Source organism: Thermobia domestica, unplaced genomic scaffold, assembly GCF_964235325.1.
Source record: "Thermobia domestica unplaced genomic scaffold, izTheDome1.hap1.1 HAP1_SCAFFOLD_1187, whole genome shotgun sequence".
Taxonomy (NCBI): domain Eukaryota; kingdom Metazoa; phylum Arthropoda; class Insecta; order Zygentoma; family Lepismatidae; genus Thermobia; species Thermobia domestica.
Genome location: NW_027656897.1, coordinates 1 through 53,925, shown reverse-complemented (window position 1 = coordinate 53,925; position 53,925 = coordinate 1). Strand labels below are relative to the sequence as shown.

The 53,925-nt window shown below is 36.4% G+C and overlaps 1 protein-coding gene and 1 non-coding gene across 2 annotated transcripts; both read left to right on the top strand.

Moving 5' to 3' along the window:
- Positions 1–34,221: 34,221 nt before the first annotated feature.
- Positions 34,222–48,307, top strand: LOC145677665 (small ribosomal subunit protein eS4; the record flags this gene model as incomplete). The annotated part of the gene is given in 3 exon segments (XM_081748091.1): positions 34,222–34,359; positions 39,861–40,119; positions 48,210–48,307. Coding segments are annotated over 3 exon segments (360 nt in total), but the record flags the coding sequence as incomplete, so codon positions are not given.
- A 1,415-nt stretch (positions 48,308–49,722) lies between these two features.
- On the top strand, positions 49,723–49,854 carry LOC145677666 (small nucleolar RNA SNORA16B/SNORA16A family). Its single transcript, XR_014129928.1, has one exon. It is a non-coding gene; the product is annotated as a small nucleolar RNA SNORA16B/SNORA16A family (small nucleolar RNA).
- The last annotated feature ends 4,071 nt before the right edge of the window (positions 49,855–53,925 follow it).

The following is a 53,925-nucleotide window of genomic DNA, read 5'->3' as shown; positions in this document are numbered from 1 at the left end:
ATGACATTAAACGGTAACACATTGAACACAAACAAACTAATTGTTGATGGTTTTGCAAATTATTTTAAATCAGTATATGATAAAAATATATCATCATACAACCCTCCTGAGGAAGAACATATGGAGGTAAGCAACTGTTTAGAAATTGATAGAGTGTCGAATGAAGAGTATAGGAAAGCTATTAAGAAGTTAAAACCTAAAAAAGCATGTGGACCAGATGGTATTCCTCCATATGTGATAAAAGCATGCTCAGAAATACTACTAGAACCACTGTCTATACTTTTCAATTTAATACTTAAAACCCAAACGTTTCCTGAAATCTGGAAAATTACTAAAGTATCACCAATCTTTAAAAATGGGGATAAGAGTAAAATAGAAAATTATAGACCGATAGCTATAATTTGTGCACCAGTAAAAGTTTTCGAACAAATATTATATGATCGTGTTTTTAACCATATAAAGAACTATATTTGTGAAAACCAGCATGGATTTTACCCTGGACGATCGACGGTAACAAATTTGCTTAATTTCACTCAATTCGTTCATGAAGCTATTCATGATCGCAAACGAGTAGACACAATATATATTGATTTTGCAAAGGCATTTGACACAATTAATCATGACATACTACTTAGAAAACTCTCAAGGTTTGGATTCTCATCAAATTTACTAAAATTGTTTAAATGTTACCTGTATAAGAGAAAACAGTATGTATACTTCAATCACACAAGATCATTCAGTTATAATATTAATTCCGGTGTCCCGCAGGGCTCAAACTTAGGACCCTTATTGTTTCTACTTTTTATAAATGACCTCCCAAAATACGTTAAATATTCCAAATGTTTATTATATGCTGACGATTTAAAATTATACAAAGATATACAAGAAAATCAGGATGTATTAAAACTGAATGAGGATCTAAATAACATATATCAGTGGAGTATAGAAAATAAATTATATTTTAATACTACCAAGTGTAAATTCATGATATTTTCAAAGCAAAGAAGGTTAACTAAAAGTGATCCCTATAAGATAGATAACAAAGTATTAGAACGTGTATATACATATAAAGATTTAGGTATTACTTTCAGTTGTGATATGTCTTTTAATAAACATACATTGTTGCTAACACATAACGCATTTAAGCAATTAGGATTTATAATAAGAAACACGAAAATGTTTACAAACATTGATGTTATAGGAACTATTTTTAAAAGTATTGTAAGATCAAAGATGGAGTACGCCTTGGTGATCTGGACTACGAAATACGTAACTCAAAACAATCAATTAGAAGCAATTCAGAAAAGGTTTTTAAGGTATCTATACCACAAGAAAACTGGACAATCTGCAATTACTAATAAAATTTCGTATTCCAGACTACTAGGTGAATTTAATTACTCAACTTTTTCGGATAGATGTATTATTCTACAAGAAATGTGTTTATTTAAAATAGTAAATGGTAAATTCGATAACAGTGAGTTTTTGCAGTATATCAAATTCAATATAAAATCAAGAACTTTAAGAACGAGGAAATTATTATGGTATGTAACTGCGAAAACAAACACATACAACAACTCACCTTTAATAAGATTATGTTCATTATATAATAATATAGCTAAGAGTATCGATGACATTGACTTAAGTTTGAAAGAAAAAACATTTAAAAAATTATTGAACAGATATTTGTGTGAAATTAAGTTAAATGGAAAACGTAATTAATATCGGATATTACTATATTAACTACGATAATGACATTTGATTATTTTCTTTTTTTTCATGTTATTGTAATGTACAATATCAATGGCGAGCACATGGATGTGTGCATGTGAAATGCGCGAGATATGTATGTGTGTTCGTCCATATATATTTGTATGTATAAATAATGGTGTATGTATATGTTTATATATGTATATGTAAGTGTATATATGTATTATGTATGTATGCCTATTTCTAGAATGAGAGCATGAGTTCGTGCTTCATAAAATGTATGCATTGATCTGTGGAATGTCCGTATACTAAGTTATATACTATATTTGCTTATTGCTAGTTTAATATTCTTAATATTTTCATTTTTATTATTTTCATTTATAAGTTTCTGTTTTACTTATAATTATTATTATATAATAATGTAATCAATTGTGTACACCTCCTATAATTGGAGAGATCTCTCTGTTGGAGGAAATAAATAAATAAATAAATAAATTATTTATAATTGTACGTCAAATGTAATAGATATTACAAAAACCTTAAAACTCCGATATTCATTTCGAAACACCCTGTACAAAGATCGTTCAAAAAGTAACGAACAATCTGCAATAGCTCCGAAATGGTAAGCACTAGCAAATGAAATGTTATAAGTAGAAGCATTGGTCCTTCTGTCCTTTGCAAAGTCATTCAACATACGATCCATTTACTTCACTGCAATGGAGCTATCTTTGAGGTTAAGTGGTATGGGGTCAATGTTTCTACCTGTATAAAATTTCATTTCTCTAGTACCGGGTGACTCAATAGAGAATTGCGAGTTACTTTTTGACCGACCTTTACAATACTTTTTTTTTTAACGGGTAATATTTTGTATTTGTCCTGTCTCTTTCAGATAGAATTCGTGTGTAATCGAAGCTTCGTATGGGCATCGTGGTGAACAACTCCCGTCCATTTTTATTCCATTTTAGGTTAAATTTCAAGGAAATGAGCAACACGGATTTACTTATTTTAGATGAAAAGTCTATAAATACCAAATTTCTTGTCTCTAACCTTAAGGGGAAAGACAAAAGCCATGGTGATTGGAACGAAGGGTTCTGTGTCAAATATAAAAGTAGAAGGGGAGAAAATAGAACAAGTGAATAGTTTTCGATGCCTGGGTAGTATTCTTAGTAATGACATGAAGTGCGAACGTGAAATAAAAACAATGACAGGAATGGCGAAAGAAGCCTTTAGGAGGAAGAAAAATCTGTTTTGTGGGACCTTGAATAAAGAGTTGAGAAAAAGACTCAGAAAATGCTTCGTGTGGAGTGTTGTACTGTATGGGGCGGAAACGTGGACATTACGTAAAGGTGATGAAAAACGACTGGAAGCCTTCGAAATGTGGGTGTGGAGAAGAATGGAAAGAATTAGTTGGATCGAACGAATGAGAGAGTGTTAGAAATGGTGGGTGAGAAAAGAACACTTTTGAATATTATTAGGTGAACACACTAAAATTTCACGCATTTCTGTAATTACTAGAGCTCTGGAATTCATTTTTGATACTTAAACCTTATGACAATGCAATACTTTCACTTTATTTTTTACTGTTGCTCATCATTTTACTGTAAAATTAATTATTCATTATTCTAATTATGTATTGTTATATTGTCTCACCATGCAACCAAAATCGTTCTGGAGTTGAAATGTACAGTACGACATTCATCCGTTCTTCGTGATTTAACTACGTTTCGCACTGTAAAACTGCAATAGATATCACGAACTGGTTAAATGTGAAAACTTTGTGCAAATAAAAATAAACAAAAATCATTTTAAAAAGCTTTTAAAACAATAGTTTTATAAAAATACATTAAAAAGGAGATTTTTTGGTGGATTAAAATAGAAATATGCAGTAAGACTAAGAGCATTCGGCGCAATGTAATTTTCAAGAAAATATTTAATATCAAGAAAATTTGTAGTTTTCAACTTTGAGAAAAAGAGTCCAATGCTTTTACTAAAATTAAAATTGAAAGAATTTTGAGCAATATTTAATGTTTAAGTGACGTTCTTAATATATATAAATTTTGTAGTCCTCAATGTTAGAAAGAGAACCCAATGATTTTAGTTTTAGTTTCACTTCTTCATTTTTACCTCACCAAAACAATTATTTTTTTTAGTGTCTTTTATGAAAGTTTTTTTTAAATGATTCTTTTCCCGGCCATTATTTTAAACAAAGTTTTCAATAATTTGCAGACGATTACGTTCCTTCTATGACTGATGAAGTTCCAAAATACAGATCCATTTTCTTTAGAGTTATGAATGGCGGCGATAATGACGGTAAACCTCTGGGCATGCGAGGGAACGGACAAAATTTTGGTCCTCCTTCATGTTTCGAAATTCAATTTGCATAAGATTTGTTTCCAAGTTTTTTCTTTGTCGGTGGAGTACAAAATCGGTTTCGCAGCCACTCTGGATGAGTCAAGTAAAATTTCGTAATTTAGTGCACGTTACAATCAGTGACGTATTTACGATTTTGTTTCGGGGGGCTTTGTTAACTTTCGGGGAGAGCTTTTCCCTGGAAATATGTAAATTCTGCAAGATATTTCATTTAATTTACTATAGTAAGTAAGATTTCGGGGGGGCTTAAGCCCGGAAGCCTCCCCCTAAATACGCCATGGTTACAATGCGTAGTCGCTAACGCTCTCGCGTCCGGTGCGAGCGGTCCCGTGTTCGATTCCCGGTGGGGGCACTCGATCGAAGAAGTGTAAAACGCTTTTTCAGGCCAGCCACCCTGAATGAGGTTTTCCTTGGTTTTCCTCATTCCCATCAGGCAAATTCCGGTGCGGTACCTAACTTATAGGTCCCCAGGCCACTTCCTTCCTTTCCCAATCCTTCCTTCCTTCCCTTTCCCCGGACTGTGTGGTCGCCGAGGGACGTCATCCCTCAAAACGTGAAGGGCTAAATGGCCTTAGATGCCGAAAGCCCAGAAATCTAAATCCCATCCCTCCATCCCCATGGTTACAATGCAACGTTAAGTTTCCTTTCTTTTGTTTGGGGGCGCGGTGGCTCAGTGGTAGAGCGTTCACCTGCGGTGCTTGGGGTCCCTGGTTCGATCCCAGCTCGCGCCGTGTGGACTTTGTGGTCGACAAACACCGTGCTCGTGGGTATTCTCGGGGTTATCCCGTTTCCTCCCACTTTCTTCATTCCACCATTTCACTCATTTTTCATTATCACCGTCTCCTTTAGCCTAACCGGCATAACCGTGGGACGTTAAACTTAAAGATTTCATTTCATTTTTTCTTTTGTCCCCTCTTTTTTTTTATCAAACAGTATGGATGCTATATAAAGAAAGCATAGGGATTGGGGATTAGATTTCGGGCTATCGACATTTAAGGCTATTTAGCCCGTCACGTTTGAGGGATGACGTCCCTCGGCGAGCTCATTTTCCGGGGAAAGGGAAGAAAGAAAAGGATTGGGGAAGTAGGAAGCGGCCTGGGACCTATATGTTAGGTACCATCCCGGCATTTGCCTGGTGTGAATGAGGGTAACCCAGGAAAAAAACTTACTCAACTCATGGCTGTTACACTTTTTGGACCGAGCGTCCCCACCGGGAATTGAACACGGGACTGCTCGTACCAAAAGCGACAGTGTTAGGCAAAGAAAGCATAGACTGCATATCACTAATTTACTGCATTTCCTTATGTTCCTAATTAATGTATTAATTCTCATGTTGTAATGGGAGCACTAAAATTTGCAGTGTTGACCTATCATCATGAGATATTTGGGGAGCTAACTAAATAGGGAGGTTAGGGGATTAGGATTTAGATTTCTGGGTTTTCGGCATCTAAGGCCATTTAGCCTGTCACGTTTGAGGGATGACGTCCCTCGGCGAGCACACTTTCCGGGGGGAAACGGAAGGAGAAGAAAGGATTGGGGAAAGGAAGGAAGCGGCCTGGGGCCTATATGTTAGGTACCACCCCGGCATTTGCCTGGTGTGAATGAGGAAAACCCAGGAAAACCTCATTCAGGGTGGCTGGCCTGAAAGAGCGTTTACACCTTTTTCGACCGAATGGCACCACCGGGAATCGAACCCGGGACCTAAATAGGGATGGTATCGAGACGTGACGGGACGAGACTTAATACAGTCTATTCAGTCTACACAGTCTTAATACAGTCTATTTTTCATTTTTGACAATAGAACTAGTCGGCCGAATACTTGTTCGTAGCTAAGTTGCTAACGGATGAGCTTTCAGTGCATTTGTTCGCGGGTTCAACCCCAATTGCTTGTACCAAGCCTTGGATGAAACCTTGATAATAATTCAGTTTGCACTTTAAACAATACATTTTGTATATTTTATCCTTGGCCAGTGGGGGATCTAGTCCAGGGTCGGGGGGCTTGGATTGCCCAGTGTATTGAGCGACAAAAATAATTTAAGCTATTATTTATATATTTTTGACAGTTTATAGTAAACCCATGATATAGCATCTAGTCTGGGTTCATGCTGCCCCTCAGTTTTTACCTTCTAGATCCGACACTGTCCTCGTGGGACCAAAAAGTCTAATAAATCTATTCCAGCACTTTTAAATTACATTATGGTCTACTGATTAGCGCACGTACCTTTGCTGCACGGGTTTCGCAGGTTCGATTTCCAGTACGGGAGAGAGAGAGCACTGAAAAGTTTGAAAGCATTAAGCTGATCTTCAATTCTACACCCACGCCTCTTATAGCATTGGTGGTGAAAGGGACGCTAAATTCCAATCCCAATTCCAACCAATCAATTTATATTACTTCACATTTTGATATTTCTAACCAATTCTGCTTTTTTTCTTTTCATGATCTTGTCCTATTCTATTTTGAAATTCAATTCTGCTCTTGTACACTCTTATAATTTTAACATTTTATTCTCAATTTTAGGGCAAAATAGCTGAGTAGGTCAACTACTCATATTATTTATACGAGCAATTCCAGTAAAGCAACAAGAAGTTTTTTTTTTTTAAACATTTCTTTCCCGGAAGAATTCTTAAGGTGTGTGGAAAAATAATATTGAGAAGTTGATATTTAATATGTTTGCTTTCGAAAATTAAGTTTCCGAACATGTTGGCAAAAGGGTTTTTGATGACGTTAAATAAAATCAAATATACTGAATCTCAAACTCAAAATTATATACTGTTCAAAACATTTTCGAGATTCCTAGGTCAGGGGCGTCATTTAGGGAGGGCAGGAAGGGGACAATTGCCCCTCCCAAGAGTTTGGGGAATACATGTACTTTAATATATTGTCTACTGACATACTAGTACAAAACGTGGAAGTCTTATGTCGGTAGTGCTCTTGCTCACCTTCCCCAAGCGAAATCTGAAATGACGCATCTGTCCTAGGTAGCAAGTGATCAGTGGTGACGCATTTGCCTGCCTTTCCTCCGTAAAGATACTCGTTACTTTTTCTTCTTTATAGCGAACTATAAATGCAATGAATTTAGAGCGAACAGTGTAATTTCAGTAGAATACAGGTGAATAAGGTAGCTCAGTGGAAGAACGCTTATCTTTGGTGCGTAGGATCCTTGGTTCGATCTCCAGTCAAGTAAGTTTGTGGTGGACAACATCGTGTCCGTGAGTTTTCTCGGGGATATTCCCGTTTCCTTCTACTTTCTCATTCCATCAATTCTTCCATCATCATTCACTTGCCTTAACTATCGTCTTCCTTAGCCTAAAGGACATAATAGTGGGACGTTAAACTTAAAGATTTCATTTCATTTTAATTTCATTAATATCTATTGATATTGGGATCAGATTGGGCTTCGTCTTAAGAGTTTTCATCCCGGCGAAATTAAAATACCGCTAATTTTACAGTAATTATGTGATATCTTCAAATAGATAAAAGATAATCGAAATGTGGAACAAGAGCGCCCTAGACAATATTATTTTACATAAGAAACCGTTATCACGACTCACTTATCTGCTTTCGATTTCGAGAAATTTTGAAAATCGGCACTTATTTTCGCGTTTCTAAACAGCTCAAAATGGAAAGCCACTAGGTGAGTTGTGATAACGGTATCTCACGCAAAATAATATTGTCTAGGGCACTCTTGTTCCATATTTCAATTATCTTTTATCTATTTGAAGATATCACATAATTACTGTAAAATTAGCGGTATTTTAATTTCGCCGGGATGAAGACTCTTAACCCGATATCGCCTCGAAATGTAAGTATTTTTCTCGGTTTCGGTATCGTGTCGGTTAAATCTCCATATGTTGAGTCCCGGTTTCGTCTCAATTTATAAACGTCCTTCTCGCTCTCGATCTGGTCTCCTAAATTCGAGACGAAACCAGACCGGGACTAGTCTTGGTCTCGCTATAATCCATATAACTGAATTCAGAGATAGCAAACTCCGACTCTGAAAGCTAGAAATAATGGCATCAGAGAGCTGATGCGCTGTCCACATATCATCCACATCGACATGGTTTAATCTGATAGGCCATATGCCTTTATGGACTCTAGCACAACTCATCCAGTGTAGAAAGTTGGAATACTTCTTTCTGTCTGTTTAGTAATTGCATTGGTATTTCAATACTGTCTGACTAAAGAAGTGATGTCTACGAGACTAACCGACACATACTCGTTTCATGTAGTAAATTTTGTATAATTATTGTCTCGTCTTGATTCTAGGAAAAGTTTTCCCTCACAGTAAAAAATGAGGTGTTGAAATAACACAAGATGACTACCAGTACCATTTTAGCGAGTTACTTGTGTGTCAATTCAACATCATACACATCGCAATACCTCGTTATTGGCTGTGAGTATTTGCATTGTTTTTTGTTGTTTGGTATGAGCAAAGCTTTGCGAAATATATTTCGCATTATGGCAAGTAGCTCATAACATTCAATAGTTTCTGTAAACGGTCACAATAATGTTGTTGCAAACCTGTGAATCATCTGACAACAGTTACACAGGTAGCAGTGCGTCCATCTGTTTTCTTTATATGTTATTCTTGCGTCTTAGCACGTATGAACAGAAGATGGCAGAACTGTTGCCTATGTGACTGTTGTCAGACGATTCACAGGTTTACAACAACATTATTGTGACCGATTACAGGAAACGTAGAACATTATTCGTTACTCGGCATAAGTGCCAAATATATTTCACAAGGCTCTAGTCATATTAAACGATAAATACAAATGCAAATTATCCCAGGTAGTAACGAGTTATTTCTGATTTGCTCGGAAGGCGATATGCTTGGTGCTAAATTAACACCTAAGTAACACGCTAAAGTGGTAGTCATTTTGGGTTGTTTCAACACCTCATTTTTTACAGTGTGGTCTCATCTCGAAATTTTTATGTCTCCTTTTATAAATTTATGTCTTGTTTCTTTTCTTTAATTTAATCTAAAAATATAAACCTATCAGAATCCTTCTGTATCACGAGAGAAGAGAAGAGAAGAGAAACAATATTTAAACCATATACAGTGGCGTATTTACGATTTTGTTTCGAGGATGGCTTTGCTAACTTCCGGAGGGGGGGGGGCTTTGCAAGAAAATCTGAAAATTGTGCAAGATATTTCATATACTTTACTATAGTAAGTAAGATTCCGAGGGGGCTTAAGCCCGGAAGCCCCCCTAAATACGCCATTGTATATAAATTGGAGTATATTAATTGGAGTATATTGTTGAAGTATATTTATTGTTGGAGTATATTGAGTAATAATTTGGGTATGTTTAAACTTCAATAAATGCTCTTCATTATGTTCGTACTATTACTTTATCAATTTATAGTTTTTACACTAAGAATTATGTAACACTAAAACAGCTCGTTTTCGCTACACTACAGAAGAAAACTTGAAAAAGTGCTACGTCATATTTCGGAGCTTCACACACTAGTAAATATAACGATACATAATGTTGTGCAATGTTTGACCTGTATCTAAAAGGATTTGTACAAAATAGTAATTATTCAGCACCTCCAAGATGTTTTTTTCTGACTACGCCACTACTGGTAGTACTACTTTCGGGACTATTCTCGTATATACAAACTACTTCTGAGTTGACAACTCTTCAATAAAACTTTTGTTTCAAGTGTTGTATCAATAATATCGATTAGTGTTCATAGTTAGAGGGAAATTTCCCTATCTAAAAAAATTTCCTAGGTAAATTTAGCAAAAAGAGGAAAAGTTTTTTTTAATAAAACGTGAAAATCTAGAGAATCAATACAATAGCAATAATATGTGTATGAATCTTCTCAAAGTACCATAATTTGTACCCAGTGGCGTATTTAGGGGGGGACCTTCCGGGCTTAATCTCCCCCAAAATCTTACTTACTATAGTAAAGTATATGAAATATCTTGCAGAATTTTCATATTTTCAGGCAAAGCCTCCCCCAAAAGTTAGCAAAGACCCCCCCCGAAACAAAATCGTAAATACGCCACTGTTTGTACCTATTATTGTGGATGTATTTGTGTGTATTTTTTAAATAAAAAAAAATGATGGAAAAAGAAAAAGAAATGGAAGCTAAAAACAAATGTGATTGGTACTTCCTTTAATATATCTAAATTAATCTTATCACACAACTTCTGTTATAGGAATTGGACACTTAACAAACTAGGGAAAATTTGATAAGAAAGGGAATTTTTTGTCTGTCGAGGGAAGTTTTCTTAAGGAAACCTACAAACAGTGTTGTCAGATGGAGAAAAATTTCCCGCAAAATGAGAAATTCTTAGCATTGGCGGGAAATTCTAGTTGAAAATGGGAAATTTTGCCAACTTTTATTCCTTTCCATGTAGTCTCTTTTTGACTCCTTGTCCTCATCTCTTTGTACATGGAATAATACAAGGATTAAAAGTGTTTTTGAAGGTCAAAAGAACCAGAACAGCAAGTGAGGTTTACAAACCGACCCAAATGGAACTGATTGTTAATCGCGCCAATATCCATTTTCTGCGAGAAGAAAGGAGAGAGAGAAGGTTTAGGCCTTTGCTTGCTATATTTTTTTATGGTCAATCATTCACGGAATGTTAGGGTGAACTGAAGAAGAGAATATAATATTTGGAAGTAGCATACACACACAAACACACAAATATGTATATTTATCTCTATACCAAATAAATACAGATAGAAAATAGAAGGATTGTCCTATAATAGATTTCTCCTCCCGCAGGAAAAGATATACTTCTGATTGATTGTTCATAGTTATTTGATTTTAATTTGAAGTTATTAATAAAATGATTAATTAATCATTAATGAGTGATATTCTTTCTTGACGGGAAATTTTGCAACCGATCGGGAAATTTCAAAGCTTTGAGCGGGAAGTCTGTTATTCTGAATCTGACAACACTGCCTACAAACACTGATATTGAGATGGGAGAAACAGGTAAGTATCATATATGAATTTTAAACGAACTGAAGACTGTAACACCACTATTGGTACACTTGCAAGTCAATTATTCACACACATATATATACACATACATTCACAAAAAGAAAGAGAGAGAAGGATCTATGACGGTGTGAAACTGACCTTGTTAGTGAGAGAATTAGCATAACGAATTTAAAACCGTCGAATTTTAAGTAACATTGCCACTGTTTTAAAGCAGGAAGCTTCTGGAATCTAAAATTCTTCTTTTCAGACGGTGAGGTTATAGACACCGAATATCTTCCATACAAAACCTGTCAAAGTAAGTCTCCCTTTTTCTATTCACATCCTTATTCTTATTCCAGAAAATTTTAATTTCAAAACGGTAAAAGAAAAGGAAATTGACTCCTTGATTTCTCACGAACCGCCATTCAAGCGGACGGCCATCTGTCAAAAGTTATTTACGCCAACCGGATAGTGCTTCCCTCTGACGACAGAAGTGTGAAGTATCAGAAGCTTCTGTCGAAGGACAATAATAACTTCACAATGGCCATCAATAGAGGGAGGTCTTGTATTTTATAATTTCGAGCTACAAAGAAGGAAATGTTAGGATTTATTAACTCCCGATGTAAGCATACGGAGCTAATATATATAAACGTTTTATTTAAGTGTTAGGGCATAGGAATTTGCTCCACATTCATACAATTGCGGTGTAAATGAAAAATTAGATCTCAAACTGTGATAGTAAAGTGATCGATCTTTAATAAAGATTTCAATGATTAAGTATTGAACAAAACGTAAACGGAATTATAGGTTTCTACCGCAACCATTACTGTCATTTAAATCTAAAGAAGTTACTTGTAAAGAAAATGAAAAACTCCTTGACTACGAAGCATTTCAGGAATTGGAAAAAGAGTGATGGAAGAATTTTGAGGTGACGAAAAATCCGATTCTCATAAGCAAGCTATTTTAAGTTACCGTCAATTAAGTCAGCCAAACGAAATGCAACTAAACAAGAGCAGAAAGTAACTAAAGAATGCCTTCTAAACATATTTAGTTCGATTAGATTTTTAGGTAGGCAAGGTTTGGCAATAAGGAACCATGAATGAGATTATGTTTATTTATTTATTTATTTATTTATTTATTTCAACACAACAGGCTATAGCCCAATTACAGTGTTGTAAGTTACGCAATTACATGTTCATAACTCCTGATAACATAACTTGAGTTCACAACTCTTGATAAGTCATGATAATGGCATTTCTAAATGTCAGGCGACATATCACATATGTCAAATTCATTGTTATTTGAACACATTCTATTATACAAAGCTGTTGTCCTCCAGATTGGTGATTTCATCATTATAATAGTTCTTGATTTTTTGCAGTAATAAAGACCAGTGTTTCTACGTACTTTTAATGTGGGGTCATGAAAATTCAATAAAAAAATTAAGTCAGGACAATCCAAAATATTTTGCGTTACTTTTTGAATGAATAATAAATCTATCATATGTCGCCTTTGTTGTAGTGTAGGAAGATGAAAGTTAACACGTATGGTTTTACAGCTGTCATAAGTGATAACTTGAGACGTTTTGATATAATTCCATATGATAGTAATACATTCTGCTATGATACAAAGCCATATAACCAGGAATACACCGAAAATACTTTGGACATAACCCTCTAGTATAGTTAGTTGAAAAGAACTGGAAAAATAATAATTAATCATTTTACTCTAATAATTCATTATTTATTCACCGAATAATAAACGACAACAAGCTCACAGACAAACTAATTTACACACTTTTCTTCTACATTATTAAAACGGCTACTAACAAAATATGCAAACACTTTCCATCCACTACAACATTCTCCTCCTCTTTTTCTTTTTTTTTATTCAGGCGTATATCTATCTGGACATCTGCGCTGACGCTCAGAGCGACGTAATGACGTTTCATCATCCTCCTTTTTTTCTGATAATAATGGTGGACCAAGATTATTGGGCAAGGTTTCAGTTTCCATATACCACCAAAAATTATCAGGAGACCTATTTACCGCCGTTGGTATTTTTACATTTTCACTTGTCCGGTTATTCACTGGTAAGTCGTTACGAGACTCTTTACTGTTCTCTGATTTCTGTCTTCGACTACGTAAGTGGTGTACATGTACCTTTCTACACTTGTTTTCCACCCACACTTCATACAAAGAGTTACCTATACATCGAATAATTCTTCCTGGTACAAATTTTGGGAAGTGACAGGGGTTATTTAAGACCCATACTAATTGACCTTTACTGTATTGGTTCTGGTTGTAAACACCGTTGTATTTGCTAGTATCCTGGTCATCTTTGCCTTTCCTACAGTCACGATACGTGATATTATACCGGGTACGTGGTTCATATTGGAAGAGTAAACCGGCTGGTGAATTATGCAACTTTTCCGATCGTGTGAACCTAAGTCCATATACTATGTCTTCCAAGATCCTTAACAACTGTGAAGAGGAACACACAGAAAGTCCCTTTTCCATTAACTTCTTTTTCATCAAACCCTTTACGGTTTGCACCGTTCTTTCCGCTAGACCATTGCTCTGGGGATGCCACGGAGGAGAATTCAGTATCTTCACTCCCCTTTTTAGCCAATAATCCTTGAAGTCCTTACCACAGAAGGGCGGACCATTATCCGTTACCATGACTTGAGGCCAACCAAATTTATTGAAACAAGTGTTCAACTTTGTAATTGTTTCTGAAGTATTAGTAGAGTTCATTTGCCATACTTCTATCCATTTTGACATCGAATCTACTAACAAAAGAAATTTTCTTCCAGCCAACTCGAAGAAATCTAGATGGATTCGTTGCCAAGGGTGTATTGAGTCTCTCCATGATATATATTTATGTTGTGGTGCTTTATTGTGTAGAGCCTGACAAGAAATACATGTTTGAACTACGAGATCTATGTCTTGATCCAACGAAGGCCACCAATAATGTGACCTTGCCTCAGCCTTCATGTTTTGTGCACCTAAATGTCCTTCATGTAATATTTGTAATATCATAGATCTTAAAGAAGCCGGTATTACCAGTTTATGACCCCAAAAGAGACACTGTTGTTGCACATATAACTCATGACGACGACGATAATAAGCTTTTAATTCCTTCACATTACCTGTAGATGGCAATCCTGAAGGCCAACCATGAAGCAACCAGTTCTTTATCTGATTAATCGTAGAATCCAGAGTCGTTTCCTTGCAAATCCTGGCGAACAAGGGTGGATCAACTGTGATATTAGTAACAAAATTCTGAGATATTTCCCAATCTCTCACTTCTTCTGACAATGGCAACCGAGACAAACAATCTGCTACTTCCACATGTTTGGAATAATTTATCACATAGTCATAATTAAGTAAGAGTAATGCCCACCTTTGTAAGCGAGGTGAAGCTAAAGTTGGTATGCATGTTTTTTCTCCAAAAATCAATTTTGCTGGTAGCGAATCCGTTTGAATCTCAAAAGATCTACCAAATAGATATTTATGGAACTTTTTAACACCGAATATTATTGCTAGGGTCTCCTTTTCAAATTGACTGTAATTTTTCTCAGCATCAGTTAAGGTTGCTGATGCGCAAGCTACAGTATGCAGTTTTCCTTGTCTCCTGTTACAAAGTTGAGCTCCAACTCCGTACGCACTACTATCAGTGATGAGAACGACTTCAGCTGATTTGTCAAAAGGTTGGTTCCATTTTGCTTTCCTTAGCATGTCTTTTGATAATTGGAATTCTTTATCATGCACATTTGTCCAAGCCCATCTCTGTTTCTTTTTTAATAATTCAAATAAGTGAGGCAGTTTTAAAGAAAAATTTGGCAGATGCTTGTGAAAGAAGTTTAACATACCTAAATACGCTTTTAATTGAGACACGTCTTTTGGTGTTTCACCATCGGAAAAATACCCCTTGGAGAAATCGTATGTCCCAGATATTCAATCTCGGGTTGTAAAAATTGACATTTATCCAAACGTACTTTAACGTGATACTCTTGTAAACGCTTTAGCACATTATTAGTGCGTTCAAAACACTCTTCTCTATCATGCCCCGCTATTAAGATGTCATCTAGAAATGCAAATACACCAGGAAAATCTTTTAAAATTTGCTCTATTACCCTCTGAAATATATGGGGACTGCACGTCAATCCAAATGGTAACCGTTGTGGCTGAAAAAGCCCCCAAGGCGTATTAACTGTAAGAAAAGGTTTAGATCTATCATCAACCAATATTTGTTGATACGCCATCCGTAAATCAATTACCGTAAAAGCGGTCATTCCCAGCAAATTGTTAAAAATATCTTCTGGTTTAGGAAGTGGATAAACCATCTTTTCTAATACCTTGTTTAACGTCACCTTATAGTCTATACATAATCTAAATTCTCCATTCTTTTTCTTTACCACTACCATTGGAGTAGCCCAGTCCGAGTACGATACAGGTTTCCAGATTCCTTGTTTGACTAAAACTTCGACATCCTTCTTCACCTCGTCGCCAGTTGATAACTTGAGACGTTTTGATATAATTCCATATGATAGTAATACATTCTGCTATGATACAAAGCCATATAACCAGGAATACACCGAAAATACTTTGGACATAACCCTCTAGTATAGTTAGTTGAAAAGAACTGGAAAAATAATAATTAATCATTTTACTCTAATAATTCATTATTTATTCACCGAATAATAAACGACAACAAGCTCACAGACAAACTAATTTACACACTTTTCTTCTACATTATTAAAACGGCTACTAACAAAATATGCAAACACTTTCCATCCACTACAACAAGTAGGATAAATGTGAGTTTCTTTATATGTTAGAAATTAAAAAAAAAAAAAAAAATGTCTGTATTCTTTCTAATTGCTAATGATGTTGTATGTGAGTCGGATTCCAGGCATTCTCTAACTTTGAGCGAACATACGCATTGTACAACTTCTGTAATGTTGAACAGTTCTTAAATCCTTTTCCCGTTCTAATTACGAATCCTAATAGCTTGAATGCTTCACTTGTTATATTTACAATATGATTGTCAAACGTTAACTTAGAATCAAACGTTACACCAAGATTTTTAACTGAACCATGCCTATCTACTATATATTTATTAATTTCATAATTTAAGTGTCGAGGTGATTTGCTCCTAGCGAATGATAATACTTTGCACTTGCTTGCATTGACCTCAAGTTGATTCGAAGAGCACCAGTTATCAATATGATCTAGACCTTGCTGCAGCTTTATGTTGTCGTCCACAGAATTGATTTTAGCATATATTTTTAGATCATCGGCATATAGTAATTTTTCATGGTCAAGAATACAATCAGATAAGTCATTAATAAACAAGAGAAATAACAATGGTCCTAAATTTGAACCCTGAGGGACTCCTGAGGATGCAATATATTCTTTAGATTTATATGCATTAAAAAGAACGGATTGTTTACGATTAGATAGGTATGATGAGAAGAAGAACTGTGTGCATTGCTTATTAAAACTGCGATCAAAGGACGTTCTTGCTCTGAATGACTGAATAAAAAACAGAGAGAAACGTTCACTTCTGGAACAATTCATATTGAAATGCTTAAGTATAACGGCAAGTGAAATTGTTAGAAGTAGGCCTATTTGTAAAAATGTTCGTTCCCAAGATTACTCTATTTTTTCTGTTATTTGCGACGGCACCCGCGATGTAAATAGTGTTGAATAATTAAGTACGTCTGTATATGCATTTGGTGGGTGGACGAAGATCTTGAACCACACAAGGGTAAAAGTGAGGAGGTACGCTGTTCTCCCACTTCCAAAAATATCTATGGCACCCTTCCATTTCCTAAAAAATTACAATGAACAAAGATAGGCACGGGGGACGGCGTGACGTCATCTATCCCCCTACCTTTTCAGATCCACTTTTACCTCTGGAACCACATGAGAGTTTTCTTGGACTTCACAGTGCAACAGACACAGCAGATCAGTCCATAGCATATTGCATGTAATAGCTACACTAAATATTCCCATCAGTATGCTTCGGGAACAGACGTATGATGGTGCTGCCAATATGAGTGGTATCTATAATAGACTGCTATCTGTAATTAAAACCAGACAACCATTAGCATTATTAGTGCATTGTGGCGCTCATTGTGGCAATTTGGTGATGAAGGAAAATTATGGAGTTTCTGTCGTTTCGAAAAATGCGATGGGCTCATGAGTTAGGCGTCTTATTTTCTTAATCAGTTATAGCAACAGGAAAGTTCGTTGTTGTACTTGAATCTATATCTGAAGGCCCGATAGGCACTGTCACTAGAATAAAACCACTTTGTTCTACAAGATGGTTATACAGAGGTGACCAGATTCAAAAAATTGTATATAAATATATAATATACTAGAAACTACATGACATTTCTGAAACCGAAAAACAGCTTACAAGTGGTCCAGATCTTCTAGCTCATTTCGAAACTGGCACAACGCTATTGAGTCTATTACTTGGACAGAAAATAGATAATTGGCATGCTGGAACTTCCGAATAAGTCATTCCAAAGTCGGAAACCAACTGTATCAGGCTTGGTTGAAGGTGTTGAAATTGTTTCAGAAAATATTCAGAACCTACACAACGAAGAATGTTTTGACAAAATAATGAAAGGAGCTAATGAGAAAGTAGAAAAATATAATTTTAACCTCGTTTCAGGGCCAAGAATGAAAACATTACCACAGAAGTACACAGGGCCGGCAGCAGGTTGGGTTCCTGAAGAGGTCAATGTGTATTATAGGAAAGGATGGAGCTGTGAAAGGCCTGGAATCAAGATTTACTCGGTCGGATTTCCTGCATCTTCGGGAACTAAAAGATATACTGTTATCAGGTGTGAGAACAAGTTGACATACTTAAGGCCGGCTATACACTATAAGATAGATCCTAGGAAATCTCTTACGATTTATCCTAGAGTCAAAATCTCAACGTGTATGGCAACAGATCCCATGTCATTTCCTGTGTTCTGAACGATCCTATGAGATTTCTCTTGTTTAGAGCACGCTCTATTTCGGAAAGAAAATTCGTAAGATTTCGATTTAAGCGACATCAGGTGAGAGAAAGTGAAAACAAAACAAATGAAAACACAAATGATGAGGTATCTTCTGATCGTGCAGGTTTACTTTAGATGTACCACTCGAAATAATTGTTGAAAAATTATAATTTGTCACTATTTCCTAAATGATTTGCGTTGACCGACATGAAAATATCTTACATAGCATAGATAAAATCCCTGAAGGGAACCAACAAAAGCAATTGTTGATAAACTACAATTCTTTTACGATTTGCGTACAAATACGGAGTCAAGATATATATATAGTATAAAAACTATAGTGCAAAAAACGCAAACCAAGTTGTGCTAGGTTGTTTCTAGAAAGTACGAATGCTATTTAACCGAGCCAGAGCAGGGTTAAGCGGGGTTCCGAGCGTCAGTGAGGGGGTGCGAGCGAAGAAAGCAGGCGCGTCAGTTGATGTAGTGAAAACGAGTGCGTTTTGGCAATGATAAGAGTTTGAATAGCACTTGTCATGGTATCGTGGTAGTAGCGCTCCACTCGTAAACATAAATTATAGCTTCTGTAAACTATGCAGAAATACACCGGTGGTGGAAAATAGCATCACCGGTCAACTTTCATATGCACTCACTTACGTAAAAGTTTCGCAGAAGGGGTCCAGAAGTACGTAAGCAGAACATACAAAATTTACAGGAGAAATGGAAGATGCAAGTACTTAGACCTAACACAACCTAACTAAATCTAACCTAATGAAGTTAACTAGCTTAAACTAACCTAATATTAATAGAAGTAAGCGAAATTCTATCACTTTTTGAAAATTGTGTTGGACCCATATACTAATATAATCTAACGTAACATAACCGTAACTAACCTGAACCAACCTAAGCTAAACTAATGTGAATATAAACTACCGAAATTGTAGCATTTCTTAGAAAAAATAGCTGGACCCTTTCTGTTAAACATTGTCTCACCTATTTTAACCGCCGTTAAGACATTTATAATGATTTTACACTAGTAACCCTACAGTTGTAAACATAAAATACAGGTGTATTACTTTGTATTTAATTATGTTGCTTCCAAAAAAATTGTTCCTTATAAATATGTCTTTTCATGCCAAGTATTAAATTTTACTTGTAAATCTTCTAAAATATTGTGCGCCAAAAGTATACCAGCACCCTTCTGACTTATGCTTTTTTTTTTTTTTTTTTTTTTTTTTAGAGGTATCCAATTTAACAATATAGCGCCTGATATTAATATCAGTGGGATGTGCAGTGTGGTTAGCATAGTAATTCTTCAACTTTATACTTTTATTAAATAGAACTATTTCACAATGTTGATATATTAAATACGTCATTCGGTCAGACAGGAAAAATCTTCACGTGTATGGCACACAAGGGTAAGATTTCCTACAAGATATGTCATAACATTTTTTCGAAGATAAATCCTAAGATATTTCCTAGGATTGATCTCGTAATGTATAGCGCGCCTAAAAAAAAAGAAAAAAAGAAAGAAAGAAAAGAAATATCCAGAAATAAATGCCTTATCATTTTCTCTTGAAGTGATATTCTGCAGAAGGCTGGTGTATCTTGTGCTAAAGATATGCCACATTGACTTGATCCCTAGTCTTCCGTTGCAAGCGCTGCTATCGACTAAAGGAATTCCACTCGCTTTCTCTCGCTTAGCAACAGCTGAACCCTTATTGGCTCAACGCGTGGGTGTGTGAGGATGTGAATTTTAGTTCGCATTTTTGCCACGGCTCAAGACATTTTGGCAGCACAATAGTGATGCTCGCAAAGTATTACGAGAAATTAAACCAGAAGTTCGGGCTATGTTTAAAAACGTTGAAAACTTATTGCGTCTTTTGATTGTGCTGCCAGCGTCTTCATGTGAAGCTGAACGAAACTTTAGCTCCCTTCGAAGACCGAAAACATATTTCAGAAGGATAATGACACAGGAGAGACTAAATCATGTTATCATCTGTCACACATATCATGATTTACTGGACCTCCTCAACCTAGACGAGTTAGCAGACACATTTATTGCAGCCAGTGACCCTTCGCAGGACGATTTTTTTTTTTTTTTTTTTACAATCACTATTAAAAAGACAGTAAGTATACCCTAAAGTAGATTAGGATGATTCTGTATTCTTTACGTCACTGTATAAATGACTTTGCTTTTGAGTATTATTTTTTTTTTTAATTTTACTTTTCAATATATTATATTGAATAGCTGCGAGATAATTTAATTTTGTTCAGTCTATCACGGACGCCTATTTAATAAATCAATAAAAATTGACGTGACATAATGTAACATTTCGCTGAGGTACTAGCATTTAAATCACTTCCTTTGATGTCCCCCCAAATATTATATGCCAGAGACGCCAGTGGATTCAGCATAATAAAATACATGTAAAAAGCGGGATTAGAAATGTGTCAAAAGGTGGGCATGACTGTTAGTTCTTTTTCAGATAGCCTAGGCCAGTAATTATTATTGCTGACCCTTTTCTTATTTTTAAAGTAAAGTATGGACCCTAGCCCACACTTTAAATTTTGGTATTTACGTGGTAGTAGTGGTATTGCTGTTAGGAGATAGGTAGCAACATTAACAACAATTAAATTTGAAATAATAGATGTTATAACATAATGGGAACCTTGGCATTATTTAAAACTTTTACAAATTATAAACTATGAATAATGCCACAGCTACCATAAATTTGTTTCACGGACCCCAAGGGGTCCGCGGACCACCAATTGGAGAAAACTGGCCTAGACTATACACACTGTGCATACCATTGCCGAATGGACTTGGCAGTTGTGGATCTTTTGTTAAGCTTCGTTCGGAAGTATCGTTGCACTGTTAGGAGAGACTGATGTGAATGAAACTCGAGCACAACATGAGCTTTCTCTGCGCCAGTCGCCATCTTGAGTAAATGCTTAGAGCCGGTGGCCAACTATCCATGCTCGTGTTGGAAAACAGTAACCGGTGGCCACTTTCCAGCTGGCCACTGGTTTGGCCGGTGGCCACTGGTTAGTTTTGGTACGGATGTTTATTATCCTTTTAGGTATTGATCAACACTAATATCATCTCTCTACGACTTACCGTTCCCGAGATATTGGCCAAAAAATAGTTCCGATTTTTGGAGATTTAAGGAGCAATATCTCGGGAACCATAAGTCATACAGAGATCATATTGGTATTGATCAATACCTAAGAGGTTGATGAACATTTTGGTACTAAATAGTAAGTAACCGGTGGTCACGGACCAATTGGCCACCGTTCCTTAGATATTGGCCAAAAAAGTTCGAACTTTGGGCGATTTAAGGAACCATATCTCGAGCACCGTAAGTCATAGAGAGATGATATTTTGCGAATTTTTCAATTTTGAGACTTCCATTTTGAGTATATCTTCATAAAACATATGGTAGAACGTTTTAACAGAACCCTTAAAATAAACACGTGGAAAAAATTGAGTACTTCAGGAAATTATAAATGGATAGATATATTACAAGAATTGTTTAATGAGTAGTCTATAATAATAAAGTACACAGAACAATTAGTATAAAACCTGTAGAAGTTAATAAAAAAAAAATCTTTTTAAGTTCGTTCTGGCAATGCTCTTGGAGCATTCTCCACTTGTTCTTTTTTTGGTTTTAAAAAAGTGAAGGAAACAGTGAATACTAGAAGCAAAAACCAAGTGAATAAAACAAATATGGTTGTCACTTCCTTTAATATAGCTAAGTTAATCTTATCACATAATTTCTGCCATAGGAATTAGACACTCAACACAGGGGTGCCCACAGAGGGGGGCTATGACGCAAACTGCGTCATTGAAATATTTGGGGGATTAAAATCTATATAAATATGTTCGAGGGAGTGTAAAAATAAATCGAAAAGAAGATTTTTTTCATGGAAGAACACCTACGGATAGACAATTGAGGGGGGTGCGTCATGGACATAAGGGGGGGTGGGCACCACTGCTCAACAAACTAGGAAAAATTCATAAGAAAAGGGAAAATTTTATAAGGACCTACGAACACCACTGCGCTCTCGTGGCAGAAATCAGAAGCGAACCTCCAACACAAACACGCACAAACTTTCTGAGTTTTTCAATGCGTCTACGAAGTTTTCTGACAATACGTCTAATGATAAAGGTACACTCATGTCCAAAATTATTGTCACATGTCTATAAATATGTTGTTGTAGGAATATAATTTGATAACGAATTTGCCCGGTATTTCTTATAATGTTAGTATGTGTATAATCGACAAAGACATGTATGTGGCAAATCTCATGTCAAAAGAGCAATAAATAAGAACAATAAAACGAAAATAAAATTTTATTGTCCATTTAGCAACGTTTTGTTTTACTCATTCTTATTTTCGTATTTATAGTTCTTTCTCTATGAAATTTACCACAAATATACATTTCTCGATTATACACATAGTATCAGTATTAAAAGTACCTTGGAAAATCATTATCAAATTATATTCTTACAAGAAGACAGTTATAGATATGCGACAATCATTTTGGACATGTGTGTACAATGAATTTATGAAATCGGGTCAATCATTTGCAATAACCCGGTATACTATTAAAAGTACATGTAATAGTATTACAGATTCTGTTGCTCGTATTAATTTTCCCTGCAGATAGTGGTTCCGCTAAATTATATCCACACCGATGATTTTTTTTTTTTTTTTTATGTAGGCGTATGTTGTGAAGAACGTATTGAAGTATCTTCTTTATTTAATTTCAAAAATTGTAAACGTTTATTAGTTTTTTTTTTCTTTTAAGTCTATTGTATACTTCCCTTTTCAACGTAATTGTCAATACCTCAGTCCAAATGATGGAAGATCATACAAGTTGTTTGAACGATCGTGTGTCAGTGTCGAATTACATGTGGCTGAAAATTAAAATTAGTCTGTGTAATGGAGCAGTGGGTTAAATCTTTTGAATTGTTGATTACTTCCTGACCTTGATCACGAAAACGCAGTCGATGGATGGACCATGATTGCAGCGTTATTTACTCAACCACAGAGCCGCAAGTAAGAGTGGTCCCAGCAGGAGGTTCTCCGATTCTCATTATTCATAGTCCACGTGCTGTGGCAGTTGGGCAGGGCCCCCAAAAACCTATGCTCCTCCTCTTCACAGCTGGACATTTGTCTGCTCTCTCCTTCTAGAAACAATGAGGTGGCGACACCTTTCACGCCCCGCGCGACTGCTCCGTGAAGGGTGGGACCCCCATGTTCAGAGTACAAGCATCTCCTGAGGAGGAATGTTCCTGTTTGAGATAACACCAAACAGCGATCAAAAGGTGGAGAGAATGTTATGTTTCATTAAACAAACCTACGAGGAGAGTCAATCACAGGCTGGCCTTGGGCAGCTTAATTGAACGAAAGGCTTATTTTTCATTCGTAAATTGAGTATTGGAAGGATGAACATTCGAAACAACGGGGTACTTCATTCATTTTACACCTACAGTACTGCAATAGACACACAGTACCATTCCAAGTACAAGAAACGAAACATAATATTTCATCTTATAAAACTTCTGGAACGTTTGTTACAAGTTGCTCTTAGATGGGATAAGAAATGTCTCAATTCGGTTGTGAATTTAAATTTAAGATTGCATCGAAAATAAATTGTTACTTACACACGTAGTAGCAACCGAATTACCAGTCACTCAAATTATAAAATTTTCAGAATTTAGAAGTGCATTTATCACAAGTATGTAGACATTATAAAACAGCAACACCAGTGCAATAAAAACCACTTGTAAATATTATCTTTAAAAAAAAATTGCAATGCAAATACAAAATTTTATGGCTCAATAATAAGTGTTTCGTATATTTTTATTTATTTATTTATTTTATTTGTTTACAAGTTCATCATTAGTTGTAAAAGTCTCGTCTTGTTATAACGAAACAAATTACGAAATTCAGCTTTGCAAGTTTGCGACTTCACATAAATTAGGATTTAGGATTTAGATTTCTGTGCTTTCGGCATCTAAGGTCATTTAACCCTTCACGATTTGAAGGATGAGCACATTATCCGAGCACACTATCCGAGGAAAGGGAAGGAAGAAAGGATAGGGGAAGGAAGGAAGTGACCTGGGACCTATAAGTTAGGTACCACCCCGACATTTGAGGAAAACCCAGGAAAACCTCATTCAGGGTGGCTGGCCTGAAAAGCGTTGTACACTTTTTCGACCGAATGTCCCACTGGGAATCGAACCCAGGACCGCTCGCACCTAAGGCAAGAGCGTTAGTGACTACGCTACGCGGGGGCACAGCGACTTCACATAAAGTACCCACGGGGTAGTTTACTCTTCAAAATGAGTTTCTACAGACGATTTTCTAAAAAATTGACCCAGACGATTTTGTTGATATTTTACGTATCTATTTTATTAACCCGACAATATGGCGTAAATCACTTTTCCTAAAAATTCCACGAGGGGTAGTTTATTCTTGAGGGTGAGTTCTATTCGGACGATTTTCTCAAGAAAAACTACTCATTTCCTTCAGGGGCAGACCAAGGCAAAATTTTCACACAGGCAAAGTGCCTTTTTTGAGCCCCCTATAGTCCTAGCTTATATATTACATTTTATTACAGTGTTTTTATTTTTTGGCCATATATAAAATCCAGTAGCATTCATTGACTGAAAAAAGTTCATAAAGAACAGGGTCCACTATGAACAATACCAATCCCCCTCCACTCTTTTTTTCTACATGGCATATCTTCATTTGTCGATACAGCCCACCTAGTACTATGTAACTCTCTTCTTCCGTGGTGGAATGGAAAAAAGATTATGTAATTGATGCTACTTTACAAGAATATAAACCAAAAGAGTCAGTGGAAAACACGTTATAAAATTTGCTTTTTGAGATTCGTTCTGGCGCCCTGGGCAGTCGCCCAGGTTGCTCGACCCTTGGTCCGCCCCTGATGTTATTAATAACTTGACATAATGGCATAACGAATTTACCCTGAAAAATCCCCAAGGGGTAGCTTACTTTTGAAGTGTTTTTCTTTCCTTTTCTTCCTTTCTTTCTCTTCTGTTTTCTTTTTTAATATTATTATTATTTCCTAAAATACGACTCATCCTATTTGTTGATGGTGGGGTGCTGACTGCCACGGGTGCTGACTGCCACAGCCAATTATTGGTGCTGATTGCCACGACTGGCGCTGATTGCCAATATCAAGGTGCTGACTGCCACGATGGCGTGCTGACTGCCACGAGCCGGAGAGAAAGTTGCTAGACGTAACATTACCGGACGCCAAGAAGCATTAAAGAAACTAGATGATTCTTAGGATCGTGTTGTTCAGACCAACACCTAACAAAGGTAAACAGGTCTCTGTATGTGTACTCATGTCCAAAATTATTGTCACATGATTATAAATATGTTGTTCTAGTAATATAATTTGATATCGAATTCGCCCGGTATTTCTTGTAATGTTAGTATGTTTATAATCGGCAAAGACAAGTATGTGGTAAATTTCATGTCTAAAGAGCAGTAAATAAGAACAATAAAACGAAAATAAAATTTTCTTATCCATTTAGTTACATTTTATTTTACTCATTATGATTTTCGTATTTATATTCTTTTCCTATGAAATTTATCACAAATATAAATTTCCTGATTATACACTCTATAAGTATTAAAAGTACTCTGCAAAATTATATTCTTACAAGAAGACAGTTATAGATATACGACAATAATTTTGGACATGAGTGTACTTTCAGTTTTGTCAGGGAGCGGTGCGTACAAAATTGGTACGATTTATGTGTTCTCACTTGAACTCTCTATGTCAGCATGAACTGTGTACAGCTGTGTAAATTGTTTCGAGCAGCTCTTGAAAGTTCCATCAAAAAAGCACTGCTGGCTGTCCCTTACAAGGGAAGTTCAGGAGAAAGCACTCGCCTGCAGAGAAACTAAGCATGCCATTTGAAGTCCCAATTCATGCTGATTATAACAACCTAATAAAATTCCTGTACGGTTGAGAACGGTTCGAGATATTCAACTTGGAAGTTTATATGAGAAAATGCGGATATACGCATTTATACGCGTTAAGTACAACATAATTAGTAACGAATATTGACATACGAATTGAAAGCTATCGGAAGTAACAGAAAAAAAGTGTTTCGCAATAACTAACGGGTTTGTTAGATACAATTAGTCATTACATTGTTCACAATAATCATAGGTTAGAGATGAAAATTGATCACTGTTGTTCTTCTGTTTTATGACCAAATAACGCAGGCAAAATACTCCCTTGCACCATGAACATTTTATATGTGCAATTATGTTGCATCCGTCAAGAGAACAGTTCGCAGAACCAAAGCAAAAAGCAAATTCGACCCTGCCTTCCAAACGCAAACTGAAACAATCCAATGTATCGCGGTGATCGGAAGTGATTCGTATGGACACGAACTTTATTTGATTGTTTCGTTGGTACATTATAACGTCCAGATGAAGAAGTTTCATACTATGTACAAATCTACTTGTCATAATCTTTGATTGATCGGAATCAAAACACATCAAATGGTTGCACAAATCGTGTGTAATTCTTGGTATTTTCTCAACCATTAGGTCTTTGCCATCCGTCATTCAACTTGTAATGGACAATTTGTCTGTGAATGGACCCCAGTGATCAAGCAATAGCAAGTTCAAACCATGAGGCTTCGCCATGGGTGAGAATACTTAACGCACTGAAACGTGCATCCACTCATTTTCTCATATAAATTTCCAAGCTGAATATCTGGAACAGTTCTCAACGTACAGGAGTTTTATTACCTGTTGTAATCAGCATGAATTGGTCCTTCAAATGACATGCTTATTTCTCTGCAGGCGAGTGCTTCTCCCAAACTTCCCTTGTCAGCTGGCTTCAGGCCATCATATCCATTAAATAATACAATAAAACAATTAATATAAACAATGAAATGTGCAAATTGTACATATAACAGAAAAAACAATCCCTTTATAAACATCCAAATGTATGTCGTTCCACTTAGTGAGCAAGTTTGTTACTTATAGGATGCCACATAGATTTGCTGTGATGATTACTAAATTAATTAATAATCATAAATTTAGTATGAGCTATTAATTCCTCTGTTTCCAAATACAGTTTCTCTTAGGCTCGTGGCAGTCAGCACGCCGTCATGGCAGTCAGCACCTTGATATTTGCAATCAGCGACAGTCGTGGCAGTCAGCACCAATAATTGGCTGTGGCAGTCAGCACCTATCCTTGTTGATATTTCATAAACAGATTTGTCATTAATAACTTTAATATATGGTATGTAATTGCTCATGAAAGAATCCACAAAGGGTAGTTTATTTTGTGGGGGCGTATTTCGGAGTTTTCCGCAAACGTTTTATCATTTTGTTGAATTTTACTGCTGCATAATGTGATTTAGTTTCAGAAACTTGAGCGAGATTTTTTTTAGTGCGGTGGCCCGTAACTTTCATTTTATATTTTCGTGTAAAGATTAATTTTCTTAAGTTGTTTGATGTTATTTCCGAACACGGTACCTATTTCGCTGTGTGTGAACCGAAATTATTTCCCCAATTGAAGTTCAAGTAAATACATACGTACAATCAGGGTTGACCGTTTAAACAGGTTCAAAACCAGAGTGAACTCAAATGATTCATATCTTTATTCACTTCTTATATTTATATGCAAATTAAATAAGGTCGCTGTATTTCTTACAATCAGTAAACTAACTTGGAGGAGTAAATTATATCTTCTGCACATCGTAGCCATTTCACTTCTGCAGTTGTGTATTGTTTTGTCCTTTGAAGTGACTCTTAAAATATTCACAAATACGTATAAGATCAGGACAACATATTTGTATCTGAATTCTTTGAAAACGGAATATTTGAGTTTAACGAGCCACGATTATGCCTGTTAGGCTAAAGAGTAGGCAATAATAAAAGTGGGTGAATGATGATGGAAGAATTGGGGAATAAGAAAGTGGGAGGAAAACCCAGGAGCATGATGTTGTCCCCCGACCGGGGATCGAATCAGGGACTTCACGCATCAGAAGTAAACACTCTGCCACTGAGCCCAAGTGCACCCGTATTTCTATCAGCTGTCCTCCGTGGATGAGTCTGTAGAATTTGTTTAATCAGGGGTCGCGGATTTGAGCCTAGCTAGAGAACAATTTCTCTCGGATACAAATCAAGTAGTGCTTCATATTCCACTTTCAGCTGTAGGTCCCGTCCTTCATACCCCCTTTTTAGACACATAAAAAAGGGACTAAAAACTTATTTCTATTCATATGTAATCTAAATAAAGTAAAAATGTAGTAACCGTAGCCCCAACTTTTTAAAATGAATTACTGTAATTTGAGGGTGCTAATTCGACTAAATTCGGTCTCAATCTCTAGAAGTGACCACTAATCGGTCCAACTCGAGGTCAAAGGTCAACTAGCTCTTTTCCCTCACAATACTTTCATTTCAAAAATGTGCAAGCGCTTACGACTCTTATTGGAGACTATGTAACCTAATTGGTTGTCACAAAATAGCATGATAGAAGATTTTATACGACACTTCCTGCTTTATCTTAACTTAAGCTCTAACCAGACTCAGCTCCTCAGGGTAGACAGGGTAGACTAAGCCTACCCTGGTTTACTTGAATAATTTATGAATTAAATCTTTCAAATATTTGTAGAGCATTGTATCAAAACCTTCCTGTAACAGAGTCTTCGAAATGTTTAAATTTGCAATTAATGATACACGCTGGTCGTGCTCATCAACTAGCTAAGGCTAGCAAATTTGAATCTGTCGGTGCCGGCTCTGTCTCTGCCAGATATTTTCAGTGTATATTAGAAGTTTTAACCCATGAATAAGCATAATATCCAACATGTTCCGAAGCATACACAGTGCATGCGTATAAAGCTTTCGCCAGCTCTTGCAGACTGCCAATTCCAACAGATAACTGTGTAAAGCGTAGAGTGATCACATTTGTTTTCCCGTGTGTTGGTGTTTGTAGAGTGTGTATCTCAACAATGTAGTTACTTTATAACGTTTTGCTTTCTGTAAGAGACATCAAAATGTTATTATATATCTGTAAGTAATCGCATTACCTGAAACTAGAAGTTTAAGTGTTTATCTTTTGTATAATTCATTTTCGCTCCATAGTGATGAAGAGAAACAGAACATTTTGGATAGTGAATGGCAAACTCCTTTATTAAACACAGTTGTTCATAGAGTTAATGACAAAAATGTAAGAAAATTCAATAATTCGTGGTATGAAACACACAAATGGTCAACAGGAAATCAAATTCAAGCTAAACTATGTTTCTTACTGTCAAGTAAAGAAGGAGTTGTGATGGCTATTTCGACATGAAAATTTTATCGAAAGTCATTCACAAAAATGAAATTTCAAAAGAACACATCTCAATGCTGTATATCTAAAGAGACTGGAAAAAGTTTACATCCAATTTCTGAAAATGAAAATGAAATCTTTAGTTTTACGTCCCACGTTTATGCCGGTTAGGCTAAAGGGGACGGTGATAATGAGAGATGAGTGAAAATGGTGGAATGAAGAAAGTGGGAGGAAACGGGAGAACCCCGAGAAAACCCACGCACACGGTGTTTGTCTACCACAAAGTTCACTTTGCAGGAGCAGGGTTTGAACCCGAGACCCCATGCACCAGAGGTGAACGCTCTACCACCGAGCCACCGCGGCTCCTCTCAATTTCTGAAGTGTTGTCTGAGCAGCAAAAGACTGCAACAGAACATTGTAATAAGGACAGAGAAAAACAGACAAATAATGAAAACACTGATAGACGTGACCGTATTGTTGTGCAAGCAAGATTACCCATCCGAGGACACGCGATGAAAGGGCGAGCTCATTCAATCGCGACAATTATGGAGAAATTGTATCCAGATTTTTTCGTTACGATGAAGATTTACATCAACATTGGAAAACTTTCACAGGTCTATCCAAAACAATTCAAAATGGCATTATTGAATGCATATGCGCAGAAATAAGGGATACAATAATGAAATACATTAAGGAAGCTCCTTTCTTTTCAGTTCAGTGTGATGATACAACCGATATTACAGAACTATCACAATTGTCAATTACCGTGAGATACGTAGATAACGAGGGTATTCCACAAGAACCGAACGATTTTTAGGTTTTCACAATATTAGTAACCTTAGAACTGCCACAGAATTATGTTCTTTACTTCTTAACGTTCTCAAAGACTTCAATGTCGAAGGGAAACTGATTAGTCAGTGTTATGACGGAGCACGGAGCTAGTGTCATGGCTGGTGAAATTAATGGACTTCAGATACTCGTGCAAGAACATGCTCCACACGCATTGTTCACACATTTTTGTGCCCATCCACTGAATCTTGTAACGCAAAATGGCGCAAAGTGTAGGGGTCTATAAGAAATGTTCGTATTTTCTCTAATATTCAAGCGTTCCCTGCATACTTTCATAAGTCTTCTAAACGTATAGCTATTTCGGATAGGATAGTAGGAAAAAGAATACCGACAGTCAGCGATGTGCATTGGAGTTAGGGATGCGCACCAGACGAGTCGAGACAGGATTTTCCTGACAAAATTCGAGTCGAGACACGGCTCTTCCAATAGAGAAATATACATTTTTGGAGTCGAGACATCACTTTTACAGCACATTTTCGAGACGAGATAGCCATAAATGTTGTCTCGTGCGCATCCCTAGTTGGAGTTCAAATGCTACAATTCTTGAGGCCATCTTTATTGAAAGAGACAACCTAGTCACTGTGTGTAGTCATATCGAAGAAAATTCTCTTTCCAGTCCTGAATCTATTAATGGAGCTATCGGTTTAAAATAAAAATCTTCAAAATCGAAAATTTCTCTTCTTATTGAATGCATATCTGGGGCTGAGAAGTAAGGTAGTATAAGTCATAAAATATTAATTTCACATGAGAAGCGAAAAAGTGTTTTCAAAACAATATTTTGTTGAATGACATCAATTATTTATTGACTGAAAAATTGTTCACTTCCTGCGTTCCAGTTGTCCATATCTCAAAACATTCCTAGTGTCCCTCGTACTAACGTAAGAAAAATATAACTCAATTTCGGCCAAAAAGTGACTTGGTATCGTTTACCTCTCAGCCTCAGATATATTTTTAATGACAGAAATACTGTTTGATATGTTACAGAAGAAGTCATTAGATATAAGTATTGTTTCACAGCTATACAGAGACAAATAGAGAGACTAGAGGAAATGCGAAATGGAAGGAAAGCTGAAGAATATTTCAAAGTAATCAACATAAAGAATAATAGAGATAGTACTGATATGAACCTTGCTCAATATAGACAGCTATGTTTTGAAATTTTGGAAAACATTGTAATTCAGCTTAAGACAAGGTTTGGAGACATTCAGAATCTGGAATTCCTGCAGTTAGTAGACTCATCTAAGTTCAATGAATTCCGGAAATGTTTTCGTTTGAATGCATTTTAAAAAAATCAATACAACAATTATTTCGATTTTTCGCGTTTGAAAAATGGGTCGGAATCCACGTATTCAGACAGTCAGTTCTTATATCGTAGTATATCAGACATTATATCTTTGGACAATGATTTTCATAGTGTGTTACCGAAAGTCTACAGATCACTTTCCTTAGCTACAATACCCGCTACAAGCTGCAGAATCGACATGAGCTTTTCGTGTTTGAAGACAGTAAAAAGCGTATTTAAGAGTACCATGGGGCAAGACATAATAACAGCTTTAGCTACAGAGTCTATTGAACGTCGACTTCTGGATAAGTTAGAAAAACAAGAATTAGAGAGCGATTAGACTAGAGACGAAATATATTTATGGGACCCTTAATTGATTGCAGAACACAGCTTCTTGTTATCTATTTCAGTTTTTATTCTATTGCCACCAAAGTTAAAACCGGAAGTGGTTGATTTTTATTACTGTAGAGGCTTAAGATGGAAGATGATAGCTATTTTTAGAACGTTGAATTGAATGCAAAGAAACAGTTTCTTGCTAACTATTACAATTCCTGTTCTATGTCGATTACTATTGAAACCGGAAGTGGTTAATTTCTACTGTTAATACGTTGTTATTGCCCCCTCAAAAGCTTAAAATACAAATTTTCAAGCATAGGTCTGAATTGTTAAGTTGATTTTTTATTTAAAGAAAGAAACATCAGAATTCTCATTGACTCCGCTGGAGGAACTGTTGTGATAATTCCGTCATATATATATAGGGCTTATACAAATAAACACAGCTCTACTCAGTACACACTGGCTTAATTGACTTCGTATTGACAACAGCATGTTCACTCAGGTCAACTCGAGCTGGAGTTAAAGTGCGAAATGGCCTTTTGGATTCGTGTACTGTAATACTTGTCAGTATATGATATCCTTTGCGAAAAGAGCTACGGCTCTGTAGCAGACTCCATAAAGGTAATACATAAGGGCGCAGATCCCGCCCCTCCAAAACTCATGTGGGCCCCATTACTGTATTTGTAAATTTACAATATTTGGCATAATTAGAATGCAATTTGTTTTAAAATCCTCATATATGCTTTCTGCATGTGAATACCTCCCCTTCCCCAAATTTACAAATAAATCGGCGCCCTTGGTAATACATTAATAAACAGTTTCTGGTGTTTCTTGAAGACTTTGCCGTGCTTTACAGTATCCATTGCTCCTTCCTTAAAGAAATTGTACTTGCTATGGGCCTACTTTAATCTATTTACGTGACAAGTTCGAAAATACTCCGACGTATGCAGAGTCGTTTTGACATATGATTAGGATCATACTAAAAGCCTGACTACAGCAGGAAACATATGTTAGTCGAACTTATTAGTATAGCACTAATCAAACGTCAGAACGACTCTGCATAAGGCCCACTATGTTTACATCTTTTGTGATTCTAACAACCAAATTGCGCTATACGAACTGTGAATTCATTGTGTTCAATGGACACAAGCACTCAAGTGGGTCATTCCGTACTAGTTGTTCCAAAATTCTGCATTCCGTAATGCAACGCCTAAAAGCATACAAAAGCCACTGGACCTTATGCAGAGTTGTTTTGACGTATGATTAGCGACATACCAAAGGTCTGACTACTGCAGGAAACATATGTTAGTCAAACTCTTTAGCATGTCACTAGCAGGGGCGGATCCAGGACCAACTTCTGGGGAGACGGTGGGTTGTCATACTGCTACTTTTAAGGGCTCCAAACTTTGGGATGAGTTTTATATATATATAAAATAGGAAAGTTTCCTCTTCTGGGGGTCGATCGCCTTCCCCTGGATCCGCCCCTGGTCACTAGTGACGCGTGAGAACGACTCTGCATACGGCCCACCATAAATATTATGCCAATTATCACAAATTTGATATCCACTTGACGGAAACCGGTTCGGAAAGTGCCACAGGTTCTAATTTTTTGGTTCGTTGGTGTTTTGCTCCTGACTATATCAGACGTAGACCTATTTAAGGTAGATTCCGAACTACTGTAATACTTTCAATGTTCTCCGCTCTCGTATTTGTTAATATTTTGTTACTGATAGGTAAAAGGAGTTGGATACATTTCGATGTCAATTTGATGGAAACGGATTGTCTATATTGGACTTTAAAGGATTTATGCATAGTCGTTTTGACGTATGATTAGAATCATACTAAAGGCCTGACTACTGCAGGAAACATATGTTAGTAGAACTCTGTAGTATGTCACTAATCACACGTTTGAACGATTCAGCATAAGGCCCCAAATAATTATTTTATAACTACAATGCTGACTGTTGCACCGTTGACGCAAACCGACACAGAAAGACACCCTGAATTGCGTATTTGATAATTAAGATTTTTTCTGTTAATATTTTTGTATTGTCTAAAATTCTACTTCTGCATATTGTTTCTGCTGGCACCTGTAAAATTGAGTTGCACAGAAATGTTATTACCGTTAGTAATAAAGTACAGGTAAGTTTTTCTTTTTTTCTTTCGTATCAGTCGATAAGTAAATAAAAGTCGGTTTGTTACCCCCTTTGTGGGTTCGTACGTACTCAGTGAATAATCCCTAAAAGTATGAGCGTCCTGCTCCCTCGATAGCTGATGCAGCTTCATGTATACTATATCCATTTTTAATATTTAAATAGGCCTAGTTGATAATTCCCAACTCAATTTTCTTCCTTATGGGTACCTCATTAAAAAGTGAAGTCTTGTTTTTCGTTATATATCTTTGGTACTGTTCCATTAAAAGAAGACGAAGTTTACTGTTTGTAACCTGTGTTAGAAGACTTCCGGTTAGCTGACACGAGTCTCTTCCGGTGAATGTGAATAATGGTGAGGATGGGCATGTTTTTGTTTATTATGAATATCTGTTTCATCTGTATTTTATAGTAAATTACCTTATTATTTTAGTTCATCTAGTTCATATATATAGTTTTAATAGTAGTGCTCTACTGTTCTTGTGTTTATTTCAAATGCATTAGTAATAAAATTTTAGGATTACGCCTGTGCACCTTATACTCCAGTTGTAGTTACATTTACAAAGATGTAATATAAATAATTGAAGTAGGAGCGTGAATAAAAACTACTACAACGCGTACTGTAATCTACTTGTTAGTTAGAAATTATTTTGGAGAAAGTATATTGCAGAAAGAGTGAAATTGTCAGAATCCTGTATATATTCGGGTATCACTTTTCAAGTTCGTGTCGAGTTTAATCAAGAAATAGTAGTAGTTTCGCATTTCGGATTTTGTTGCAAATTAAGAATTGCCTATGTAATAAAAATTCTTTCGGTGCAATTTTACTATACGGATCTACAGATTGTAAAATGTTGAAAAACTTTGGGGAAGTCTTTAATTTGCCTATTTTATGTCGAGAACAGAACCCAACGTCCCCCTGCAGGGCTTGTAACACGTTCCTACTTCTACTACTACTTATACTATGGATTCGTACCCTATTATCAGCTATAATTTCCTTACGAAATTCACACTTAGTACCGGTATCTTTGTTTTTTAGAAGGTTGCATTCGTGGGTGCAAATCCAATTTTATGAGGAGCTTTCATTACTGGTAGGCCTATAAATGCATGTCTGGACGCATGCTATATAAACGTGTAAGCAAAACCACAAACCAACTTGAGCTAGCTAGCGGGCCACTAAAGTTGAGAATTCTATCTAGCCGAGTCGGGGCAAGAGTGCAGAGCGGGAGTTTGCTCGAGATTGCGTCAGCGATGGAGGGTGTGTACGTAAACAAGGACATACGGATATAGTATACATGAATCTGCATCAGTTCCCGAAGGAGCAGGACGCTCATACTTTTAGGGATTATTCATTGAGTATGTACGAACTTATAAAGGGGTTAACGAAGCGACTTTTATTTACTTATCGACTGATACGAAAATAAAAAAGAACGTACTGTACTTAATATCTGCATGTGTAGTGCCCTTGTACTTTATCTATGTGTGTGTGTGGGGGACTTTAAGGCATATCGCATGTCTTGTGCACATGGATACTTCTTACTATTGCACTACATAGAGAATTTATGGTATTTCATGTAGAAGTGGTAATAGAACATAGAAGAAACGCAGATCAGGGGGTTCTCATGTATACTATTACGAACATACCAAAAAACTACGTGATGTTGCATAAAATCACATACGTTTAGAACATCTGTCATAGTTGTACACTTGTAACTATATACTTGTATACAAAGTACGGCGTGCTGAAATGCCGGTGGAAATTAGTATGTTACAGAGTTGTCTTTGGTATGTAGTCATTTATGTGCACTTGCTGATTTTAACTAAATTATTTTAATCTATCAAATTAAGGTATTATTGTACGACAGAAGAATTGTTACTTCCTTGTACTGGACATTTCGTACACGTGTTGTGTGCTAGCTTGTACTGAACGTATTAGTTACATGTAGCAAGATATAATACGTTCTTTCTGTTATTGCTCTAGCATGGACTGACGTTTGCACTTTTGTCACAAAAGTGCAAGGATATAATGGGTTAAAAAAAAATGTGACCCTCGTTAATGCCCTTGAAGCTGAAGCAGACGGATAATTGGTATTGGTGCAAGAATAGTCCTACATTATTTTATGGTTAGTACGAATGCGTGCAAATGAAATGGGATATTAATTTCCATACAGGTCATATTTAGGCACACCACTCGGAATAATTGTTGAGTAATAGTAATTCATCTCACTGATTTTCTCCATATTACCCTAACGATTTACGCTGGGCGACATGGCAATAATCCACTTAGCATTGATCAAATTTCAAGGCCATCCGAAGTAACTGTTACAAAATTACAATTTTCTCATGATTTGCGTATAAATGCAGTGTTCGGAATATGCAATAAACATTACAATACAAGTCATAAAACAACCTGTGCTAAGTGACGGGAGGCTCTAAAACAGAGATCCCCTCCATATAGGTTAGTAGCTAGGTTGGTTCATTTCTGTGCCAAAGTTTAATATTTAATTCACATGGGTTCAGTTCTAAAGTTAGTCGTCCGTTTTTAGCAAAATTTTGAAAATTTATCGGAAAGAAATGGATATTTTGTTCGTTAGTGTGCTTGATAATATGTAAGGAGAGCGGGTGGTGATAAACGTGGAATTATTTGGCACGCAGAAGGAACTACTTCCTGCAAGGTTACCTCATGGTTGGATTGTGGGAAATGAAACGAGCATTTGTAAACATTGCTGCAGGTGTACACTGACGCTCCATTCAGTATCCTTACACAGAGACAAGAAATTACACTATTAATTTTAACAAAATTGGTCAAAACTTCTCTAACTTACTCTACTCCATTATACCCATTTAAAACGGTCCTAAAAGTTCATTATTTTTAAATTTTTGTAGCTGTTATTAAGCCTTCTGTTGAAAAACCCGGTAGAAGACCAGCTTCGGAATAAATGCAATTCACATGGTACTGCCCCGCATGTGTTTGCAAGTGAAGGCGGTTAGAGCCCCGCAGGATACGTTATTTTCTGTCTGTATTGCAGCTAAATGGGAAGGGGAACGTATGTTCTAGAATCTTGCCCTAAGGGGCTAATAAAAAACGCACGAATGCTATCGAAGTCAGGGCAGAGCCGGGCTGATGGGCCCACGCAAGGCTACGTCCAAAGGGAGAAGGCGCGTCAGCTATGGTGGGTATGTGCGTAAGCAAAATTTGACAACACATGTGTTACAAGTCCAATGGTATTCGTGTCAAACCATTACTAAGGTTAAAATGACAGTGTATATCAACGCCTAGGGTTTTTCTGCACGAGGATGGGACCTTGTACTTTGTTTACCACCAGGCATGGCTTTTCCCGCTGGTGCGACCTCTGAAGCATTACATTATAAATAAAAGTTTATATATACAATAAAAAGATAGATAAGAAATTCCTACAGTTATTGTAAAGAACCTCTGAAAGGTAAAGTGAGTGCACCCTTTACGTAAGGCGCCCTTGCGAAACCACATCAAAGGTAACCTGTTTTATTTATTCTTCTGTATACCACAGTTCTGTACAATAAATGCATGTAAATACGTTTAGTTATTGTTGGTAAAAACCCCGTGAAGGATACAGTGCGTCGTTTACAAAAAGCACCCTGCGAAACATCACAGATAAGTGATTTCTTTTTATTCTGTATACCAGTTTTATACTGTAAATTCATACAATTGCTATTGGCAGAGAAAGACTAAAGACTAGTCAGTTCTTAAAAAAAAAGTTAAAAAAAAAAAAAAATACAAAGTTACGTATCTATAAAACACAACATTGTGAGAAATCGAGAATAGTTTTGACAATCAAATATGATATACAATCATGAAATACTACATTGACACAGTAGATTCTGTTTTTAATTTACGACTTTTACAGCATCGTAGATTAGTCTTAATATGCATTCACGTACCTACGCATATTGATTGTACCTGTATGTTTTAGAGCAGTATTCAAATAATCAGCGCTTGTTGTATTTTTAAAATATAGCTATACATTAATTTGTTGATATATTCATCTTCGTTTTGTTTATTACAAGAACAAAAAGATGTTTCTCTAATAAAGCGGTTACCACCAGAGTTTAGCTATTTCCGTTACCAAAACAGTGTCTGATTTTAATATATAAAATGGCACCCACGTATTCGTGTTTGTACGGGCGCTCTTTTAGTAAACTTGTCCACTGCCTTAGTTAGTATCCCAGCCCTGGCATATTTACAAATATAGATGGTTTCTATTGTGAAACTATTAAAACTGCTCTAACCTATGTTATTTTATACACATACTCTCCGTAGATGACGCGCCTACTACCTACGGACGCGTTCCGCGCCGGCTCGCTTTGCTGCGACTCTGTCCTGATTCAGTTAGATAACATGCTAGCTTTTTAGTGGCCATCTAGCACATGATGGTTTGCTTTTGTACAGCCGTTTTTATGGCGTACTGTTTATCAGAATGCCTAGTTATATTGGGAAAGGGGAACACATCAATTTGCACGCATGTTATCAATTAGTGTGTTTAGGGTTAATCCTTATTCTTGCGAACCTTTAGTGAAGTTCAGTGTTCGTGTTTTTTTTCTTCTTCTTCTTTCTTTCCAGGCTAACATCTTGTAAGATTGTTTCCTCTTAACACTTCTTAGAATTAAAAGTTCTTTCAATGGGGTCGGGAAGGAGAGAAATAGGAAACAACAAATTTTGATTTAAAGTTTTTTGAGGTCAAAAGAAGCTTTTTATCTTTTTTAATACGTTGAATGTTTATAAAGTAAGAAAAACTATGATGGGATCCTGACCTTAGAAGATTGAAAGTGGGCAGAAAAATGAAAACAGATTTTTTTTTTTTTTTTTTTTTTTTTTTTATAAATAATGAAGTTTTTTGCATTTGAGTTCTTTAACAATGATAGACATCTGGGACTCAAGTTGGGAAGCGAAGTGGCGTAATTGGAGGGTGAACTTATCATCAAATTCTATAATGTTTTTAAATGAAATATAATTATCTTTGTTAACGTGTATTAGATATATTATTATTTGCATGGTAAAATCTATCAAGCTTGAAACTGCAGGGATAACTTCAGAACAGTGTAGGATCTTCAATCCAGTTTGCACATATTTACAGGATGCTAGACACCGTAACTCCACATATGAACAATATGCAGGTGAAACTAGTTCTTGAGATCAACGCTCCGATTGGTTTCGAACTTGCTTCTTGGCCTTGTGTTAGAAGCTCTGGAGGATGACCTGTAATTGTAGCTAAATATCCTCTTCCTTTTTACTCATGGTTCGGAATGCTGAGAATTTACTCATGCAACATAGCTGATAAAGTTTTCAGCTTCAACACTATTCTCCACGGGAAAATAAAGGGGGGAGGGACAGCAGCTCGTACAGTATTCTCTCCTGGCGAAGATGCCAAAATTACCGATAGGCAGTTTGGGTACGGGCATGTAATATGAAGTACTCACCAACTACCTCTATAAAAATTGTTGCGGAAGTACCACAGGATTCTGCAACTTTGATATTTGGATAGGGTACACTAGTTCCTAAGTGAAGGCTTGACCCGACTACGGTAGGTCCCATAGGTTTGGAGTTATGGAACTTTAAAGTTCATTTTTTCATGTTTTCGGCAGTCTATAACTTCGAAAGCAAGCATTTGTGCACCCAGGATGGTCTTACTTCTTGTCTTATCTTGGTGTCAGGAATCACGTTCCAAGGTGCGCATATCTTAGATTTTTTTTTTAAATCGTGTGTTATTTCATTTGTTGTTTTAATCACCATATGTTTAAGAATAACTTATTTACTAAATCACTATTTGCTAATTATATGAAGTGTGATTATTTCAAGGCTGACTTTTTGTTTTATTTCAGGCGCGTGGTCCGAAGAAGCACTTGAAGCGTTTAAACGCTCCGAAAGCATGGATGTTAGATAAATTGGGCGGTGTATTCGCTCCACGCCCTAGCACCGGCCCACATAAGTTAAGAGAATCACTACCCTTGGTGATCTTCTTAAGAAACCGACTGAAATATGCTTTGACAAATTGTGAAGTAAAGAAAATAGTAATGCAGCGACTTATCAAAGTCGACGGCAAAGTGCGGACGGATCCTAACTATCCTGCGGGATTTATGGGTAACTATATTTTTTCATTTTTTAAAAATCCTTTTTAGTACTTATGTTGTAAAACGTTGCCAAGCATAGATTTTTGTTTTAACTTGGACGTAATACGACGAATTATTAAGTATTCTGTCTTTTGGCAAGTTCTGGGACTTTATTATAATTTTTTTTTCAGTTTTAGGATTGGGCCTGGGAATGTTTTTCAAAATTTCTCGATCTTCAGCTTCCTCTTTTAACTCCCAATGTTTTGTTCTGTTTTCAGATCATCGATCAGTTGTGGTTTTATTCCTATTCTTCGCTGGGGGCGCGGTGGCTCAGTGGTAGAGCGTTCACCTACGGTGCTTGAGGTCCCTGGTTCGATCTCAGCCCGCGCAGTGTGGACTTTATGGTGGACAAACACCGTGCTCGTGGGTTTTCTAGGGGCTCTCCCACTTTCTTCATTCCACCATTTCACTCATTTCTCATAATCACAGTCTCCTTTAGCCTAACCGGCATAAGCGTGGGACGTAAAACTTAAAGATTTCATTTTTTTTTCTATTCTTCGTTTTCCTTCTATCTTTATTTATTTCTATGGCTGTATGAAGGAGGTAATTTCTTCGCAAGGTGTGTCCAATTCAATTGGCTTTCCTACGAGGGATGCTGGCTAGAAGCGTCGTCTATTCTCCTATCCGTTTCAAAACTTTCTCATTTGAAACCTCTGTGTCCACTTTATCTTCATGTTCCTTCAGTACCATAGTTCGAAGCTCTCTAAATATTTCTTAAACTTCCTTAATGTCCCAAGTCTCAGAACCATACAGTCCACAATACTCCCATATGTAGTAGTTGACCAACTTCCTTAATCCAATATTAAGCCTGCTAGTTAAGGGTGTTTTCTTTTTCTTTATTTATTTTCTTCTTTGGCCGTAGCAGTTCTTAACATAATATCTCTTGTATAGTGAGCGTCTCAGACAGATTATACGGTAGAATTTTAAGTAATACTTTTCCTTACAGCTTCACAACAAAATTTAATAATCTCCAGATTTACTTTAAATTTCAAAGAGTGAGATTTTGTGTATGAGTTGTAGGTCGATCCCGGGTTTCCTCAGACGAGGCGGACGTACTTTTTACACTAGAGGACGGTGCTTTACATCCTTGAGCACATGAGCTGTGCCATTACAGGATTGTATTGTGGTTGGCCAAACCAAGTAAGCATTTCTTAGTTCTGGTATTTCTTGGATGTGTGTAACATCTAGCCGTAGAGATGTTCATTTTAAAATAATCAGTAATTAAACAGTAGCCGGGAACTTCACTTATGTGTATTTTTAATTTATTCATATGCATTTTGATTAGTTACCTGAAACATGTGATTATTAAGGAATATATACATTGATTCGTGGCCTCACATAATGGTAAATGTTCAGTCCGTAGAAATAAATACTATTAAACACTTCGTTTATAGCAAAGAAGAATAAAAAATTTATTCCAATAATCATTTGAAGGGTTGATAGAAATCGGGATCACAGATAGTCTTTGTTTAAATACTTTGTGGATGAAAAACTGTTCTAATTCTGCGCGCAATATATGTAATATAAACTTAACTGGACTGATATCCAAGTAAGATAATTTGATACATACTTTCTGTTGTGAAATCTTTGTAGTGTCAGGCCCATTCCATCTCCATTCAGGCAGGGGGGGGGGGCAGGTGACCCATCTCCGATTTTTTTGAAAAAAGTATATTTGGTAGTCCTGTTGGAGATATGAAACCTGCAAAGAGGATTTTCCCACAAAAAAAATTGTCTTCGAGTTATGGGCTAACGAAATTCGGACGAAAATCTATTTGTAATACAAAAGTGAATGAGCATAATCTTGAAAGACACGTAGTTCAGTAACTACTTGTGATAATTGGATGATTCTTTTTTTATTTAAAAGTGCTCAGATTACATTTGAGGTTCTGATATAAAAAGCACGAATTACAGTCCAACAAGAGTATTTTGTAAACACCGGAAAACTTAATAAAAAAAGTAAAACGCAAGAATTTTGACATTTATTTTCCGTATGAAAGAATGAGAGAATAACCGTATTTATTGTGACACAATATAATACCCCTTCTGGGATCCCTATAGATAATTTTGTTTCCCATCTACGATGGCACATGGGAGAGAAAACGTGAGTGAAAATATGATAAAACGTCATTTTCGCCTGAAATTAGGACGGATTTTCTCCAAAAGGCCATTCTTAAAAAATCTGAAAATCTGCCTGAACGATCTTTCATTGTTCCCTATATGAATCATGCAAAAAGAAATAAGAGATATTTGTGTATTAAAGGACCCCGCACTTTTCTTATGGAAAGTGGCTTTCGGCTAATGTTGTTGAAACTTCGCTGGTTGATAGTTCTTAACATGTGGATCAAAAGTCTCAATAGGCACAAAGACCGAAATCCACTCCTTCCCCCCCAAAAACAGCCTCCAAGTAGCTGGGGGGGATTGAACTGATTTCAGCATGTAACACAATTTGTTGTTTTAATCAACTCAACAAGGACCCCAAACAACCACATGTTAGACTATCAAACTACCCCACTTGACAGAGCCCTTTGCCCCCCACATCCCCCCCCCCCCCGCGAATTACCTTACGGATGTTCCATATTACTGTAGTTTATAGTTGCGCGTATGTGTTGAAATACCTACAGTTTTGGTCTCACCGACGATATAATGGGTTTCACGTATCGCTGATTACGAATCTGAGGTGAGAGTTCTAGAATTCAAGATGGATGATCAATATGGCGGATCAAAAACACGAAACTCCTGAATGTAGCCACAAATAGCTGTTTACTAGGGTATTTTGGGTCGTTGGTTACGAATCTGAGGTCAAAATTCTTGAATTCAAGATTGCAGATCCAATATAGTGGATAAAAACGTCGAAGCCACAAATCGTAGTAGACAAGAGTGTTTTTAAATCGCTGTTTAAGTACGTAACATTCCTAGATACTTCAGCCACCATGTAGAATTAATCTCCACCCTTGCCCTTCACTAAAACCCACCACAGATATCTTAATGCTGAACGGTGTTAAAATAATCAATTATCTGTTCATTATTTTCATCATTTCGGTTTGCAGCATCTAATGTGGTACTTAGCAATGAGTCATCGGGATATCTAATATTCTGTAAATGTCGTGCATGGCCTAAATACCACAAGACACTTGCAACGTGCGCACATGTACCTAATGTACGAGCACCGCTTTGACATGTACAGTAGTAACCTTGAATAACATTTTGATCATAATCCTGGTCATCTTCATCATTGGCTACATATGCTATGAAAACTTGATGCTTAGTTGCATTGCGGGACCTTGAGTAGAGACGTATGCGCAGGAATCCCGGTTCAGTTACGTTTTCGTCAAGCTGGAATTGCTCATCCTTATCTCGTATTAGTTTATCTTGGATGTAAGAGGATGAGAGATCTACTTGATATGTGCCTACAGTCAAATCTCGTAAGTAGTTTAAGTTAAGTACAGAGAAATCAATTAGGCCTGATCATTCAGCGGTACCCATTGACCGTTCCTTCTAATAAGATTATTTACCTCCGCTCTTGCTTTAACAACGTTCGACATGATTGACCTATTTCTCATTTCTCTAGCTAATTCAATGGTTGCATCTTGCATGAAAATAACGGGATGGTATCTGTTCAAAATAGCTCCAGCTATGCGATAGAAACTATTCAGTTTCTTTGCATGTTGCAGATTCAACGTCTGTGCTAGAAACTTAAAAACAGATCTTAGATGCCCGTTTCTTGCCTCGAGTATCCATCGACTTTTAGTAACTAGTCGAGAAGTATTCGCTTCTTCTGCTGATAGTTGTCTTTCACGTGGTAGTAGGAGTGCGGGCATTCTATGATCAATTCCTAAATATTCCAGTAAAGGAATTGCATCGCGGTATCCTCTGTCTACTAACACAATGACCAGGATTATGATCAAAATGTTATTCAAGGTTACTACTGTACATGTCAAAGCGGTGCTCGTACATTAGGTACATGTGCGCACGTTGCAAGTGTCTTGTGGTATTTAGGCCATGCACGACATTTACAGAATATTAGATATCCCGATGACTCATTGCTAAGTACCACATTAGATGCTGCAAACCGAAATGATGAAAATAATGAACAGATAATTGATTAATTATTTTAACACCGTTCAGCATTAAGATATCTGTGGTGAGTTTTAGTAAAGGGCAAGGGTGGAGATTAATTCTACATGGTGGCTGAAGTATCTAGGAATGTTGCGTACTTAAACAGCGATCTAAAACCACTCTAGTCTACTACGATTTGTGGCTTCGACGTTTTTATCCACTATATTGGATCTGCAATCTTGAATTCAAGAATTTTGACCTCAGATTCGTAACCAACGACCCAAAATACCCTAGTAAACAGCTATTTGTGGCTACATTCAGGAGTTTCGTGTTTTTGATCCGCCATATTGATCATCCATCTTGAATTCTAGAACTCTCACCTCAGATTCGTAATCAGCGGTACGTGAAACCCATTATATCGTCGGTGAGACCAAAACTGTAGGTGTTTCAACACATACGCGCAACTATAAACTACAGTAATATGGAACATCCGTAAGGTAATTCGCGGAGGGGGGGGGGAATGTGGGGGGCAAAGGGCAGTGTCAAGTGGGGTAGTTTGATAGTCTAACATGTGGTTGTTTGGGGTCCTTGTTGAGTTGATTAAAACAACAAATTGTTTTACATGCTGAAATCAGTTCAATCCCCCCCAGCTACTTGGAGGCTGTTTTTGGGGGGGAAGGAGTGGATTTCGGTCTTTGTGCCCATTGAGACTTTTGATCCACATGTTAAGAACTATCAACCAGCGAAGTTTCAACAACATTAGCCGAAAGCCACTTTCCATAAGAAAAGTGCGGGGTCCTTTTTCGCAAATTTTTAAAATATTGTGTTGCACAGGGGTAGGGTATGCAACCACGCTTGGCGTGGTAGTTCTTTTTCTTTTTTAATTTTCATCTAAATGCCAAATGGGAGCTATTCCAGAGCGTTTGATGTACTGCAAAACACTTGCATCATACCTAGGTACATGTTGCGCAATAATATGCAACTACTCCAGTATCATGGTTGCATACATTAAGGCGCCAATGCTATGCATGGTTGCATACCTGGCCCCTGTGCAACGATGTTTTAAAAATTTACGAAAAATTTAATACACAAATATCTCCATTTCTGTTTGCATGATTCACATAGGGAACAATGAAAGATCGTTCAGGCAGATTTTCAGATTTTTTTAAGAATGGCCTTTTGGAGAAAATCCGTCCTAATTTCAGGCGAAAATGACGTTTTATCATGCTTTCACTCACGTTTTCTCACCCATGTGCCATCGTAGATGGGAAACAAAATTATCTATAGGGATCCCAGAAGGAGTATTATATTGGGTCACAATAATACGGTTCTTTTTTTAATCCTTCATACGGAAAATAAATGTCAAAATTCTTGCATTTTACTTTTTTACTAAGTCTTCCGGTGTTTACAAAATACTCTTGTTGGATTCTAATTCGAGTTTTTTATATCAGAACGACAAATGTAATCTGAGCACTTCTAAATAAAAAAAGAATCATCCAATTATCACAAGTAGTTACTGAATTACTTGTCTTTCAAGATTATGCTCATCCAGTTTCTTATTAAAAATAGTGAATTTCGTCCGGTTATGCCAATCTGTAGAAAACATTTAATTTTGGGGAGTAGAAAGGCGAATTCGAATCCCCACGCTGAAGGTTGTTACGAAAGCTTTATGCTTAAAGTTCTGCCCGAATACATTGAATGATAGGTTTCTAGGCGAATACATATACGTAGGGGTGAGCGGACGTATAGACATCCAAAAATGACTTTTTGGGAATGTAGGGGTCATGAATTGTGTAATTCTGTTGAAATTTTGGATTTTTTTTTTTTCATCGCTATATTTTTTCTCCTATCGTCGCTGAATGACATTCCGAACATCCAACGTGCTGCGAGAAACTTACTGTGTTCCGTGAAACTAATTTCAGAAAGTTTTAAGCAGTAGCAAAATCACCTAGCAACGTGTATTATTTCACCAATGAAGTAACATTAACCCTCAGCGTTGGTATAGTAGCTAGGACTCGCGCGCCTATTGTGCACGCAGTCCCAGGTTCGATTCCCAGTGGGTGGGCATTGAACGAGTAACGATGGTTCCGATTCCATCTTTGGCTCTAGGTCCCTGTCTCATATAGCCTTGGTGCACTAAATGGACGCTAAACTTCAATAAACAAAGGAAATTCACAGAAAGTGACAGAATTCATCAGTAAATAAACAAACTTTTAACAATTGACTGTGGTAATTGTCACGCCTTTCGCATACTTTTCCGTCTCGTCTTCTTATCTTTTATGCTGGAAAGGAAAGAATCATTTAACAATAGCTTGATTTCACTTTGTTGTTTGACAAATTACAACAAGAAAGCAAACATAGAAATAACATTTTAAAAAAATGAGGCTTTATATAATTCATACATTATGCTTTGAAATTTGTAATTATATGTGTATGTTAGTGAAACATAATACAGGGCTATTCAAAATGATCTTCCCGATTACAGATTTTTTAATTACTCACGTTCCTATACACGTACATTCATGAAACTGATCTCAAATGAAACAAGAAAAAAATGAAATCTGTGGGCCCACGATTATGCCGGCTAGGCTGAAGGACGCGGTGATGATGAAAAATGAATGAAACGGTGGATTGAAGAAAGTGGGAGGAAACGGGAGAACCCCGAGGAAACCCACGCACACGGTGTTTGTCCACCACAAAGTTCACTTGGCGCGAGCAGGGTGAACGACAGAAACTCAACAAGTTTTAGTATCTAACAAAGCTGATATGTTAGTTTCGCATCTTGCCGCTAGGGCGATAGTAGGATGGCAGCAAATGAGAAGAGGAAAACTAAATTTTTATAGTAATTATTCTGTTATTAGTGTCTAAAGAAGTTTTAGAACTAAGTTTGAAGGACCCCGTAGCGGGCACAGTATTCGCAAAATGGTTTTCGATTTTAAAGCAAGACATGTATCTGCAAGAAGAAAGTGCCCTGCCACTCATCGGCAAGTGTGGAAACAGTGGAATGTATTCGGGCCAGTTTCATGAGACGTCCACAGAAATCTAGGTGAAAACAAGCAGAAAATTGCAGATACCACAGTCTTTTGTGTGGAGGATTATCCGTAAGCAACTAGAATTTTATCCATACCGGTTGACATTGTTGCAAGCCTTAAAACCAAGTGACAAAGAAAACAGATAGATAAACAGGGGGTCTATCGGTCACGAAATCAGAAAACGGTCATGAAAGTCAAGAAATTTAGTTTTGGGGTCACGATTTCTTGTTATCTGTACTAATGTAAGTACAGACTGGAAAATTTTGTTCAATAAAACATCAAAATTCACGACCAAAATTGTCTATTGGTCGGCTTTAAACGCTACCAAATCGCTAGCAAAGCATGCTTCTGTCGCATGCATGAAAATTCGGTCTAATTCGTACCCAAATTCCCTCTTGAGAATGTTGCGAAATTTTATGGTTTGGTAAAGAAAAGGTCACGAGATTTCATTTTGGAATTTTAGTAACCCTGATAAGGAGGCTGCTTTCTTGGCCTCCATGTTCCCCCTTACTTTACCTCATGTGACTTCTTTCTGTGGGGTTTTGTGTAAGAAAAGATCTACGTCATTATAAATGATTTTCGAGTACGCATTACAGATGCCGTGTTATCTGTCAGTCACGAAATGTAACAACGTGTTTGGCAGGAATTTGACTACAGGCATGATGTGTGTCGAGTTACAAAAGGGCCTCACATTTGAACACCTGTGATCTGAAAGATGATGGGTATGTAATGAAACAAAGCTTTTTGAGTTTCTCTTTCATTTGATATCACTTTTACGTCGTGAGTTATTAAAGTGTGTAATCAGGAAGATTATTTTGAATAGCCCTGTATTCTGATCTCAATATCTGTTCCATGTATCTTGCGCAAGCCGCTTCATGTGTTCCGATAATCAGCTTGAAATTTGTAGATACATGTAGCATGAAATAATCACAATTATTCCATTATCAACTAATTTTTAACCTTCTGTTTCCAGATGTTATCACCATAGAAAGAACTGGCGAATTCTTCCGCCTCATATATGATGTGAAGGGTAGGTTTACCGTTCATAGGATAACTGGAGAAGAAGCAAAGGTAAGTCTTAGGTTGTAGGGACTTGACAGGCTATCCTCATATATTATTCGCTCTTCGTTTTAATCTCAAATATATTGATTTTGTGAAAGTGAGACTGTATTTGGGGACCCGATTTTAAGATACGTAACAGGAACCTGTGTCATATCTTCCGTTTGATCAAATTTAAAATTCTCAAAATAAATGTAAAAAAGAAAATAGGTTGGATCTAAGAGATATGTGAAAATGTCAAACTACATAAAACAATAAAATAAAATAATACCTGAAGCTCTCCAGTGAATGTCCTATTGACCAGCGAAATAAAGTAAGTTACTCGTATATATATCGGGTGTTCTGAAAATGGCGCTCATGGTCTACAGAGCATCATTCTGCAAGTCAAAGCGAAATATACACATAATTGCATACCTTGCAGGTTCCCGTCTGGAAGACTCGAATTGCACTATGTGGCAACGTCGCAGATAAAGAACTTCAGAGAATATCTACCAATCAATCAAATACTTAAAATCGATTCTTTCCAGATGACAGTTGATGGACGTTGACGCTAGCACCATTTATTAGCGTAACATTCGGTGTAATTGCTTGATGAATTCCAGAAACAATGCTGATGGTTCCAAGTTCATCTGCGATGTTGCGATATAGTGTAATTTTGATTCCCCATAGCGGCGGAAAGAGGCCCCCCAGAGGGTATATCAATATATATATATATATATGGGGTATATATATAGCATTTTTGCTTTATTTTTATGTGAATAGTAGCGCTGTTATCCATGGGCGTCATTTTTAGAACACCCTATATATAAGGTCACGCATATTTCCTATGCCGGCCCATTTGATAGGAAACTAGTGTCCTACCGTTAGTTTATGTATTAATTGTATTAATGGGAATACGAAAAAGTGGAAAAATCAAACTTTTGCCAGGAAAATAGGTAAACCTTGGATAGAGAAAAGATTTTACCATCCCTAGCAACCATATATTGACTAAAATAACATATTCTCATGCAGTAGAAACTTCAATTTATACAAGAACCTCCTTCTCAATTCCTGCCTGTGCATTGAACCAGTGTTAACTAACAACAAATTACTATAACAAAATCCTGGATATATCGGAAAAGAATCACACAGTTCCACAACTTTTTCCTATAACTCCTGTAATCGACTTCACCTAAATTCACAATCTATTATTCACTCAGTAGTAAGTGAACGTTCAAAATAATTTTGAAAATATAACCTGATGAACGTTACTACATCTTGATGGACCAGTGATTAAGTGAGACCCACTTCTCTTTAGTTGATTGGAATGTGCCTCAAATGAATTGTCAGAACCATAAGTGTAGCTGAGGGTTCAGAAATAAGTTCACTCCCTAAGTAAAATCCGGTTATTTAGAAGAAAGAAGAAAAATATAACAAGCTCTTAAAAAACCGGCCCTGATCGAAGCTGTGGTAAAATATAATTTTTTCCATAGTCAAACAGAGGCCAAGACTAAATATCTTTCATATTGGTCACTGTGTAACTAAGTGTTGCATTAGTATTACCCAAGGAAGAGATATTGTTTTATTTGGTATACACTTGTGTTAATTAGTCTTTGAGCCATTCTCTGTCAACCTAGGCCAATGCACCCACCGATTCAGATTTTCGTCAAACCTGGTGACAGTCGGACAAACAAGTTAGTAATCTGTGGAATTTTTTCTTCTTTACCTTTTATAGTTTTAGAGATCCAGGTTGTCAGAGTTCGAAAAAATTACAAGTAAGTATTGCTTACGAGCGCCTGCTTGTGAGTAGTGTTGGAGGGAAAACACCATTACTCAGTGACTATGTGCAGGGTATCTATCGGTCACGAAATCAGAGAGAGGTCATGAAAGTCAAGAAAAATCATGGAACTTAGCTTTGGGTCACGATTTTTTCTCTACAAATATAAGTATAGACTAGAGAATCTTGTTCTATAGAATGTCTAGATTCACCATAAAAAATGTCTATTGTCGGCTTTAGACACTACTAAATCTCATGCAAAGCACGCTTCTATCACATAAATGAAAATTCGGCCTAATTCGCATCCGAATTTGTTCTTAAGAATGTTACTAAATTTTATGGTTTGGGAAAGAAAAAGTCACGAAATTTCAATTTGGAATTTTGGTAGACACCCTGATGTGTCAAATTTTTACCAAACACCAACGAAAGCATATAGCTTAAAAGAGAGACCGTTCATCAGTTTTGTATTGCACGTCAGAAGTGTTTTGTTTGATTACTGTTTGATAATTGTGAGAGCTTGATGAGGTGGACTACGATGTTGCTTTTTGTGTATCAGATAGAATATACAAGCTTGAGTCATAGTTCTCCAGCCCCCTCTCTTACGAGTTTCGTGAACACTTTGGCGAATTGGGAAAAGCAGCTCCTATCTTCAAGTTTTCGAGCGACTAGTCTAGTCACTTCTCTAGTACTCTATATAAGTCTCTCACTGGGAACTGACTAAAACATAACGACATTTTGGGCATTTTCTTATTTGTAATAAACATGAATGTTTCTTAGACATACCAAGTGGGTTTTGTGATGGACAAATGCCATGTTATGAGCAGGGCCCGGATCTTGTTGACAAGTCAACTTTCTTCTGTTCCGCATAGGAGAAGGCAAGTTCAAGTAAAAACGTTATCCATCAACTCTAGGTTCTAAAAATATAGCTTTTTAGGATCAACTTTTGGTCTCTTTTTGCTGTTTTGAAATTTCAGGTCATTTTTTAATATTTTAAGGTAACTTTTAGGTCACTTATGGTCTTTTTATTCTTTTTTCTACATAAGGAAATCTTTAAATGAACACAGTTTACGGATGTGGAAAAGACGAAGTTGAATAATCTCTTTTCTTACTTCCTGACTATTGGAGTGGAAAAACTGCATTCTTAACAAGCTAATGAAAACTAAACTGTAGCTGGTTAACGAAAGGCGGGGGTTGGTAGGTGGCCAAACAGATAGTTTTGGGTTATTGACCACAATGAATGTTATCACGTGAATAACTAAAAATGCATTAGAAGGCGTACAAGGGCTTTAAACGTGTTTTTATCTATTATTTTCCTGTAGTCTAAACTTGCTAAGTTTTATTGTTTAAGAGTGCTTCCTAGTTTCAACTCGGGAGTGAACTGACGCTTTCAATACTTACAATGCCGTACAATGGACTGATCAATGGACATAAGTGATAAATGGACTGCAACCAACTGAAACAAAACTTTTTGAATATGAGTGAGAAATGTTAATTAAAAATCCAATGGATATTAAAAAATGTCAATGTTTAATGAAATAAAAGTTTGAGAAAACGTAAGTTTTAAGGTCAATTTTTTGTGATTTTAGGGTCATTTTACAGAAATTTTAGTGTCATTTTATAGGCCACTTTTTAAAAAAATTTAGGTCAAGATCCGGGCCCTGGTTATGAGTTTTCAGGCATTCTCCCGTTTTCTCCCATTTCATTCTACTATTTCGTTCATCATCATCATCGTCACTATCTCAGCTTCAAAGCATAATCTTGAGGCGTTAAAAAAGTGAATGTTTATTAGGATAAATACTAGAATAGACGAACACGTTGATTTATCAACACATCTAAAAATGATTTTAATACTATGAAGACAATAGGAAACACGCAAGTACTATGCACTTTACATTACATGGGGCGTGCAGAAAAAAAAAACATTTTGCTTTGCCGACTGTATGAGGTTGAGGTACTGGCATCAGATATTAATTGTGTGTAATACTGGCCTGACAGTCATAACTATTATGACGGCGATCTTGGGATCTTCCGCACTGAATGTGACCTAACATTTTTTCATATATATATATATATATATATATATATATATATATATATATATATATATATATATATATATGGTTTATCTGATAAGTAACAGTAGGTAAATAAAACAACACACATTTTGGATGTTTGAGAAGAAGCCAGCCTAAAACGGTATGTCACTTAATCCCCTTCCGTTTTAACATTTTCAAACTAATTTAAGATATCTACCATGGCGTTCACGCTCTCCTGTCACATAGCACTCTATTCCGTTTACCTATATACATAATTTTATCTTAGTTCCTCAAACAATTCTCCAATTACAGTAGTTCTCAAGAGTTTTCACCCTCAAACTAACGCCTAATTATAGGCTCTTAGGCATTCGAAAACCACGGACCTACTTTCAGATTCACTATAAAGCAAGAAGGAAAGAGAACAACTCTTCTGCCTTTTGGTGATAACTCATTTTCTGACTTCATGTTGCATGCTCAAAAATTCATCTTAATTGAAAAATATTTATGCATGTGGAAAGCCTACTAAAAAATAAAGTTGATGAAACGGGTCTCTCTTTCAAGCTTATATCCTTTTATTGGTGTTTGATAAATATTTGATGCGGATAAGTTATTAGTCGTTGAATAATGATATTTTCCCTCCAACACTGTACTTAAAAGCATGCGCTCGTAAACAATATTTACGAGTAATTTTCTTGAACTTTGACAACCTGCGTCTCCGAAACTATAAAAGATAAAAAAGAACTTTTTTTTCCATTGGTTACTAACTTGTATGTCCGACTCTAAGGACGAAAGGAAAAAAAAAAAACTGAATCGGTGGGTATCATTTTTACATTTTTGGGGGGTGATTTAACATCGAATGACCTTTTAAGTGTATGAAGTAATGATAAAGACATTAGTATTAAGTAGCGAATTCTTTCCTTTTATCGCTCGCACCAAGTGAACTTTGTGGAAGACAAACACCATGTGCGTGACTTTTCTCGGGGTTCTCCCGTTTCGTCCCACTTTTTTCATAATCAGGAACGTAAAACTTAAGATTTCATTTTCTTTTATCTTTAATTGATAGTTTAACACAAGCTACATTTAAAAGTTTGATGTCAATGTGTACTTTTGTTTTAAAATAAATTATAATTTTGCAATAAGGTCATCACGTTTATTCTGTGAAAGTAAATTGGCTTCTTTTCGATTTGTGTTCCTAAAATTTGAAAAGTTGCTGTGTTGAGACAAGGATTTTTCTTTCACATGCGAAATATAAATAAATAAATGATGCACAAGTAATATAAAAGGATCTGTTAAGAGTTACCCATTTGGTTTAGTTTTCTATATTTATGAAATAACTTCGTAAACATCTATAAACATTTGTATCCCAGCTCCTTATGGAAGGAGATTATTTTTACGAAGAGCTGCTAAAAAGTTCGTAGCCCAACCCAGGAGGAGTGCATGGAATAGTGGGTTTCTAGTTATTTTTCGTACTCAGTCCGAAATTCAATACACTTCTTTGCACGATACTGCCAATTTTTGCAGACCAGTTAAAAAAGAGTTTTGATGAGTGTTCCGTAGCAATAATCATCTTCGTATCAGATTCAAATTGGCATCCTTTCAAGTGTTGTTTAATTGGAGAGTAAGTAATAGTCTGATGGACGAAGATGGGGAGAATAAGTAGAATCTAGGTATTGAAACCCTAGATCATGCACTGTCAGTTGCGTTTGCAGTATTAGATGGACAGGGGCATTGTCCTAAAGAAACATAATTCCTTTTTCCAATTTTCGGCATCGTTGCACTTAGTTTGTCTTTCTGTTTTGTGAGTAATGCATAGTAATATTCTGCATTAAATGTCTGAC